A 70933-nucleotide genomic window follows, 5' to 3' on the forward strand; every position below is an offset into this window, starting at 1 on the left:
CGCATCGTGTAGATTAGCTACCTACAGCGTAACCCGCTCAAGATATCCCTTGAACGGGAACTTAGGGGACTCCCTATAGGCACACTAGTGCCAAACTTCCGAGACAATAATAAGTCCCCACCCAAGAATCATCTTGAACGGGAACTTGGGGGACTTGTACATACTAGGGAAGTCTCAACTAAGTTTCGCACTATCGGCTGGGCCCCATCGGTACTCCCATGTACTATACCATGGGCCGGGTTCAAGACCCACCATGGCGAGGCCCATTTGGGATGCCACCCCGGGCACCCAGGGCCCTGGGCAAGGCCAACACAGCCCAACTATTTACACAACAGGAGGACTGATATGGCATCAGAAGAACAACTAGTGTCCCACATCGAGGATGGGGGAGACTTCCTTCACATGCTCGAGTATAAGGGCATTAGCACAACCACCTTTTACGGGTAATAACTCCTTTGTCTACTATTTACTTACTATACATCCATATTAGCTTCTCACTCAAGCATCGGAGAGGTGTAAACCGTGTGTTCTTGGTACAGGATTTAGGAGGTGCATCGGTACCCCAGACGGTATAGCATTCTGTGTGAGGTACCCGGAGAAAGCCACCAGAAACAGGTGGATATATTGGAATTTTATTGATGTATCACATTGCTTTTGGTGTAAATATTAATCATTGTTCATTGGATAATGATTTCAAGCACTAATATAGTAAACTTCACACAATTAATCACTGTTCATTAGGTAAAATGGAGCATTATTAACAATGCACAAAATCCAGAAATGATTATCACACAACATAATTTCTTATGTTAATAATGTTGTCTGAAGTAACAATTTGGATGTTCACACAATGAATCCTTATATAACATGCAACGGTTCTAACAAACATACGTTATCTGATTTACAATCACACAACTGTAATAACTAGAATACGTTATCTAAAACTAACACACAACAATAAAATTTCCAAAAGTGAAGTGTGAGGATAATTCATACAACAGATAAAATAAAATGCAGTTGTCTGATTTCCTTTCATACAACGGCTCGGAAACAACTTTCGTTGTGTGAATGATGCCAATGACATGTGCAGCATGACTGCGCGGCAACTGTGGCTGCCATCTGCCGAGAGAAGGCACAACGGTTTTAACAAAATAAGTGTTGACTGTTTGTGATTCACACAATGGGTTTCCACCGTTGTGTGATTTTTAATCACACAACGCTCCGATACACAACGGAAATCGTCCAAATCACACAACGAATTTGGTCCGTTGTCTGTTCACTTTTTTGGCCTAGTGTTAGCTACACTATCACTCAAACAATTTCATGCAAATGCCGCCATATGCTTGCTTTTCAATCTCATCTCCACGGGTCATGCACAAACCATCTTGGATCAAAAAGGACTTTTATTAGGTTGTAATGAGGCTTAGGGCAAGGGGTTAGAGAAATGAAGTGGATAGGAAATCACAAATTCCAAGCAACTTAGCAAGCAACTCCCTTATTGAGATTTTACGAACTTAAGACCTTAAGATGCTTCATATGATTCACTCTCTTAACCATTCCCCTAAACTTTAAACTAAAAACTATTTATTGAACTAGAGAAACTTTCTTTTTGGAATTTTTTTATTTTTTTTTGGCTTTCTTTCTTGACTTTCTTGAAATGTAAAGACAAATTACAACTGCACAACAAACATAATACTCCCCCACACTTATTTCTTTTCAAGTACCCCCAAACTTTCTTTCTTGAAGCATCTTGACATATACAATCTCACATTGCTCACTAAGAAAACTTGGAAAGGGTAAGGCTAGTGTTTAAGCTAGAAGGTAAGACATTTGTGGTGCAAAGAAATGAAAGGCTAACAAAAGACACGAATTGGCAATCTAAGGATAATCATCTTTTTAGGACAAGAGCTTATTTGGCCATGGTGAAATTCTTATTGTCTCAATCATTTCCGCGATGTATTCATGCTTGACAAAGGTTTTGAGAGATATAAAGCAAGTTCTAGAGATACAATTCACAAAAGATTGATCGCACATGAAGAATAAAGTGCTAAGAGCTATTGGATGCACTTTCATTAGGCTCAAAACTCACATTTGTGGTGCAAATAGTTCTCAGTTCTTACAAATCTCATCATGCCAACCCTATCTCAATGCATCAACTTGACAATCAAAGGCAACAATGAAGTTAAACAAAAGTCCCATAACCTTTATTTGAAAAATTGAGTTCACAAGACATAGACATGCTTTCTAGCCCTTTACAAATCAAGTTCAAGTTTCATCATAGGAGTTGGAAGGAACTAAACACAAACAAAACACACAAAAACTAGAAACAACTAAAAGCTAAAAACATTTTTTTTTAAACAATTTGAATTTATTGAATTTAAACTAGACCTTCCCCCCACACTTGAACTTAACATTGTCCTCAATGTTAAAAAGTATTTTCTTGAAAGCTTTGCAATGAAAGAGTCAAGCATGGTAAGAAGGAGCATGCAAACTATCACAAAAACAAAGAAGTGACTGGAATTTAAACACAATGAGGTACATAAAGCAAGAGAAAGGTAAGAAATTGCTCCCCCTTCAAGACCATGAAGTTCACTCAAGTCACCAACAATCACTAACATGCAAGACTTCGAGGTCTTGCCTTCCAAGCTACTTCAATGGTGTCATGTCTTCAAGAAAAGTTCCAAGTGTTTTCCTCCTCCTTTACTTGCATCATAAGCTTGGCTACCTCCAAGTAGAGCTTTGTTTTAAGGACATCTTGCCGGTCCATTGATTCTTCATTCACTCAAGGGGGCTTCTTGAGACAACTAACTCCCTTGTTTACCTTCCTTGAACTTCCAAGGCAAGCTCCCATGTCAACAAGTGCTCCCTTGAGCAATCCTCCAATTTGTTTCTTCTTCTTGATGGGGGTGAGGAGTGACTCAAAGCCTTGTGAACATCGTAAGACCGGAAGAGGTGACCAAACTTCTTTCTTATTTTTCTCATCTCCCCTTACTCTTGCCTCTCCATAGTAACCCAAAAAGTAGCATTCATTCATGTCATCCAGAATTTGAAGGGGAGGAAAGATTTGGAACTTGATTTTGTCTCTAAGTACCTTCATGCTCATGGTGCCTTTCTTCACATTAATCTTGACACCAGCAGTGGCCATGAAAGCTCTTCTAAAGATGATAGGAAGCTCATTGTCAACCATGGGGGCTTCCTCCATGTCTAGGACTATAAAATCCACTGGTATAACAAACCTTGCAACATTGACAAGCATATTCTCCAAGATTCCTCTAGGATACCTCACGCTTCTATCCGCCAACCGGAGAGTGATTGAAGTTGGTTTCAAAGCTCCTTCAAGACCAAGCTTCTTTAAAGCCGAATAGGGCATTAAATTGATACTTGCCCCAAGATCCATCAAGCAATTGTCAAAAGTAGTTTCTCCAATCTTGCTTGGAATAGTGAAGCTTCCCGGATCTTTGAGCTTTGGTGGAAGCTTTCTTTGAATGATAGCACTCACTTCTTCACAAAGAGCCACTTGCCCATGTTCTTTGAACTTTTTCTTCTTCATGCACATATCCTTCAAGAACTTAGCATAAGATGGGATTGTCTTCACGGCTTCAAGGAGTGAAATGTTTATATGAACCTTCTTGAACAAATCAATCACCTCCCTCAATTGGCTCTCTTTCTTGAGTTTTTTCTCTTGTTGCCATACAGCTTGAGGGTAAGGGAGAGACACTTCTTCTTGTTGCACAATCTTCAAAGGAGGATTAAAAGTGATACCTCTTTGGAATGGTCTATCGATTGGATGATCATTGGACACTTCTTTTTCATGGTTGGCCTTGGAATTTCAGTTGTTTTTCATGACCTCATCTTGTCCTTCATTATAATCCAACACAATTTTCTCATGCTTTAATCTCCTTTCAAAACCCGGTGGCTCTCTTGGAGTTACAACTTCTTCATTAGTGGGCATGTACACATTGTTCTCAACTTGCCTTCCACTTCTCAAAATGGTGATGGCCTTGGCTTCATGCCTTGGATTGTTGACCACTTGACTTGGAAACACTCCTTGCTTCCTTTGGCTCAACTCACGGGCTAGTTGCCCTATTTGTACCTCATGCTTGCTCACACTCTGTTGGATGACGTTGATCTTCTCATCTTGTTTTGTTTGATTGTTCACAAAGGCGGCCATCATTTCTTCAAAGGTAGGTGTCACTACAAGAAATTTGGGTATATGCAACGGGTTTATATGCAAGGAGTCAAAATTCCTTGCAATTGGTTTACTTATACAAAGAATTTTGTGAATCCTTGCATCTGGCTCTTTTGAGTTTGCAAGGAATGCAACGATTCCTTGTACTTAGTTTTCTGAAATCTAAAAAAATGGTAAATTCCTTGTATATAGATTTAGAATCCTTGCAATTATTGCTGGGCGGGATTTTTTAGCGCTCTCCAAAATCACAACTGCAACGATCTGACGATTCCTTGTTTTTATTTGTGGACTCCTCTCAGAGCCTTTATCACTAGACTGACTCTAGTTAGAAAAAGAAGAAACAAAAGTTCTCTGACTTCTCTTTGGTCCTTCCAGATCGATGAAGAACACACCCAAAATACCAAAACCCCAAATCCGACTGTGAATGGCGAATCTGGAACTCATGAACACTCGCACTCAAACTCAACCCCAAAAGTCAACAATGCAAGGTTCTCCATCTCTCATGTCGTCATCTCCACCTATCTCTGCTTTCTTGCTCGCACTCACTCAATAAGTTTGGGTCTTCTTTATCGCTCGCACTCGCTCGCAAGGTTCTCCCTTGATCTCTGGATATAATTTGGTTTATTTTCAATTCAGTTTGCCTAGGGTCTATATGATTGCATTTGGGTTTCAAGATTGGGCTTTTTGTTTAGGCATTGCCCTCTCTCTCGACCTCTCAAGTTTGTTAAAGCTTCAATTTTTTTGGGTTGTATGTTTAACTGCTCTATTGTTTGTGTTTGGCGCAAAAACCAGTTGGCTTGCAAACTGTCTCTTTTGAGCGTGTGCGCAGGCGTGCCAGCACCGTAGGGTGCAGTCGTCGGGGTAGTCCCTTGACTTGACTTCTTCTTCAAGCGTTGTGGACGAGGAGAACACCAACCTCGCCACAAGGTTCTTCTCTAGCCTTCCGGGAAAGGACTTTCTGCCTTACGGATAAGGACTTTGGGTGTGATCTCTTCGCGTCACCGAATCGATACTTAGTATTGTAGACTAAGCAGAGCAATCACTGGGAAGTTTGGAGAAAGCACGGGTTGCGCTAAAGCGTGACTTTAGCTTCGCTGGGTTGCGAGGGCGTTACCCTTGCTTCGCTGGTAGTAACGGTGGCGGTTGCGCTCGCAGTCGGCTCCTGGGGAGACTAGGACTGGAAGTACGGTCGCCGGGTTGATCTGGTGATGCTGACAGTCGGCTCTTGGAGAGACTAGGACTGGCGGGCGATCACCGGGTTTCAACAAGGTTGAAGGCTTGCTCCGGGGAGGCTTTGTAATCGCTAGGATTGATTGATTTGAGAGAGGTCCTTAATTCGTCCTTGAAACCTGGTATATATACCTAGGGTTTCGATTGCTCCTTGCCACAAAAGGATTATTGGCTGAAGTTTCCTATTCAATCCTCGCTACCCGACTCCAATAAGGTTTCGTTTTCCTTATGGATCACGGAATGGGTGAAGTTGTAACCCAAACCCGAATAGGCTTATTTTTTGGGCCGCAGGTATCGGCCCGCTGTGCTGAATCCACTAAAGGATCTTGCCAAAATTACTTTTGGGCTCAAACATTGCCCCCCAAGCCCCGATGTCAGGCCCACTAAGCTGTAACTGATAGAAGGGGGTTAAAACGACATGCCTGGTGATCGAAACGATGTCATTAATGAAGGTAGCGTCTATTCGCTTAGCAAAACGTCTTTTCGTCGCATCGTTTCCCTCACAAAATCTTTTATTTAAATACCGCAGCCAAATAGAGACCTGTCACATCAGAAACCCTTCCAGTCTCCTAAACTCAGAAATCTCTCGCTCCATACCCGCTTTACAGAAACCCAGAAATGGCTCCCCCAAAGAAGGTGATTATCGATCAGGAAGGAGAGCTCACTGAGAATGTCGCTCGCACTTGGGGAGCCAACATCGGTGGCCGTTGTCGTATCCATACCTCTGTCAAGAGGCCTCTGCTTCTCAGGCTTTCAGATCATCACGCCGGACTGGGTCCGACACCGCGAGACTCCATTCCTGCTGACGCTCTCACTCTCTATAGCCTGCCCATTCGTAGACCCACTCAAGTCCTCCGGAGGACCCCTGCGGATTTCAGCAGTTGGGGTGCGCAGAATCATAAAGCAAAAATAGGACACTGGCCATCCAAAATTAGCGAAGATGAGCTCTCCTGGTATCATGAAGTAAGAGCACGAGATTTGGCTCGCTGGAACGAGGCAGGTATTACCCACACTATTGATTTATGCTTTCGCCTTCCTCGCGGTGGGAATCTCTCACCACTCGCTGCCTTCCTTTGCTTCTGGCATACTGCTACCAATACCTTCGATTTTCGATTCGGTCAAATGAGTATAACCTTGTTACTGGATTGCCCATCGATGGCGAGCCCTATCTGCATGGCTAATTCGATTCTGACACCTTCGCATCAACCATGGACCAAACTGGTCGTAGTGCTCATAGCGGCTCTTACCCGCGGTGGTTGACTTTCTATCGCAAAGAGCGCAATGCTACTGGTGGCATTGCTTTTCTGGAGTATTGGCTCTGTAAATTCATATTCTGTACTTCCTCCTGTAAGCCCACTGGTGCTTGGACTTTTCTAGCGACAGCCCTCTACAATGGCCGCCGCGTGGGATTAGGACAACCAGTGTTGGGTGCCCTCTACCGTACTCTATATCAGGCCACTATGCATCCTTTTGAGACCAGCATTTCTGGCCCTTTTTGGATCCTTGATTTCTGGATTCAAACTTATTTTTCATTCTTCCGCCGCGACGATATTCCACTACTACCACCGACTAATGCCCTTCTTGGTCATTGGTTCTGTCGCGATGTGAGGTACACATCTCACCCCTATTCTGAATGCTTCTCATACTTGTATCTCCTGCACGAAATGCCATACTGCGATTTAATACTCAGTAGGAGATACCCTGCTCCTCTTCAAAACGGATTTCTTCCTGGGGCTCCCAACTATAATGATCGCGCGCGCTTGGCTTTTCGCCGCGCGATCTCTTGTTCAGACATTAGGCTCGCTGTTGATGAACTCAGTTATGAGCTCTATGCCCCCAACCATTTTGCCCGCCAGTTTGGTCTTATTCAGCTGGTGCCTTTCCTCCTCTATGATGCCTGGAATTTCTATACCTCTTGGCGACGAATTGGTCCCTCTGATGGGGCTCCGCCAGAGCAAAGCATGCTCGCACTGGTCGACCTCCCAAACTGGGCTAATAATATCGTCCCCGTGGATGGGACCGCTGAAGATTATGATCAATGGTGGAAAGAAGTTTCTGTTAACTGCTGGAGGCAAAGGGACGACGAACTCTTCGCAGCCATCTTTGAAGACTTGAGATATCCTTATGATGCTGATACTGAAGCACTCGCTCGCTTTCATGAAGATGAAGAAAGACCTCCACCACCCGAACCGGCTCCGCGACCCGCGTGAGCCCCGCGCTTGGTTCAAGCTGGTATTGTTATTCGCGAGCAACCTCCAGAGGTACTTGCCTTGATATGTTCTTTTGTTTCCTTTATCACCTCCACCTCTGTCCCCTAACTCGAAATTTATAGCAGAGACGTGCACCACCTTTAGGCAGTCGCGCAGTGGGTGTTCCTCCGGCTACCGTTCCAGCTGCTAAACAAAAAGCAGTACTGATCAGGCCTGAAGTAGAGGACACTTCCTCTGATGATGATAATCCTCAGACTGTAAGGATTCTCGCTTTAGAACCTTCTTTATTTTAGCAGCCTTCTCGACGTCTAATTGACTTTGTTTAAATCTTGACAGATTGCCGCTGCTCTGGCACGTAAACGCAGTCGCGCTGAGCTCAGAACTGATCCATGGGCAGAAGACGAACCAGCCGCTGATCGACTGGTAATGCCTCTCTCCCGGAAACATTGATGCCTTGTCTTGTTATGTATGGTTTATAACGTTTCTCTGCTTCAGGTTCGTCGCAGGCTTTCAAGGCCAATTGGGGAAGGATCCTCTGCTGCCAGCGAGGGTGTATCTGGTACAAACGCCCAAGAGACCGATGGTGGCCCTCCCACTGCGATCAATGCGGCAAACCAAATGCAGTTGGTTGTAATTTTAGAACCAGTTATAGTTGACGGTCCGCCTGAGGTTGAAGATAGGATGTCTCTCCTTCCTACCTTCCGCGAGGAGCCCATTCCCCTTCTGGCATCGACGGTGCCTGACCTGGATCCAATCCTTGGTGACGCTGCTCTAGCGCCAATGGTAGATTTCCGCGAGCCAGCAGTTGAAGAGGTAACTCTTTTAATCAAAAATGTTCATCTTTTACCTTTGGCTTGGTTATTCTGAAAGTACATCTTTTTTTAGGGTCCAAACGCGGAAGTAGCAGCAGAAGAAATAGCGAACGAGGATCCTGCTGAACCTGTTCCTAATGTGGTTGGCCAAGAACCTGCTCCCCATGCCCCCCAAGTCATTGAAGCTGGGGAACCTGAAGAACTTCATGAACCAGTGCCTGAAGCTATACCTATCGCGGAGCCTCCTGAGGCCCCTGACGCTGAGCCCCCTACTCCATCCACTTTAGAACGTTTAGCTCGCGTGCTCGAAGTCACCCCACCTGGGGTTGTAGATGAAGCCAGAGAGGGTCTTCGTCGCCTCTTGGGTCCCAATATACTGATTCCTGGCGCGCCCGCTAGAGTTTTGGAGTACCTGAGGGTGCTTCTTCGCGAGGGCGCTGTCACTGAAGAACAATTCCAAGAGGTTGATGGACTGCTGCAAGATCTCCCACAAGGGCTTAACGAAAGGGCAGTCGCTAACGCGCAGGCTAAACAGACTGAAACACACTACCAAGCTCTTACTCATCAAACTGACAATGCCCGCGGTTTCTTGGGTGATCAGGCTGATCTCATCAGGGATCTGACACTTGAGAGGAACCACCTGAGATCCCAGATTCTTTCTTTTCAAGCCCGCTTGATCGAGGTCACTGCTATGCTCGCCCACGCAGAGCCTCAATTGGAACAACCCCTCGCTGCCTTCGAGACGCTGTCCCAAGAACTGGCCCAAGCCCGTGTGGCAGCCCAACAGGCCGCTCAAGCTGCTGCGGATGCTAACTTTCGACTGGACGAGCTCTTTCTCCGCTTGACCCGAGCAGGCCGGAGACTTTTGGGCCCCTAGTTATTCCATTACTGGGCCCATATTTGTATGAACAATATTATTATTAATATCTAAAATACTTAGCCCACCTTGCTTGGCCCAAATACATGTTCAGATTTTCTGGCAGTTTAGCGTTTAATCCACCTTTATTGCTGTTGAACTGTTTGAAAAGATATTCTCGAAACAAAGCGGTTATCTCCTTGAAAATTGCCCCGCGCTCCCCACGCGCTTTCAATCATCTTCATTTCCGAGATCTTTACATTCAATTCCATCGACACTCTTATTGATGGCGTTGAACGTACTTCAACTGCCCCTCTAAGAGTCGAGACCACTGAAACTGGTCCTATAAATACCTGTGCTTGTGAGAAGAAAAATTCAAGCGAATATGGCTTTCCCAGTAATAGTGTCACAAACCCTACTTCTCTTTCTTCTGTTTCTGAAATCTTCTCCTCACGATCTCGACCTCAAACCCAAATCCTTAGGTCTTATGGCTTAATCTCAATACCTGGGTAGGTCTCATGGCCTAATCTCAGGTCCATCCGCATGTCTTTGGTCTCTGGAAATCCGGATAGGAATCTCCGGTTTCAGTTAGGCTGAAGAACACGCGGCGCTCCTAACGTGGCGGAACGAGATTCTGAGTGATCCCTCTCCTCAGATTTCTCGTGTGGAGCAGGCGGGAGAAGAGCGGGCGGCCACTCGTGGCCGAGCGTTCTTCTTTCGCAGCCTACCTCTAGGGACAGACTGTCTGACTTATGTTTTTCCGCTAGAGGTAGATGTGGTTGTGAGTCGCGCTCTCCTGCAGACCATCTCCATCCCGGAAGGTAATGGATTGTTTCCTTCCTTCCATCTTCAGTACAAATGAGAGCAGCTGCGACTCAGATCAGATAAGACATGTGGGTGAAGAGAGGGAGAGGAAGAGTACTCTTGATCATAGCACCGCCCCCTTGTCGCCGCAAGACTCAAGACTTCAGCAACTCTTATGATTTGTGGGCCACTTTTGGCCTTGTAACCTGCAAAATGTAATAGTTTCGATCTGTACTGCTTCTGGCCGCAAAGCCACTTTATGAATGAAAGTTTCTAGGTATTATTGCAAAAGAAACTGTTATAAAATAAGGCCTCATGCATAGGCCATTACATATATATATATATTCTTAACACATCTTGTCAAGAAATTTGAAAATAAAAATTGCTACAAAAAGTATTGCTACAATATACAGCCTCTGTGAAGGCCTGAATATATAGCCTGAAATTTGAAATTAAAAATTGCTACAAAAAGTATTGCTACAATATACAGCCTCTGTGAAGGCCTGAATATATAGGATGTTGCCCCCCTAGGGTTCGTAGGTGAAGGGAAGACAGGATGCGAAGGCCACAAGAAAGGCCTGAGTAGGAATGGATGTTGGGAACTGACGAAGACTATGTTTGCCCCCTGTCTGAGAAGGGGAATCTGGAGGGTCTTCGAACTCCCAAACACTAGGGTAATATTTCTTCAGGAATCGGCCGTTGATGGGGTTGCGATGGATGTCACCGTCCAAATCTTTTAGGTGAAAGGCCCCGCGCTCCAGAATGCGGTGAACAACAAAGGGTCCTTCCCATCGCGGGGTCCATTTATCGCGACCTGTCAACTTCTCACCAAAGGGAAGAACAGCCTTCCAAACAAGGTCACCTTCTTTGTAACTACGGCCACGCGTCCTCTTGTCATAGGCGCGAGCAACACACTGTTTTTCCATTACCAAATTATCCAAAGCTGTTAAGCGCTGATCGCTGAGGTCCTCATGCTCTTGCCACATCGCTTGGACATAGTCTTCGCCTATCAAGTGATGCTGATCTTGGACTCGCAAGGATTGAACGTTGAGTTCCAAGGGTAAAACTGCGTCATGACCAAACATGAGTGCATAGGGTGTTGTAGCAGTGGGATTCCTCTTGGAAGTGCGATAAGCCCATAATGTCTCATACAGCGTGCTGTGCCACTGGCGAGGGTTTTCAACAAGCATCTTCTTGAGAAGGGTGATAATAATCTTGTTACTGGCTTCCGCTTGACCGTTGGACTGAGCATAATATGGAGTGCTGTGGATGAACTGGATGCCCAACTCGTTGACAAGTGTCTCTACCTCACCGCCCATGAACGCTGCCCCCCTGTCGGAAACGAGCAAGATGTATCGGTCACAACTGTTTCATCCATGTCCTCTTGCAGGTTCAGCTTGGGTTCTTTGACAGGGATGTCAGTATTGAATTTCTTAGCCAGCCGCTCTACCAATGATTCCTCCGTAAGGCCTTTTACCTCACATTGCTCATGCCCCAGTATCCCGGTGGCTCGCTCAGGCGAGTTGGACTTTGGGTCGTTTGTTGTAGTCACCTCAGGGGTAACAACGACACTCTGGACCTTTTTAGGTTTCCACTATAACGTATCGGTAATCTTGTCCTTGCCCCCCAGTCTCTCAAAAACTGAGGATTTGACCTCTGAGTCGTCGCGAAACAACTTGCGCCTGACATGTGGTCGCCTAGGCGGTGAACTCTCCTTTCGAGCTGGCGAAAGTCTCCTCTCGTCTGTGATCCTGCAAAAAACACTGGGCTTAGATGCCCTTTTTGCTGAGCTCGCTTGCTTCTGGAAGCTGCGGGGAGTTATTAACGGTTTAGCAGCTAATATCTCCATCTTTCTCTGATACTGCTCAGGTGATTTGACCAGCTGCGAAGGTTTGATCAGACCCTGGTCCAGAGCCTCTAGCGCACGTTTAGCTTCTCCAAATCTGCGCTGCAGTTTTCTCTTCTTGGAAGGACTTATCTCTACTGCCTTCCCCTTCTCCCTTGTGTACCACTTACCTTCCTTAATAGTGGCGGCAGAAGCAGGAGGTATGTAGGGTTTGGTCAAGATGTCTTTACGCTTGATCATAGCCTTCTCTTCTGATTTCTGATCAACCGCGGCCGCTTTCAACTTCTGGAAGAGATTGGAATCCTTTGGGGATGGTGGTGATTCCAATTTCTCTTTTTCTCTTGGGCTGGAAGGTTGATAGTTCCGCGATGGCGACGACCATTTGATGGGTGGGAGAGAACCAAAACGAAATGTCTGCTCGACCGCCTCGTGTGACACTTGAATGCCACACTCTTTCTTGCATCGCGAGCATAAGACCACAGATGAGGCTTGACCCACTGGCTCAAACTTCCTCTTTACAGGAGGCTCATCCTTGTCAGGTTGGTCTCCTTTCCCCTTTTCATTCAAATCCAGGGTTGGTTTCCTCCGGCTCTGCTTAGTCCAGTTCACGTCGACCATGTTGACCCAGTGTCAGGAAAAGGGTTCAGGTCTACGAGCGCTGCCGCTGTTACTGGAGCCTCTACCTGCAAACTACCATTATTAAGCCATACCTGAATCTGGTCTTTGAGTTTCACACAGTCTGCTGTATTATGATTCCACAGGTTGTGAAATTTGCAGTACTTCTTCCCTTTTAGCTAGTCTGGACGAGGAAACGGTCCAAAGTCGGTCTTTACCATCTTCGCGTTGATCATCTCATCTAGGATTTCATGTGCCTTATTGGCATCATATGTATATGCCGCGAATTCCGGTTTGGTGAAGGCCATTGATTTGAGCTTGACAGGTTCCTTGGAAATTTTCAACTGTTTCAAGGCTGGATTCTTTCTCCCTGTCAGCTCATAAGCAGCGATGTCATTATCCTCCTCTTCATCATCGTCCTGACTCAACTCTTCACTGTGATGGTGATAGTAGGGGTCATAAGTAGCCGGTTGGTAGCTCAGGGCTGCTACGGTGCGATGTTTTCCTGGTACATATGTCCCCTTGGAGGCATTCTTCCTTGCATCAGTTTCTCTGAGGAGATGCTCGAAGCTGCCCACCTCTGTGATGAGTTCTCCCATTGACTGGATCATGCTGCCATGCTGCTTCTTTCGCTGTCGAGGCTCTAAACCCTTGATTGCCAACTTGATCAACTCTTTCTCCGGCTGGATCACGTTCAGTTTGGCCTTCTGAATCTGGAAGCGTTGAAGGTATGCAACGGCGGATTCAGTAGGCTGCTGAGCCATCTGAGTGAGAGAAGCCAAATCAACTTCAGGCTCAATGGCTCCAAAAGTTTCTCGAAAGAGTTTTTCCATTGCGGGCCAATATGCCACTGTTCTTGGTTGGAGTTTGGAAAACCACCTGAAGGCCGCTCCCGAAAGAGAAGTGCCAAAGATCCTGCACTTGAGGATGTCATCATTCTGGTACTGGCCGCATTGCACTCTGAACCTGGCCAGATGAGTGACTGCATTCTCGGTGTCTTCCCCTGAAAAAGTAGAAAATATGATGTTTTTATATCCCCTGGGAAATGGCGCGAGCATTATATGCGGCGGGAAAGGTCCCTCATAGACCCCATCCATTTGGGCTCTCGGGTTAGCCAGTCTGATCATCTCCTCGACCTCCTCTCGTCTAACATATTCCGGGCTTGGAGGAGGGGGAGGTATTGCCATAGTGTGGCGAGCAGCCTGTATGGGTATTGCTTGGTTCACAATTGCTGCCCCTTCTCCTATCTGGACAACGCGAGTTGTAGCGGGCTGTTGAAGAGTCACTGCCGCCATAGGCATCTCTTTTGCCAAAGCTGTTATCTTGACAAGATTACCAGCTTGGTCAATCCCGTAATAACTTCCTGGCAGCTCTTGATATATGTTTTCCGCTCCGTCGCTGTCGTATTGAACGAACACGGTGGAGTCGGACGGAGCTGCGCCACCTTTTGATGTCTGCTGCTTCTGTCTGGTGGTCTGCCCGCCTGACGAAGTAGCCTTTTCTTTGCTACCGCCAATAACCAGCGCTTGTTCTTTATTTTTCTGTGGCGTAGCTGTTGTGGAAGGTGTAGTGGTGTTGCTGCTAAATTTCTCTCGCTGATTCGGCGGCACGTACTTGCCTGAACCAGACGGTTGACCAAGGGAACCAAGGATAACGTTAGGATCACCTAACGTCTTATTCAACACTTCTCTAGCTTGGTTCAACTCGGCTCTTTGCATGGCCACCTCCGTTGCGAGATTCTCTCCATCCTTACGAAGACTTGCCATATCGGACGCTGCCTGCTTCGAATGGTTCCCAATAATCTCTATCAATCCTTGGTGGCTCCGGTTCTGGTCCTCTGCAATACTTGTAGCATGAGCCCTTAACGCATTCTCTGTTTGTGAGATTTGTTATGTAGTCTCCACTGACTGTCGGGAAAGACGTTCGTTTATCTCACGTATAATCTTGTTTGTCCTCGCGTTTTCCCTTTCAAAATCAGCGGCGATCCACCTGCTATGATTCTCGACGTTTTCCCTCATGATCGCGAGTGCGACCTCGGTGGTCGCTCCCTCTGGAATAGGCTTCGCAACGAAAGCCTCTATTCCTCCACTCCCCACTGTGTTGGAGATAGTGGAAGTGACAGGCTCATTGGCCTGAATAGCAGTAGTAGTTTGACCCTCAGCAGCGGTCTGGTGATTCTCTCCTTGTTCCATTGACATATTGGAGGATTCGGAATGGAGAGAGAATCTTTGAATAACTTGTTCTTCAGAAAGACCACGACACTCCGCACGAGGATGCGGTGTGTAACTGGAGGTCTTATGCTTTGAGCAGTTAGCGTAGCCCTTTTGGTAAGGGTTTTCGCTTGATTTCCCAATGGCTAACGTTCACGAAAAGACACTAGTGGGTCCCACTGGGCGTGCCAAAATGTTTGGCGCAAAAACCAGTTGGTTTGCAAACTGTCTCTTTTGAGCGTGTGCGCAGGCGTGCCAGCACCGTAGGGTGCAGTCGTCTGGGTAGTCCCTTGACCTGACTTCTTCTTCAAGCGTTGTGGACGAGGAGAGCACCAACCTCGCCACAAGGTTCTTCTCTAGCCTTCCGGGAAAGGACATTCTGCCTTACGGATAAGGACTTTGGGTGTGATCTCTTCGCGTCACCGAATCGATACTTAGTATTGTAGACTAAGCAGAGCAATCACTGGGAAATTTGGAGAAAGCACGGGTTGCGCTAAAGCGTGACTTTAGCTTCGCTGGGTTGCGAGGGCGTTACCCTTGCTTCGCTGGTAGTAACGGTGGCGGTTGCGCTCGCAGTCGGCTCCTGGGGAGACTAGGACTGGAAGTACGGTCGCCGGGTTGATCTGGTGATGCTGACAGTCGGCTCTTGGAGAGACTAGGACTGGAGGGCGGTCACCGGGTTTCAACAAGGTTGAAGACTTGCTCCGGGGAGGCTTTGTAATCGCTAGGATTGATTGATTTGAGAGAGGTCCTTAATTCGTCCTTGAAACCTGGTATATATACCTAGGGTTTCGATTGCTCCTTGCCACAGAAGGATAATTGGCTGAAGTTTCCTATTCAATCCTCGCTACCCGACTCCAATAAGGTTTCGTTTTCCTTATGGATCACGGAATGGGTGAAGCTGTAACCCAAACCCGAATAGGCTTATTTTTTGGGCCGCAGGTATCGGCCCGCTGTGCTGAATCCACTAAAGGATCTTGCCAAAATTACTTTTGGGCTCAAACAGTTTGTTTTGAATTTTTCCTTTCTTGCGTTTTTGCTTGGTTGTAGGTTGAATTGTTCTGGTGATGCCGATTGAAATTACTCATGAATGTGTATTTGAGGTATTGTAACATTTTTAGATCCCCCCATTTAAGATGTTCAGAATGTGGATATCGATGGTTGGATTTCTTTGGATGAATACTTTCACATTGCTCTTGGAGTCTTGGTACAGTTTGAAACAGTTTTCACTATATTTTTTCCCTCATAATGTTATATTAGCTATTTTGTTGACTGCATTCCTATCACACTTCATTATCTCCCTAATTTTGGATTTACTCTCAGAACTTTATTACACTAAGTTCGAAGATTAACTTATTTGAAAAGTGGGACTCTGATTGTTGATGCTGGTGTGTGAGCATTTGTGTGATTATTTCAGATATGAAAGTTATACATGATTTGAGTTGCTAGCTTAAATTTATTGTGCAGATAGCCAGATAGTAGTAATAAGAACAAAAAATAGAAGAAAGAACACAGAAACAAAAACAAAATTGATCACCTCTATAGTTCTAGGGGACCTTCAAAGTGAAAGCCAGTCACTTTAGTGCATGAGAAAGTACCTTAAAAGAATAAACTAATAACATTCTCGAAAAGTATCAAGTATGTAGTGAGTTGAAGCTCCATTGTTACTGAAACTTAATACTTCCAGGCCCATTATCTTTTTCATTCATATCCTAATCCCATAAAGACGTCTTGCACTCAATATATGGTGTAGCATGTTAACAGATATTTTACTAATAGTACTGATGCATTTTTAGAATGAAAATGTTGTCTAACTGTATTCACTATCTCTGCAGCAAACGCTCTAGCTACCTAAGTAATGTTACAGATAGATTCCTTCAACTTCTTTGAAGAAATTTACTCAGCTTTCACTTGATTGTTGTCTCTTTGATATAGAAATGTTCTGAGAGATCACTTGATAATCATGCCTACTACTCTACTAGTGCATTCTTTGCAGTTGGATCATTATTTTTCCATGTGGTTCCTGTAAAATTAATCCTCTCAAGTTGGAGCTTGCTATATATTCTAGTATGCAGGTATATTAATTAACCTCAATCTGCAATTGTTATGTGGAGTATACGTTGTATTGGATTTTTAACTTTTTTGGAGTGTGCCTCTGTATCCATACTCTGAAATCAAGTCACTTCTAGTGTAGGATACTTCTTGAAACTAGTTCAAAATGGTTGATAGCAACGCATCATCTGCAAAGGTACATAGCTGACTCAACTGTTCTGCCATCTTAGAAGATCGTATTGAATCCAAAAGTAGTACCATAAAGCATTTTATGCACCTGTTCTGTTTGAGAATTAAAGAATAAAAGAGTGACTCTCCAACACAAATATGGTTAGTTCTGTAATTGGTTTAATTATAATTGGATATTGGATAAAATTTCAATGATGTCCTAGTCTTATTTACATATACATTGAGTAATGCTTATTTACTGTCCACTATGTGCAATTTCTTTTGCAAGTGAACTGGGAGTTTTGTTCCTATCTTTTACTTTATGGCATATAGGGGGTTTGAGATCATATAGGCTGAATTTAATGGCATGTAAATATATCTGATCACAGCTAGTTATTGAGTGAGGCTATACGTATATTATTATGTAAATCTATGCAATTGGAGGCTATGCAATTGGAGTAGGGATAAAACGGTAGAAGGATACTTCTTTTAACTTTAATGGTCCGGTCACTGGTCTTATTATTATTACAATAGTAAAGCTTTGGATGTCAATGAGCAATTTCCTGTTAAGTGATATAGGGAAGCCTGTTACTCGTTTTCTTCATCTCTATCTCTCATATCATATTAGGTTGTCATTGGAAATCTGTTAGCTTAAACTGCTCTATTGTTTGATTTCAGATTAATTGTTTCCCTTATATCTAGGCCATGACTCTTGGATTTTGTTCCAAATTTGTTTCAGAGCCATGCGTTTAGAAGTTTGTACTGTTTTATGTTTGATCATGTGGAAGTGGGGAAATCCCCAAATTGGCGGGCTGCATATTTGGTTAAAATAGGGTCTGCCTTTCTTGTTTTCATGGGATTGATAGTGTCTAGACACGCCATTAAGAAGGTAATAGGAAAAAGAAAAAGCCTGTTGTCAAACTTGGATCCAATAAGCATAGCTCAATTTTCAGTTTCTTTGAAAGTAAAAAGTACCTTTTTGTATTATTTTGATTCATATTACGGCACAACCTGTGGAAACTACTACATAAAGATTTGCAACCAGTTCCTTATCCTTTATCAATCTGCTCCAAGTTTTGATTTAGTCATTAGTTGCATGCAACATGGTCTTGTCTGTGCATAAGTTTGAGAGAATCTTTCAATTGGACATAATAGATTGATAAAATGATACCCCTCTCTCTATGCCTCCCTCCCTCCCTCACTGTTGATATTCAGGTGTGAAAAGGAAACTGTTCTATTCCCTATACTCACTACTGGTAATTCCTTTCATTTCCAATAAGGATGGTTGTCCATATATGGTAGTTGCATACATATTTGAGTGGAAGGAAGAACCTGATCTGTTTATGTTTCTTATGCAGTTCCCATCCTTGGAGAATGTCCTAAGACATACTGGGGAACGATAGTAAATAATAGGTTGAGAATGATGTGGTAACTTTTGAGCATTGTTCTTAAATTAATGTGGCAACTTTTGCTTCTGTTATGCTCATTATCTATTTCCTTTAAGCTTCATAGTTAGCACCATCATGATAAGCTTCATAGTTAGCACCATCATGAGTGTCATTCACTTCATTTAGTTCCTGGCACATCACGTAAAGCTTTCTCTTTGCTTCTTGTTTTTCTTTTTGTTTTCTTCTCGCAAGTTAAGTATCTTATGTATTTCAATTATAGCATTTCAGGAACTCTCTTAACCTTATGTCCATATGAGGTACAAATTAAGCTTGAATATGTGACTCAAATATCATCAACAGAGAAGATTTTCAGGTTGCAGAGGTTGGTTTTGGTTTGGAGTTCATTTGGTAACGTCAATATTGACAATACATTAATATTATTCATGGCAACTTAGTTGATCGACTTCTGTTCTGGAGTCTAATTATTAAACTTCGAATGTGAAATTTGTAATTCTCAATGAGGCTTCTAATTTGAAGATGCTTTCTCTTCTCTACTTTTTTGCAGGTTGCCTGTGCTTTCATTTTGTGTTGGGACAAAGAGGTATATTTGTCTCTTCTTTTGCTTAAGAGTTGCTTCTATGAGTAATCTGCTATGTTTCTGGTCATGCTGTTCCTATTTTTTTGTTATTTAGGTATATATTGGGGAGTGGCTGCGACACTATCACCAATTTCAGTTCCGGATGATAGTATTTTGATTCTGACTTCAGTTTATCTTTTCTTCTCAAGCCGCTCTTCCTGACAAACCTAAAAGTCGCAAAATAGCACTTGCTTTTGGTTTGAGCCTCGGATGCCTCTGCGTGATTGTTCTTGGATTTGGAGTAGTTATGGTGGAGGCAAAGGCACAATAAATAGGCATTCTTTGATGTTAAAGGTACTTGCTTGCTAGATTAAACAACATTTGTTATTGACTGGGAAACTAATTGGAGTAACGATTCCTCTGCTTATTGCATGTGGTGATATTTCAGACAAGCATCATGAAGAAATTTCGCTCGGGAACTTGAAGAGATTTCATTTCATAGAACTTCAGATTGCAACAAATAACTTCAGCAACAAGTACCTACTAAGAAAAGGAGGCTTTGGACATGTTTACAAAGGAACTATCTGCGATGGCACTGTCGTAGCAATCAAGAGACTTAAAGATGGCAGTGCTCTTGGTGGAGAGATTCAATTCCAGACTGAAGTTGAAATGATCAGCCTAGCAGTTCATCGCAACCTTCTCAGGCTTTATGGGTTTTGCATCACTCCAACAGAAAGACTTCTAGTGTACCCATACATGTCCAATGGTAGTGTGGCTTCTCATGTCAAAGGTATTAAATCAAAGGAGAGAACCAACTCAATTAATCATTTAGAATGTTTGTTATGTTTGGCTAAATTTAAATCTTATGAATGCCTTTAACAGGGAAACCAGTGTTGGATTGGGGAACTAGGAAACGGATTGCCTTGGGAGCTGCAAGAGGATTGTTATACCTTCATGAGCAGTGTGACCCGAAAATTATCCACAAGGGTGTGAAGGTAGCAAATGTACTTCTTGATGACTACTGTGAAGCCGTGGTCGGAGATTTTGATTTGGCAAAGCTTTTGGATCACCAAGTGTTCTATGGTTAAGTGAAATATTGCTAAATCACAATTTTTAATGTACAAACGAACTAATTGTTTTTAATTCAAGGAATAAAAGAAAAGTCTGGAATGAAAATTGGTGTATTTTCTTTTATTCAATTTTAATTTTTTAATTTTTTTAAAACTAATTGCAAGGAATGATATGCAATGAATTCTCCTTGTATATTAGTTAACCATAGTTAACCTCAGGTGTTCAATTCCTTGCATTTGAGATGAACAATTCCTTGCATTTGTGAACTCAAATGCAAGGAATTTTTAGGTCGTTGTATTTGCTCTTTTGCAAGGACCTCTTTGCAAGGACCCAAATGCAAGGAATATTCCTTGCATTTGAGTTAACGTAAGGAATTTCCAGCTTTTTACAAGGAAAAAATTCCTTGCAAAAGGCCATTTTTCTTGTAGTGTGTCTTTCTTGCTTCTTGTATTGGTACTAGGGGTTGTTGTAGAGGTAGAGGTTGTTGAGATGGTGCTTGATAAGGTGGTCTAGGAGCATGATAAACATTGTTTGCTCCTTGATTGTTGAAATGTGAGCTACTTGCACCTTGATATCCACCTCCTTGCCTTTGGTAACCTTGACCTTGTTCACTGTTTTGATTCCCACCCCAACCAAAATTAGGGTGATTCCTCCACCCGGGATTATAAGTGTTGCTATAAGGATCATTCTTTGGCTTTGTTTGGTAGTCAAGGAGATTACATTGCTCTATCAATTCCGGATACATATCGCTTTGTGAACACTCCGTTGTGCTATGATACACACTTTCACAAATCAAACAAGCTTGCTCCATGCCTTTGACTCCCAAACTTGGCTCCCGAATTCGGCTTGGTGATGACATTTGATTAAGGGGTCTTCCTTGAGCTTGTAGAATCATGTCAAGCTTCTTTTGCATGTTTCCTTCTATTTGCTTCAACTCTTGTTGCATTTGAACACTTGAAATGTCAACATTATACATGCCTCTCCTTTACTCTTGCTCCCTCATAGGTACTTGTGCACTCTTCATCATCATTGGCTTTCTATCCGAGGCACTATCATAGAGTTGAGAAGATTCACTCATTTCATCTAGGATCTTCATCGCTTCATCTTTGCCTCTTTGGTCTTGTTCATGAAACATCCCCCACAAGCATTGTCAACTCTCCTCCTTGTGTCTTGTGAAAGTCCGGTGTAGAAGGCACTTAGAACCGCTACCTTAGAGAGACCATGATTGGGAACACCACCTTCTATATCCTTGAATCTCTTCCATGTCTCATAGAATGACTCATTTGGTAGCTCTCGGAAGTTCATCAACCCATTCCTCAATGAATTGGACTTGTGAGGAGGAAAATAGAATTTGAGGAATACCCTTTGCATCTCTTCCCAAGTGTGGATACTACTTGGGGGTAACTTGTACAACCATTTCTTGGCTTTGTCCTTCAATGAAAAGGGAAAGAGCCGAAGACGCAAATTGCCTTCATCAATACCCAAAAGTTGAACGGTTTAGCATGCTTCATTGAACTCTAGGAGGTGCAAGTATGGCTCATTACTTGGCAAGCCAAAGAAAAGAGGTAAGTTTGCAATAGTCCCTGGCTTTATGTCAAAAGCAACGGCACATGGTGGAAGCACGATGCAACTTGGATGATTGGAGATTGTTGGCAAAGTGTACTCCTTCATGGGGCGTGGTTCAACCATTGTGGGTATCTGGTCTATTTTAGCTTGCAACTCTTCCGCTAATTTCTTTATGAGATCAAGAGTTTCTTGCGGTATCCGAGTTTCTTCACCACTATCTTCAAGGATTTGATCAATAGATATGTTGTCTCCACTTGGTGTGCTTGGAGATGATGGAGTAGAATATCTTGAATTGATCCTTGGGCTACTTGTAGGTGATTGTGAGACATAAACACCTATAGTATTTCAAAACAAAGGTAAGAACATAAGTTAAGATACAAAAAGAAACCAAAAACACGAAATTGAAAAATTGCTGAAACAGGGGAAACGACCGGTCGGCGACACTTGCTGACTGGTCGGTGAGCTTTTGACCCTAAAACGATCGATCGGAAATTTCTGACGACTGGTCGACGAAACAAAAATCACACGAAATTAACACAAACGACTAGTCGGCGGAGACCAACGACTGGTCGGTAAACAGAGATAAAATAAAAACAAGGGAAATTTCTAGCTAATCCCTAAGGCTACCCGAGCTAGGGATTGGATTTCACACCAATCTCCGGCAACGGTGCAAAAAACTTGTTAGCATTGAAGCCAACCTCAAGTGCAAGAGGTACAAGTTATAGAATAGATGATTAAGTAAGGATGTCGAACCCACAAGGATTGATAAATTCTTTCCTAGCTAGGGAAAATCTAAGGAAAAACTAGAAGAATATGCAAATGTACAATCACAAACAAAGGCTCACAAGTGAACCAAAGTTCATGGTGAGTATGTGCAAGATGGTGTGTAGAGATTTGATTTTGAGATTGGTTTCTATTCAAATTGAAACAATGAAAGCAAGTAATATAAACTAAGCTAAACTAAACAAGTTGTTATCAAATGGATGAGAGTTAGGGCATCGGGTTTCACCTTTTGCCTCCCTTGCAAGCATTAAAACAATTGAATATGAATGATGCAAAACTAATTGTCCAACTACCCTCTTAGCATCCGGATAGGACTACTAAGGCTTAAACCCCTTTCATTTTATTAACTCTAACCGGATAAGTTTAGAGCTAACTACCTAGAGACAAATTCAATTACCGGATAGGTCTCAATCCTTTTCCCCTAAATGCATAAAGCTTAGAGTTTAGGTAACCAAGCAAGCAAACCAATCCTATCTCTAGGTGATTTTAGCTCACTACCCTCACATGCACACATGGTGTGCTTTCATGCTCCCTTTTTGCCTAAAGGTAATCAATCTCTAGGAAAAACTTCATGTCATGGCAAACACATAACTCAAATTGATTAAGTCTAAGTAAAGCATTCAACTATTGACTTAGCATGTGAGAATGACAACATGAATTTGCATCAATTTATAAGCAAAAGCATCAATACAAGCAAGTTTTGCTAGGGCTTTCAACCCTAGCCCCAACTAGTTCACTACCCACACATAGCTAGATACACAAGCTTCAACATTTTATTAAACATCAAATACATAAAGATATAGGGAGTAAAGGGTGACTATTGATGATGCCGGAAGAGGTGGTGGAGATAGGTCTCCAAGAACATGATGTGGTGGTAGTCACCTCCTTCTCCTTGCTCCAAGCTCTTGATATTGGTAAGAATAGTGAAATTTGGAATCTCTAAGGTGAGTTGTGGTGTTGAGTGGTGGAGGAAATGGAGGTTGTAGTGGTGGAAATGGTGGTTTTAGTGGTGGAGATGGTGGTTTTAGTGGTGAAAATGGTGGTGTCTTCTCTAGAGAGAAAATGGATCTTGGATAGGATGAAGATGATTGAATGGAGTCAAGAATGCTGAGGAATGAGTCTTTGGCCTCTCTTTGATCAGCTACGTGTGTCATCTTTGGTCCCAAAGTGTGCAAGAGATGCTCTTACACCATTGTCCCCAAAATGGTCCCAAATTGGTAAGGTGACAAAATGACAAGGTGTAGGGAGATATTTGAATTTCAAGTGATGGGAGATTCTCACAACCATGGTCCTCCTTTGCTGGAGAAATGACCCTCCATGAGTGGCGTCTCGCCGGAAAAGTTCACCGGAAAAGTCGTTGGAAAAGTTTGCCGGAAAAATCGTCGGAAAAGTCGATTTGCAATTTTCTTCCAATCTCCGTGTCTTCTTCCCCTCTCTTCAAATCTCCGCATTTCAAGCCTCAAATAGTCATTTTATTCTCAATGCAAGGTTTCCTACAAATAAAAGGAAATGGATTAAAAAAGGTAAAATAGCATGGAAGACAAATAAATTTTCATAATTATGGGGCACAATTGCATAAGTAATTTGTGACTCAACAGTTACTGGTTTTGAGTTTACTCATACAAGCTTGCAAAAGCTTACCGGGTTTGTGTTTGCAACCCGGTGCACTATTCCACGGTGTTTCAGCTGTCTCGAGAGGGGTTCGGTCCAGCAGAACACGGGGTGTATCGGTCTGTTACTATTGCTATCGGTCTCACTTATCTACAAGACAGACGAAGGTCAGAGGGAAGACCGGGTGTGCCGGCCTTCAACGCTCCGATGCCTAAGTCAGTATCGTATAAGATAATGATAATGGAAAGTGATAGTGAACAGTTACCTTTTTGGGTTGTTGGAGATGACCTTAATGTAGCAGATTTGTGGGAGCTTGGTTCCGTTTCTTTCGGTGTGGGATGCTCGGGGTTCCCGATATCGCCTTGAGGGGTATCGGGGCCCTCGGCTGGGAGCTTACCTCACTTGCGTATTGGCGATACAAGTCTTGTGCTTCCGATACTTGTTCCTAGGAGGTATGTGCATACCAACACATGGTGTAGGGGTTTATCCTGCAGGTTAGAGTGAGCGTGGTTGAAGCCGTAGATTTGCCTTGCTGTTGCAGTGGTAGGTTTGTTGGGGGAAAATTGCACAAAGTGTAAAATGTCACCCAACGTAATTTCACTCGTATTCATTAACAGAACAGAGTTTTAATTATTTCGGTTCGACCCATTCAAGACAGAATGTGTCTCTTAATTACAATCCCTTGTTACAAGGGAACACCCTTTGATTCCATTTATAAAGAAACCAATGTGTGGTTGTTTGTTTTTGCAGCTGCACCCGAATTTTGGAATGGGTTGCCTACGTACCCGGGAAGGGATCAAGCCACTCGTAGTTCAAGAATTCCAATGAGTGAATGACCCATTGGAAGGCTTGGATTTTTGGAATAGAAATAGTGTTTGGGATGCGGTTGCATCTAGATCATTTGATTCCAGATTGCCTACATACCCTTGCGGGATCAAACCACATGTAGTTCCAGCATTTGGGATTTAAATGGGTAGATGACCCATTTACTTTTGGATTTGTGTTTGAGATATTTGTGAGGGTTTAGTGCCCTTGAATTTGCTTTTGGGTAATTTGGGAATGATTTTATTTTTCTGGTGTTTGTGTGAATTTGACTGGTGGAGTCAGGGATTCGGATTGGCTGAATTTGACTGGTGGAGTCAGGGATTCGATTTGAATTTGTGGTTGCATCTAGTGGGTCGCTAGATTGCCTACATACCCTGTGAAGGGATCAAACCATTGTAGTTCTGAAGTTTTTTGGGGTATTTGGGATTTTTATTGGTTTTGTACCAAAAGGATATTTTTTAGGTTCTGCAGTATTTTTTAACGAAACCCAAAGCCTGGGTGTTTTGCAATGGACACCCGTAGCGTCATGCTTTGCCGGATTCTTCAAATGGGCCCAAATTTAGACATGGGCTTCTTTTGTATCCTCGCGAGTCATGTTTCTCGATCCATGAAGCTTTCACGGCCCCCAACTTTAATACAGGAACCTTCGGTGTATCGAGCGGACTCCGAGTCTCAATTTTCTTGTGTAGAATTCGGAGACATGGTTCAAACTTTTATCTTGGGCATCAAATTTTGCTAAGGACACCCATAAACTTCCCAAAGCGTCCCACAGGCCCAGATTTCTTGGAGGCCCAAAACTGACGAAGGGCACCCAGCTGTTTTTTCCACGCTCTGTTTCATCTTTTCGGTTTTCACAGCCCTTCCTCCACCTCATCCAAATTTCAACAGAACTCGAGCTCGGCCATGCTTTCTTGCCAAATAGAAACGGAGATGGATTTGAACTCAGAAACCAACTTGGAGATGGGAATATACATGGGTCTTCAACGAGTAGTCCCACAAAGCTTAAAGCTTGAAACTCGGCGTCTTGCTTCTCTCTGTGAGCGATCAGGTAAAGACTCTCCCCTTGCTTTCGCTTCTAGCTAGTACTATAATCCAGAAGGCCAGATACTGACGCCCATTCTTCTTCCACAACATTCCACAGTGATTTTGAGAAAGTGGAGCTTTGTGCATCAGGGGGCCATCCAATTCAAAGGTCGACATATTGTGGGTGAGGCTGAACCCATTTTTCCTTATACCCAGTTGACTTGAATTGGCTTTCTTGCTTTGAATATGTTGATTAAGCTTTTGTCTTGTGCCTAAATTGATGGTCTGCAATGCCACTTTGTCAGCTTCTGCAATTGTGTTGGACACTTTGTTAATTAAGCCCTTTTGTCTTATGCATAGCTTAATTAGTCAATCTCGTGGCCTGCACATCACCATAGCACTCATTCTTTGTTTTATATATTACTTTGTGCTTTTATGGATTTCTGGGATTGCCTTGTTGACATTGACCAAAACTTGGATTAAAACTCCTTTGCACATGGATGCCATTGCCAGAGACTTTTCTTCTTTAATTTTCATGTCAGCACCGCTTCAATTTCTTGCATCAACACTTGCTGCAATCTCTTGGAATAAGTTGAAATTGGTTCTAACATATGCCTTACATTTCAACACATCTCTGTTTCGTGCACTTAATTAGTGTTGCAAGTTGTTATTTTGCCATTCCACCGCCAGGCTTTCAACTTTTCCTATGTTGTGCACCTTGACCTGTGGCTCCCAGAAGTACACAGCTGTCAACCTTTGGTTTTAAACTTTGGACAGGAACAACTTCTTTCTGAGCATAACTTGTATTTGGTTCTGACAAGATAGCTTAATGTGCAGGTGCAAACAAAAGCGGCAATTATCAAAGCCTCAAAGGTCTCTCGAAGCTTATTTTTCTTTAAGGTGAGCTTCTTCTTTAAAGTATTAGTTTTGATATCAACTTGTTTGTAGGCATTAAGTTTACAGTCTGTTGCAGAATTGGATTCATTTTCACAACTTCTCTCCCTGGCTATACAGGTGGCCGGAGACAAGAACAGCGACTATACCGTAGCCAAGTATCAGAACTCCAGGATTTAAACTCAAGGGTGAGGCCTTCTTTTATTTACCCATTGGCTATTTTGGGAATAGGTGTTTTGGAATGGAGATCGGGACTGGCTCTTTTTGGCTATGGTGTTTTGAAAGGATGCAGGGGGTAATTATATGTGGTGTTTAAGTGAAGTTGACAGAGTTCCTGTTATCATTTTTATGTTGAATCACGACCCTATATGGAAGCAAGGTCTGGATGGTGATCCACAAAGGGCCCTCTGTCAGTTCCGGTTTATTAAACTGCCGAAACTTGAGGATGATATCGGCACCCTAAGGGCTCGCCGTTTCAAAGTTCTGAAAACAGTATTGGCACCGTAAGGCACCGCCACCGGAGCTTTGAAAGTAGTTTCGGCACCCTAAGGCACGCCGAGTCGAAGCTCAACGACAATATCGGCACCCTAAGGCACGCCGTGTCAGAGCATGATATTGATACCCTACGATATCGCTGGAGGCCTGCATCATTTGAGAACACCAAAGGAAAAGGTGCAGATCGTTGAAAGTCTCACCCTCTTCCTTCTTGCTTTCTTCCTCTCCTCCGCTGCTCTCCCTCTGCTTCTTCCCGGTCTCCTGATGCTGCTATGTTCTATATTTTCGTCGTCCTTTTTTTTCTTTATGCGGTGCTTTTTATATTGCACCGATCATGAGTTTGGTTTGTATAAAACATAGAGTTTTAGAGTTCAACTTGGAGTGAACTACTTGGGGAACTTGTATTCCGTGAAGACTACAACTCTTGTATTTTGTAGTTGCTTTGTAATCTATATTTTGACAAAACAAGAAGTCTGACGTCTTGTAAAAATCCAATAGACCAGCTTAATGACTCTTGTGCTTTTTCCTTTTGCTTAGAGTTTTAAAAGCTATCAACTTTGTCCATCCTTGTTTTCATGAGAGGCTTTTAATTTTATTTAAATAAAGCACTCATATTTTCCTGATATGGACGGGCCTCGTTGTAATTGGATGTGCAAATTTTTTCATTTCAACAAGGTTTATTACCTAATTGTGCTACGCACTTATTAGTCTTCCGCTGTGTAATAAGCGTTGTGTGTGCAATTACTTATTGAATTGATGTTTCAGTTTAATTTGTAAACTTTGCTTAATGTAATATGTGACTCTAAAGAACGAGTCTGTATTTACATTGTGGGTTCGGGACATCGTTGGGTGCCTTGTTTAAAGGAAAATTTTCTCAGCTAATTATTATTGGTGTCCGAACCATCACGCCCGGTGCTCTGTATTTGATGTAATTGTATTATTATTGTGTCTGAAATTCGGGGCGTGACATTATTTTGGCGGTAAATATCGGTCATGAAAGCGACAATGATTACGGCCTTAAGTACGGTAATAAACGCGCAATGATTACGATTATAAGTGCGCAATGAATGACTATCATAAGTACACGATGATTAACCGTTATTAGTGCATCAATAATTGTCATCATAAGTGCGTAAATAAATGCAACCATATAAGCAGGGGTTATGGCGGCTTGTCCTCCAAGTAAGTCATCGCCTATATAAAGGAGCCTCGACGTCCAGGTAATCCATCTCACTCTGACTGATTCTACTACACTCGATTAAGAAACATATTGACTTGGGCATTGGAGGGTTTTCTGTAGGTACCCCCCTTCTCTTCGAGCCGTCGGTCGAACTTCGAGTCAAGCCTCCAAGGAAGCTTCTCGATCGTTTCTGGTCAGCTCTCGCTCCAGTCCGCATTCATTGGTGAGTCAAAATCCTCTACGGATTTTTTCTTCACCAACAAGTGGCGCCGTCTATGGGAACCACTTTTCCCTAAAAAGTGATGGCAGGAGCTGCACCTTAGGAAATCTCATTTCTGTCACTAGGGACTGGGAGTTATGGAATACAAGCCCCAAAGAGACAAGAGTCCGGGTATTGTAGACTAGCGTTCTTTCCTTTAGTAACCATATTCTGATTTTTGATTCCCTTTATATTCGACATATATTTGTGGTTTGATGTTATGGAAATGTATGTGTAAAGCTGGTGGCCAAAGCAAATACCCAAGGCCGGTGGCCAAAAAGAATAAAATGCTGTTTATCAGATTCAAAGGAAAATGGGGGCAATTCCATGTCTCATGCTGAAAATGAATCTTCACCTCGAGGAAAGAATCGAGGAGGCTAGGGTCTGAGGAAAGAATCGAGGCAACCAGGGCCTGAGGAAAGATTCGGGGCTGCCAAGACGGCCAAGGCCCGAGGAAAGAATCCGGGCGGCCAAGGCCTGAGGAAAGAATCGAGGCGGCCAGGGCTCGAGGAAAGAATCGGGATGGCCAGGGCTCGAGGAAATATTCGAGGCAAGATTTGACGCAGCAAGGATCTGAAAATTTCCTCTTAGGACGAGTGTCCAAAGAGAAAATTTGGGGGCATTGTGGGGGTGGTCAACTATTTTTGGATTCCTCATTAAGGCAATTAACTCGGTCATTATTTTGGACGTAAATATCGGGCATGAAAGCGACAATGATTACGACCTTAAGTACAGTAATAAACGGGCAATGATTACGATTATAAGTGCGCAATGAATGATCGTCGTAAATGTGCAATGAATGACTATCATAAGTACGTAATGATTAACCGTTATTAGTGCAGCAATAATTGTCATCATAAGTGCATAAATAAATGTGACCATATAAGCGGGAGTAATGGCGGCTTGTCCTCCAAGTAAGTCATCGCCTATATAAAGGAGCCTCGACGTCCAGGTAATCCATCTCACTCTGACTGATTCTACTACACTCGACTAAGAAACATATTGACTTAGGCATCGGAGGGTTTTCTGTAGGTACCCCCCTCCTCTTCAAGCCGACGGTCAAACTTCGAGTCAAGCCTCCAAGGAAGCTTCTCGATCGTTCCTGGTCAGCTCCCGCTCCAGTCCGCATTCATTGGTGAGTCAAAATCCTATACGGAATATTTTGTCACCAACAGTGTTCTTCAGTAAAAGCTCCGATAAACTCATATCCCCCCCCCCCCCCCCCCGCAAGAATAAAAGTACAGAGCGAAGCCTTTTGTTTGATTCGACCAAAAAAAAAAAGCCTTTTGTTATATTTATCCGACTAGCCTTTAGGAGAGAGACTCTGCAATGGTGAATGAGAAGCCCATGAGGAAAGCTGCAGAAGTGTTCAAGGAGTTGGAGGCGGTCGTAAATTTGCAGAGCGGCGAAGTGGAGGTGACGCTGTTCTCTCGTCTCGTCGCTATTCAGGGGCTTAGGGAACGCTTTCAATTGCAAGTTCATTGAGATGGACTACGTCGCAAACGTATGAGCCTTTCCTTCATTTTTTGACTGGGTTAATCAGAATCTGAAGAAATTAAAGCTAAATTTGTTTGACTTGGGAATGATAGATGCATGATCTCGCGAAGGCGTCAAAGTCAATCTCGATCGTACACGTGTTGCTGGATCTAGGAATGAAACTTCGGGTGGGCTTGGGTTTCTTAATAGAAAAAAAAATTATGAGAATCTCGATGTTGCGAGAGAATTTTATTAATTGAAAAGAAATATACACCTAGTCAGGGGGACGTAGTGAGTCTTACCTCTCAAATGCATATCTATACAGAACTAACAAAATTAACACCAAAATAAACGTGCAATGCAATATAAGAGCATAAACTAACTAAATCTAACTCTATGCATCCACTGGCAAGCTCAATGAGACATTGAGACTAGTTCATCATCAATTCATCATCATCCAGTAATGCAACTGTATATGTAATTAAACGAAAAAAAAAAGTAGAAAGCAGAATTCGTCGACAAATAGCAAAGATTAGTTTAGTAATAGTTTAGTAAATTCCTTCCTCAAATGAGACTAGTTCAACAACATCATCCACCGCGTATACTTTATAGTTTAGTAAATTCCTTCCCATGATAATAATTATTCTTTCTGCCAAAAGAATGAATTGAGAAAGAGAGGATTCAGAGTTTCAGACTCAACTCTTTTGCCGAATGCTGATAAATAGCAAAGACTAGTGGCTAAGTCAGAAGAAGTGTTCTTTGACAATTATACAAAAACAAATCAAACTAAAAGGCATACCAATAAGAAAATTAAGCTAAAACCACACCAATAAATTCGAAACCATTGTTCCTCAGTGGGTCAGTCTTCAGTTGAGTCAGTTCCTCACATCTAATTGGAAGAAAGAGAAGGAGAAACCCACAATAAATCATAAACAAGAGAGCACGTTCCAGACTTCCAATGTTCCACAGCAAAGCCTAAATCAACACCACAAAATTGAAATCAACATCAATTCTTAACCCTAAAAATTTCCCCAAATTGAATAGATAGAACAAAATTGAATCTTACTTACACTATATTCAATTGATTGCCCCAAAGAAGAAGAAGAGTAGAAGAGAAGGAGCCTTCGATCACTGAGACTCTGAGACAAAGAAGAGAAAGGAACGCAGCACCTTGTTGCCTTGAAGGATTGAAGGAGTGAAGCTCTTCAGCATACAGCAGCCTTGAAGTAACTGAAGCTTGGTCGGGGAATTGGGGAGTTGGGGTGGGCTTGAAGAAGGACTGAAGCCTTGAAGTAACGAAATGAATAAGCCATATACCTATAAAAAAAAAAGTATACATGTGGTTTTTTTTTTTAAGCCCAAATTTCTCAGGTGAGCTTGATTCCCCCCCCATGGGCTACCTAGATCCGCCCCTGGCTGGATCGGGTTATTGCACTGTTTCACATTGCTCCTGCTGATGTAAAATGGTCATATTATCCAACTTACATTTTAGTATAGAGTTAAATAAGGTTATTTGGAAATGGAAAATGATGGTTAGTGATCCCTTGGTAACCATTTAAGCTAATTTAACGGTAGAAAAGAAACAGGAAAATTGCATTATTGCTCTACTGCAGCAGTTGCAAACTCATATACATGGGATACTGCAGCTGCTGTTTGTGCTGTGTGCCTCGGGAAAGCTGTTGCTGCATGGACGTATGCGCTTCCTACAAAGAAGCAACTATTGAACAAACTCAATGAACATGGTGAATCTATTTCTTAATTTAAAGTACTTAGCTGCATGAGGGTTGCAGTAGGACTTGGACATGTTCCAACATAATGAGAGTTTAACATGGTAGGTTCCATTTGGACCTATATACATACACCATTTGACATTCCATTGATTTGAATAAGCTTTATAGAAAATATTTTCGTGTGAATAATTACTTTAATGAGGGCTATTTAAATAACGGTTTGGGAATCCACTGTTTTATTACATTACAGTAAATTAACTGTTAAATGTTTATGTATGTATTGGTAGATCCCTTCTGAAAATTTTCTTGGACTAAATACTTGTTACTCCCTATACTTTGCTCCATAAAACAGTTCAGTCCAAGATTTTTAAATTAAACAGGTTAGTAATTATTCTCTCTAATTCTCACACAATAAGTCCAAAATGACTATTTTACCCCTCACTTTCTCTTTTTTATTATTTTTTTTAATTTCTCTCTCATTTTTTTATTTAGTTTTTCTACTTCTCTCTCTCAGCTCTTTCTATTTACTTATTTTTCTCGATTTCTCTCTTTCCATGGCATTTCCTCTTAAACACCACCAGCGGCTCCTACACGTCTACTCGCGCCGCAGCCAAAAGAGGCCTTGCTTCTCCTCCTTCGACACTCTCGTCGCTAAGGCACAGCCCAAGGCCGTCAAGGTTGAAGAGTATGTGAGATTGCTGGAGAAGAAGAAGAACAACAAGAAGAGGAAGTTTGGGAGTAGAGAGCTAGTGAAATTGGGGGTTGGTAATGTGTGAAAAAAGGTGAAATTGAATACCCAGATGATGAATTTGACTGAAAAAAAAGGCTCGGCCTCGGCGCGTGAGATGGCAGTGGCTTTGGACATGAACAAGTTCTCGTCTATGCCATGAAACCTTCAATTTCATATTTCAATTATCAATTATTTTGATCTGGGAATTTGCATTGCATTCGTGATTGGATCTTGGTTCCGATTCACGGATCTGAGTTTTAGGGTCTCGTAATTGTTTATGTAATCATGTGAATTTGAAAGTTTGAAGTTTTGTTTGATGGGTTCGATGGAGTCTTGTTGTTCTTTTTGGGTTTGTAGCTATTTTGTTGCTGGAGGTCCTGGAAGAGGAAGCAAATAGGACAGAATCTGGCCGGCTGGAGGCTGAAGAAGCAGGAGGTGCAGAGGCAGCGGAGGGTGGCTCGGTAGAGAGGGAAGAAGAAGAAGAAGAAATAAAAAAAAAAGAGAGAGAACAATTAAAAAGGTAAAAAAAATAAAAAGTGGGGGGTAAAATAGTCATTTTAGACCTATTGGGTGAGAATTAAAGAGAATAAGGACTAACCTGTTTAATTTAAAAATTTTGGACTGAACTGCTCCATAAAACAAAGTACAGAGAGTAACAAGTATTTAGTCCAATTTTCTTTCAAATTGATAATCATGAAGGTACTGAACTAGATCAAATCAATAGACGAACCAAATCTATCAAACATGAATCGTTCATGTTCATAACTGATATCACGATTATGAATTTATTAACGATTTTCAATTTGCATAAATAATCTACACATGAATATTTAAACATCTAACGGTTCATTTGCGTAAATGTGATCGAAAAGTGGATCTCACAAAAAAAATAAAAAAAATTCCTCAACTAATCCTCATTAGAAACTCCCCCCCCCCCCCCCCCCCATCTTTAATATCCTTTGGACTCTGCAGGCAAATCCTAAAACCATCGATCCCACATTAAACGAGCATATGCACGGGTAGGTTCTTAGCCATGTGTTAGGGGCTGCACTTGTAATGCCGCAAGCAACCTTGTCCAGGGTCATTAGTCAAGCCTTTGGTTGGTTTGCTTGTGTGCTAGGGATGTTTTGGTAATTTACAAATTATGTAATTTATTTTATTTAGCATTTAGTCTCCTCGGCCTTTTTCATGTTTCCTCCTGCCATGTTCATGTAAGTCTGATATGCTCTTTAGGGAGGGGTTCCTAGTCGGCATAGTTTGGACTACGGAACTAGTATAGGTAAGCACATGTACTTTTGCCTCCCTTACCGTCTTACCATCAATAAAAGAGGAATTATTCAATCATCTGTGTCCCGTGAGATTGATCATTGATCTTTCCTTTCGATTATTCATTTGTTCTTCGTGGTTGCCAAACATTTATACAATTGTGTTCTTGCTTGCCACTAGCACCTTTTAATATCGTGTGGTTTTCATTGTTCCTTGCAAGGTACTCACTTTGCTGACTTGCTTACTCGCAAGTGCCGCGCGGTCCTCTTTGTACATCGCAAAGTAGGCCCGTGACACCATGGATCCAGCAAGGACATGACCCAATTCCGACAAAATCAAACAAAAATCCATTTCCACCCATATTCAGCAGCCCGGTCTGTCAGAGACCTGGGGCTCGGGCCAACTCAAAATGTTGACCCAACAAGTGACCCAAGGAGCCCATAGCTCCAGCCTAGCCCAACAAAAGATGGGTGAGGTTAGCAAGAGGGAGGGAAAACAGAACGCGTGTAGAGTACAAGAATTCATACTTCTACAATTTTGGTTTTTCAGAAAACACAGGCCACACGTAAATCTTTTGATGCCAAAGCTTGTCATATGCTATTTCCTTTCATTTCGCTCGAGAGAGTCTTGCTCGTAACTACATGTATAGAAGCCACAGGGTACTTATCTTCAGCATTTTGATGCAGTTGGATGTTGCAAGATTAGAGAAACATATATTGATGGAAGATGAGGATTAAAAAGAAGATGGAACAGAAAGACGGAGAGGTAGAGATGCTGGTAACACAAAATGGCATCCCATCGGATAAAAAGTCAGATATCAGGGCCAAGGTGTTGGTAGAATTCAAAGAAAACAAAGATTTCGATGTGGAGGATATCATTTCTATTCTTCACTAGGATCTTTAAAGCTATTTGAAAAGTTTTATGCCGCTGAGTAGGGTGAGGAAGGTAAGTTCCTTCAATCTATATGCTACCTATTGAGATAATATAGTCTACTATGTCGCAGTAGCAAGAGGCTACTCGATTGTTTATAACAAATAATTCTTTCCATTTTATTCTAGTTCACTCTATTCTAGCATTGTATGCAAACTAAACTTTGTTAGATGTTCTTTTTCAAATATATGATGGACTAATGTACGGTGAGAAACAGCAACAATAATTGAAGGGTTTGTGTTATAATGTGCAACAATCTATATACAAAAAGCAGTGCCGGCCTACTGTGTAACCAGTCTGCTACTGCAAGCTCCACCACTCCTCCAAAGATAGATGACAAGCTTTGACAGTTCAATTACGGACGAAAGGGGAAAAAATGAAGCACGTCAGACAATAATCTATGAGCCCAAGTTATTAAAAAAAAAAAAAACTGAATTGTGTTCTTAGCTCATGTAAAAACCTTCTACAACATTTGGTTGGTTTAATTAAAATAAATAAATAAATTGAAGTTATATGTATTACGGGCACACTTTTCAGATGCTGTAACTGGTGTTCATTAACATTTGTATAACTAATATCAGCTCATGGTGGTAAGGACTAGTTCCTAAATTCCTTCTTATTGAATCTCAGTTCTTGTTTCGCTTGCAAGATATGGATTTTAATAACTTACTATGCTTCATAACTGTCCTGGTAACGTCGGCATCAATGATAACATAACTGTCCTGGTAATGTCAGCAGCAATGATAACAGTATGTTTTCATATAAATTGGATGTCGGCAGCCTTTGTTATATATTAACCTAGAGCTATCTTGATGTAGAACGAATGGCGGTCTGAATTGAAGAACAGCTCGATCGTGGAAAATGAGGAAAACCCGGTTTGCTGCAACTTTGGTATTCGGTGTCCGAATTACGATTGCTATAGCTTTCCGGAAAGGGAACGACGTTAGGAACAAAATATGCCACGTGTGTGTGGGCTTTTTCGGGCCCTCGAGGTGGTTTAGGGCCTCAAAACTGCAATTTACTATTTTTCAAAATTTTCGGTTTTCTAGTTTGTTTTGGATTTATTTTGGTTTTACCCGTGGGCTTTAGAGTTTCATTGTTAGTCGCCCTAGGGTTTGTTTTCTCATATATAAGCAACTTTAAACGGCTGCAGAACCTATCTTTTATCATATTATCAATCAAAATTGAGAGTTTTCTCATTTATCTCTGGTGGACTCCAGAATTATTGTTTTAGGTTTATTGCTTATAAACCTAGGGTTACTTCCGACTGCGTCATATCTTAGAAGTAGTGATGGATGAAGAGATTCCTTAGATATTTGTAGTGCCATTTCTGCAGGTGCGAAAACAGTGACTGATTTTAAAGTATTGTCTTCAACTACTAGCTAGCTACAAAAAAAAAACAAAAAAACAAAAATGTGAACTGGTCCAGTACGTATATTCAGTAACTGCCAAACTACAAGCGAAGGCTCCAGATGTTTATACGTAATACCATTTCATAATCTCAATATGGACCATATCATATCATTGGTTTTCTTAGATTCACATGTTCAGCCTTTACTCTTTCATTACTGGTAAAGACGCAACAACTTTACGGGGTTTGGCACTACTCTCCATGTGTTTTGCGTGGGATGGAAACCTTCTTCTTCTTTTTTATATATATATTAATGGGAAATGTTTGTTTAAGCATGTGCCAGCTGGAACACATTGATTAACCCCTGGCCGTTGATTTGTCGTCTGGAACCACCGCCTCCATTGCTGTTGGATTTTTATTCATGACACTATACGTTTTCTTGCTTATTATTTGTGAGAAGACAAAAATAAATGTGAATGGATATTGTTTGGGGAGAAAACTTCAAAAGTTACATTTATGCAATCATCATCAGAATGCATAATGATTGATTGAGTTTTTACGAGTGTCAACAATAGTTCTGATTCATCTGACCTTGGATCTTATTACAAAAATATATACTTAAGAGAAGAATACGGACCACAAAAGTACGTGGTTCCACTCCTCATGATCATATCTTAATGTGTTAATTTCATATTCAAACTTGTATTTAAAGAAAAAAGAGATATAACAAGAATGATCATTTAGGGAAAAAAGAGGACATTTTCTTTGATTGCATATAGGTGGTTTAAGTCTAATACTCATATTTTTAAATTCTAGATCAATCTCCGATAAATCTAATAATCATGAATCCGTGATAACTTCACTACCAATCATGCATCAGTTTCTACCATTCAAAAGTGAACTCAACATTCCACACATTATGAAGAAGTACCCTCTAGCTAGTTTTTTGCATTTCGAATGGCAAACATTTCTTGCAATTGAAAGGATTTAGTAAAGAATTATCACACTCAACTTGAATGTGTTTTCTATTTTTGTCATCTCTCCATTAGTACTTAATGAAAGCTTATATTAATCAATCAAAATCAAATTTTCTTTTAAATTCTATAGAGTGGCAAGCTAGTACAAAAAACTATGTTTCCTAACTTTTCTTCGAGCAATAGAAAAAGAATTTCTCTGTCTCCCATCTCAAGCATGTGAATTCAGTTATGAAAGATACATAGAAAAAGACTCAGGCTAGGGTTTATCACTTTATCACATCTATCGTAATCTCAATAACTGCATGTGGTGTAATTTTCATGTACATGACAGCTACACTTTCCCAAATGGGAATATATAATTATTTTATTATTTTTAGACAAAAGGGTCGTAGAACCTTTAGTCTGAACAACTTTGCATGTCCTCTGCTTCAAGCTAATTCGATATAAGAGTTTTTTGTCTAAACCACTTACATCATCGTCAACAGAAGGAGACAAGGCTAGAGTTTTGATTTTTGAGAAATGAAGAGAACAAGACAAGCTTCATTGATTATTTTGTTACATGTTGGGTATCTACTCTCACTTTGTGTTCCACGTTGTGACAAGAACCAAAAATGCTTAGTCATAGATGACATACGTACATACAAAGATTCAATAGAAAAATTGGTTGTCAACTAATTAACTAGATTAACCATCTATCTCACTAGAATGTTAGCACTAATTAACTGAAAATTTGTGTGGGAAGGTTTTGTTCTAATTTTTAATTTTATTTTTTGGTCCTACTTTTTGCAAGAAATAAAGAAACAAAATGGGAATCCTCCTCCACCTTTCTTTACCTTCATTTTTAATTCAGTTTATTCTTTTGTCAAAATCTAGCTAGTCCTTTGCTATATTCATTATCCCAATCCAGAAACCACGATATTCAAATTTTTGTGCTCCAAACAATAGATATATGGGGATGGCATGTAGTTTCACATCGCACTCTGTCTTTGACACGATCCCAATTTTTATTTTTGTTTTGAGCTCATAATTTTTTTTATTATTAATGAAACTATAATAAATAATATATAGTTGGATGCATTGGAAAAAATATTAATGATAAAAAAAAACCCTAGCGCTGCCTTCTGCTGCGCTCCAAAACCAAAACCCTAGTGTCGCTTGCTCATGGCGTCCTCCTCCTCCTTCTCCGGCAAAAAGACCTCTATTGAGGATGTTACTGCCACTTTTGCTGCCTCTCTTGCTCTTGCTGGGGGTGATGTTGTTGATATCTCCCATATGGCGAGTGGAGCCACCAAGGGAGGATCTCAGGCTTTCTTACTGGCTCGTCCATTGACGAGGAAAACATGCAGCAGCATAGATCTGCAACGTCACTTTCGACGCATCTGGGTGTTAGATGGATCGTTCAAGGTACAAGATCGGCCTCCAAACCGGTATGTCTTCTCTTTTGATCGTCGTAAGAATCGAAACAAGGTACTCAGAGGGGGGGCCTTAGTATTTCAACAAAGCTCCAGTGGTCATACAAGCCTATGATGGTTTTATTGCTCCTCAATCTGTACAGCTAGAAACCCTATACTTTTGGGTGAGAATCAACAATATTCCACCGGCTCTGGAAGAGATGCAGACGATCATGAATGTCACCTTCATTGTTGGGACGTACCAGGAGATCGATCAAAAGCTTTTTGACAATTCTGGCAAGATTAGGGTTCATGTTACACATGAGATCTCCAAACCCTTCTTCCAAAAAAAAAAAAAACAAAAAAAACAAAAAAAAATAAAACCCTAAAGCTTGCTCCTGGAGTTGTGGCTGAGATTGATTTTTTCTTCAAAAACTTGATTGGTTTTTTTTGATAAAATGATAGCTTCATTAACTAAAGGCCAGAAGCCACATACATCAGATGCTGTCTCATACCTAAAATTTAGATGGCACAAGCCGCCAAGCAAAAGATAAGTACATTCACTGTTAACACATATGCTCACTTATTGAGCCTAAAATACAATAAATCAAATTCTCACTACTAACCCCCTTTGAAAAGAAAACCTAGTCGCCTAGAGACCTCAATTGGTGTACAACTAAGTAGACTGAGAAGAAAGTAATAAGGAACCCAATTTCCAGTAGTAGGCAAAGGAACCAAGAAAGTCTAAAGCTTTCCTTTGCCCTTATCTCTAGGGCTAGAGCCTGAAGCACCGACTGCAAGGTAGGTGAGTCTCAGAGGGGCCGCTCCGGCCTTCTTCCCAGAACGTTGGCTCTTATTCCTGCTGCCCAGTGGCCTACCCATCTTCTTCTTGAGAGTGACAAGAGGAAAATCATTGTCGTCTCCAACCAAACCAAAAGCATCAGCCTGCAAAGTTGGAATTTTACCACCCAAAATGGTCTTGAACTTCTTCGGAGAGGGATCACAACCTCCATTCCTATCCCTTTTCTTTGAAGCCACGACATCTTGTTGCATATCCTGCACTATGGCTGCAGCTTCACTTGTACCAGAACCAATCGCACCATTAAGGGCCAAAAAAGAACTCAAGGTTTATTTGCTCCAAAGCATGCTCCGTCCCCGAAGTTATATTCTCGCCATTACCATCAACCGGATCCGAAACAGGAGACGACTCGGAAGGAGAAGTAGAGGGAGGATTAGGGCGTTCAACACGACGAAAGGTTGGGTTCTTCTTTTTGGGGATAGATGACGAAGCAGTGAAGAAACTCACGCTTGTTCTGAGCCAAAAAAGAAAACAACCCTCCTGAGGTTGACGACCCCGGAAAGTTCAAAACCCTAGATGACGGAAGTGGAGTATGCGGCTCCTTACATGCAATCCCAGCATGCGTGACCAGTCCACACTGTGAACATCTCCCTTTCAGATGTTCAAAATGAAATTGAAGCACCGGTTCGACGCCGACATCCAAGAAAATCTTCTGCTCAAGCAAGAATGGTTTGGAGATATCATGGGTGAAGATCGAAGATCTGAATCCCACCCTTCTTGAATTCCTTCTTATCATAGTCTAAGAAACCACCCAAGAGATTACTGATAAGAGTAAAATTCTCAGGTTCTTCATACAAAGGAGGAATCTCCGAAACCCTAACCTAAACACGTAGATGCTTGAATTGGGCTTCATGCAGGGGCTTCACCCCATCATAAACTTCAAAACACACAGGAGCTCTACCAAAAGACCAAACTCCTCCACGTAGTATCTTGTTCCGATCACGAACCGATTCAAAGGAGAACATGAAGACATCGCCCGCCTTTTCCTGAACCCTAAAATCCTTATCCACCATCCAAGTACGGTGGAAGTGAGCCTTGAAAGCTTTGGGATCCACCGGCTTGTGGGTCAGAGGCTTGCCAAGTAGAAAAGACTAAGATGACTTGCGCACCGGACCACCACCAATCTTACCCAGATCCGGGGCGCTACCACCTGAAGCAATAGCGAGAGAAGCAGCAAAGCTTGCTGTGACAGCATCTATGGAGGCCATGGAGGGATGGAGAGGCAAGGAAGAGATAGCAAGGCTAGGGATGGAGGCTAGGGCGCCGTAGAGAAAAAAACTAGGGTGAGAGGAAAACTCTCCTAGGGTTTTTTAAAAGTCGGTTCGAAAACTTGATTGGTAAATGCAAAATATGTAATCTAATATACCATGATAAGGGAGTTTGTCAGGCGGTTTCATCGAGCAAGTCTTCTGGGGAGAAGGAGCAATTGCGTCTCCCATTGCCGAAACCTTTCTTGGGCTTTGCTGATAACAGGTTTGTCAATGGATCATTTAAATTTCAGGGTATACAAACCCCAATATTACCTCCTGTAGCACGTAATCTGTTTGGATCCTTTGATGGCAATAAGCCTCGAAAGCCAATTGTTATTCGGAATACAGGTTTGGAGTCTCAAACTGCAGATGCTTATACTGAAGGTACTAGCAAGGCCAACTTCCCCTTTCTCTTCCCCAAAGAAACTCAAGTTTTTGTTAGGTGAAGCATCAGAGAGCAGCTCTGAGCTCCCTAAGAAGCTGAAAGTCCCGGAGTTCCATACTAAATTCTCTGCTAAATCTCTTGGTTTGGTTGAAGCTCCAGGAGGAATTTTGATTTCTAAGGAAAGTTTAATCCCAAAAGCGGACACACAGCCAACCAAGAAGAAGAAGGGACGACCTTTGGGATCAAAGAACAAGAATTCCTCCAAGACAAAGAAAGTGACTACTGAAGATGTGCTAAGTGTCATTTGTCCTAGTAAACCTCCGAGCCCTAGTGTTAAGGGCAAGGAGAAAATCTAGTTTTATTTCATTTAAACTTGCCTATTTACTTGTCATTGTTACATAGTTTATAGGCTTTCTTGAATAAGTGAGCATGGGTACCGTCAAATGATCGGATCTAATCTATGTATCGCTGTGGTATACCACAAACTCTTTATCTACCCAGAGATGGTAGAGGGAGGATATGTAATGGTCCTTTCTGGCATGAGTTTATTAATACTAGCACCGTGACCGCGTTTCTCGAAGGTGATAATGTGATGTTAATGGAAAATAGATCGACTAAAAAGAATAGTGGTTATTTATTTTTTAGAATGGTTTGGGTATTTTTTTCAATTTACTCTTTTATTTATTTATATTTTATTAACTTAATTTGATAATTATGTTATTGAAGGGTATTATAGATACTTTCAAAATTTGGTGAAGCATTTGACACTAAAAGAGGGCCTCCAATTATAATAGTACAGATATCGACATGATATTCTTCAAAAAAAAAAAAAATTGGAAAAATTAATGATTTAGAAGACTAAATAATTCCAAATAATAAATGACCCACTTAAGAAAAAAATAGTTGTCAAAGATTACGGGCTTGCGTCCATTATGGTCATACGAACCAAACAGTGCTCGGCTTATAGGAGGCGATACTGGAGTCTGAATACTTTGGAAGCGGAAAGCTCCATCCATAAATTTGCTTGTAGAGAAACCCAAGGATGAGCTTCCGATATCAAGTCTCTTCTCTACTGGCTTTGTAGGTCTAGTGTTTAAGGGACAACGATCTCCTTCATGCAGTAATAGGTGACATAGATTACATTTTCTAACCAAGTTCTTAAAGAAGTATGAAATCTCAGCCTCTACATAGGAGCAAGTCAGAGAGTTTTTTGAAGAAAGAAAGGTTTTGATAAATCATGAGAAATCCTAACCCTAACTCTTCCCATATTCTCAACCAGCTTCTCATCCAATTCAAGGAACTTACCAGCAACAAAAGCAATGTCTCTGATGGTATCTGGGTCTTCAAAGCAGGTGAGATGTTAGTGATTCGCACCCAGTAGAATAGGGAGTTCATCTCCACCGTATGCAGCAGCGCCATGTCGTCATACTCCTATAGCACCATTAGGGCTGGTTGAATCTCCAAGGTTCCCCCCTTCCCCCGAAGCTTTTTGTTGTGGTTTCGAAGTAGGTCGAAAGCCAGAACAAAGTTATTGTTTTCCCGTTCTTGAATCTTGAAACCATTGTCCTGGACCCAAACCCTTTTGAAAAATGCCTTAAATCATTCAGAGATGCAGGTTGCTTTGCCAAAGGTTTGGCCAGCAAGTATGATTGCCAGGAGCGGTGCTACGCAACCCCCGTCCTTCGAGAGAGATCAATGATCTTGTTACCAGCCTAAGCGAGCGATGCAGCAAAGGATGCAGTAACATCCTCAATGGAATCCATGGTGAGATGGTGTTGCGTTGAAAGAGATGCCATCAATATTTAGGGTTTTTGTGCGTGTAGAAGGCACGCTTAGTTTTTTTTTTTTTTTTTTTTTTTTTTTTTTTTTTAACGTAATAAGACGTAAAAACTCATAATCTCTATTTTTTTTTTTTTTGTGAAAGAGGGGCATAAAACTCCCAATATCCAAAAACATAAACCTAACTCGACCCTGACTCCAGATTTTTATACAAAATTTACATTGGACGTGAATCCAAGTAATTGGAGCCCAACCACGTGGTGTGGTGTGTTGGTCGAATGGCCTAGTCTGGAACCCCCAGGTCTAGCGTTCGAATCCCAGCTCCATCCCGTGGCCAACAGATTTGAGGGACCCTTTGGGTTCGTGCGTCTGCGGTGCAGTGGATTAGTCTGGCTTTGCCAGGCTTTCGCCGCAATGTCGGTGCAGGTGTCCTGGCGCTGGGATACCACTGCATGTGTGTGTGAGTTACTAACAACTAACCCGATCAAAAAAAAAAAAAATTAATTGGAGCCCAAAAAGCCAAACCTAAGCATAAACTACATGGTGAAAACCTATCAACTCTGTCAAACAACCAGCCGAGGTCATTCCAAAAGCACCATTTGTTACTCGCGTCAAGTACAACACCTTTAGCAATAAATCCACCAACAAAATATGTGGATGGAAAACAAAAAACTCATCGAAAAGATGAATTCTTGAGTAGCCGCCACCAAACATGCCACAAAATAAGTAAAACTAAAATTTTGAGATTTAGGTCGTTAAACAGGAAAGTCTTGTCCGCCGCTACAAGCATATTGAAGAGACTCAATGTTGACAAATTGTTGAATTAAACATATTGCAATTGAATAATTTTATTTTTTTGAATAATTTCATTGATAGGAAAATTACAATACGAGTAAAATCAATTAAGTACGTCGCTACATTATATAGAATAGACCAATTATATTATTATAATGGCATTACCATGCAAATTAAGAATTAATATATGCGAGAATCAATAATTCGGAAAAAAAAAATTAATTGCTCCTGGAAGATAATTAACCATCCCAATTATTTGGCAACTCATGATTAATGGTGCTGCAACCTCCCATTTCAAAATTCATGAACCTATCTGTTTCTTCCCAAAAATTCAAAAAGTCAGTTTGGAGAAATTCAGATATGTCGAGTTGGCCTCCACTTAGATCCATTATCGAATCGTTCCAGGTCATAGCGTTATAATTGAGATCATTCCCAGTTGGTTGAATATCATTGTTTGCCCCGCCTCCGATTCCGAGTTCCACTCCGAGACTCAGTGTAGTAGTATCGGTACTAGTACCGCCAAGACAACGATGCTGATGATCTTCTTCTACATTAACAATATTACTGGCAAAACATATCAATCCTCCTCCTCCTACTCCTCCATGAACTTCATCGCATTTGGTTAAATATTGATGACCATCGTCCTCAACGGGGGATGGCATGTTCTCCTTTTCTTTTTCACCTGCCAGCTTCTTCCTTAGAGTGGAATTCCAGTAGTTCTTTATCTCATTGTCAGTTCGGCCCGGTATCCTTCCTGCTATCAATGACCACCTGCTCAACAAATACATATACTCAATATTCAATAAGTTTATTAGGTCTACTTTGTATTAAGCTCTGAAAAGAAGTAAGTAGATTTTCTTTGAATTCTTAAAAAAAAAAAAAAAAAATTAAAAAACTAATATTCATCAAATGTTCATAATTATTAAACTTAAATTCGAAAATGAGCTCTGCAGGACTTGCATGGTAACAGGCAGAAATTAATTTTATTGGGACCTGTTGCCTACAAGTTTGTGCATCCTGATGATAAGGTCTTCTTCTTCTTCTGTAATGTTGCCTTTCTTGATACCGGGCCTCAGATAATTCAACCATCTCAGTCTCACACTCTTCCCACATCTCTTCAGACCTGCAAACGCAGTTAAGCAGTAATTAAGCAATTGATTAATCCATTTGCCACCGGTGTAATTAATTCTGGCTTGCAATGCATGCTTGTGAAATTAAACATAAGATACAGAGGGTCGTTGTTAATTAACTGAAATAATTGATTAATTTCAGAAACAATGGCGATTACAATTATTAGTGAAGCACACTGCTGTATGTCGAGAGTAAAAATGAAGAAAACAATGAACTTGCCAGTCTCCCTTGCTGTTTTTCCCCATTTGCCTGGACCGTGCTTTTTGACGTAGTCCTTGAGAACCTGGTCTTCGCGAGCAGACCACATGCCTCTCTTCAATCCCTCCTTTTCGAAACCAGAGTTTCTTCCCATTTCTCGCAGATTACTTTCTCTTTCTCACCGTCTCTATAATCTCTCTCTGACGTCACTCGTACTATCTGGAAACAGTTAGGTCCCAAGTACATGGGAGGGTAGAAGCACATTCATTCTCTTATATAGGGGATCGAGTGCTATATACAACTGCCAGACGCAGCCACGTGGGGCTATTTTGTATTTGTTAGGCCATCTCTAGCTCTGGGTAGCTCATGGGTTAAATTTAAGCCCCCGAAATTACTATTCATGCAAATAGTAATGGCTATAATTTTGACCATCTCCAACCCGGGCTATAAGTTTAAATGTCATGTTATTTTATTTTTTTTCATTATATTTTTCAACTATATAGTATTTTATAATTATACTTCTATTTCTACTTTTATATAATTATTTTTCTGATCAAATCTTATTAATTTTTTAGATATGATTTTTTGAATATTTTTTTTTTATTATTTATTATTTTTTCAAAAGTGCAATTACATTTTGAAAATGAAAAAAAAAAAACCAACAATACATTTTGAAACAGATAGCTGAAATCAGCCAGCGACAACTTTTAATCAATTTTAGCCGTTGATCTCTATATTTTATCTCATCTGATTTATTTAGAGTAGCAATGTGGAGCACACGATAATATAGCCCAAGGGCTATACAAAGGACCATCTTTAGCCCAACCCTTGGCCTTATAGCCCCCCAAATAGCTTTTTTGGTTTAGCTTAGCCCCCCTATTGGAGATGGAAATCTTCATTTTTTTTGCTATATCCACCCCATAGCCCACGGTTGGAGATGATCTTAAGGAACTAATTAAAGCATCCAACATGTTTCTCTTTCCTCACGTGCATCGTTCCTCGGATTCTTTCGACCATTTTACATAATGGTGTTTTTCTATGAGTAATTATTCTATAGTTCCGGACTATCAAGTGACACAGTCATGTGATGTTTTGAGTCAATAAAATCACTCGAATATAGTGGAGACCATACATGGGATTAATTCTTTTTTTTAAATTATGATAACTAATCAGGAGTTAGTATATTTCATCATATGGATCAATAACATCAGCCCGGACCACCATTTGTACCACAGTCCGGGACCTATATAATAATTTTCCATTTTCTGTTTATCTTATGTCCTTTTACTTTTGAACCTTTGAGCTCCATGATTGTTCAGTTATTTTTCAACAACCACAGACCTCACGTCAACAGAGGATGGATTTACGGTTCAGTTACTTAAGATGTGGTCTCACTTCAACAGAGGATGGAAATCAGTTTACTGATAGGAGCATAAAATGCATCGAATTTATAGTTCAAACCTTTATACTTTTGCTTAGTTTATTCCTTAAAAAGATCAATTTAACTTTGTTATTTTCCTAGGTACTTTGAGAAGCAGTTAAGGAGAAAAGAGAGCTACAATGGGGCAATCAAGGCACTTCACATGAAGTAGTGATGAAAAGGATGGATTCTGATCATTCATTGGTCCTAAAACTCAAGAGAAGATGGAGAGAGTTGCTGTGCAAAACAATTGCCGAGAAGCAGAAAACAGAGTATTAGAATCTGCCTTATTTTCTTCTGTTTTGGGAAGCTGTTTTGAAGACCTTTGGAGTGGAGTTATGAAGAAAGGCCTGGCAACATTTGAAGACCACATGTTCTAATATAACTTCAGTGAAGGAGTTGATCCAGAATGATAAAGAGGAAGTCGGAGGATGTGCTCAAAATTGGTACCTCGAGAAGACTGTTTCCATCAGCTTTTCAGGAAGCTTTTTCAAGGACTTTTCTACTGAACTTAAAGGATGAAAATCATGAATTTATCTGCCCAAATTTGAAGAATATATGTTGTAGAGAAGTTTAGAATCAAGAATCATCCATAAATATGGTGGGATGCATTAGTTATGATGCTGCAAAGATGAGCATATGATAAGGAAAATCTGGAATTTCTGACAAGTCTTTCTGCGAAGCATTTTCAAGACCGTTGTTGGGCCACATTTCAAGAAGATTTCTAGAAAGTTTTTGCACTTTTTTGAAGAGTGACATCAGAAGTATTATGTGGCAGAATATCACCCTCGTATCTGCTGGGAACCCTTGTCAAACATGGAGAGGAAAATCAATCCTAGTTGAGAAAGGAAAGTGAATTAAAGGCTATATTTTCTGAAGATATTCTTGGCAGATTTTGGGACGAATTTTATTGGATTTTTGTTCCATTATACTTATCAAGAGATGGTTAGAAAGACTTAAGGAAGGTTCAGAAGATTGTGTGGCAGCTAAGCAAGTGGAATTGGAGAAGAATAAGGAGAACTCAACCCGGTTTTGAGGAGGAAAACTAGGGGCTTGTAAACCATAAAAATAGGAGGCTTCTTTGCGTCATTGGGAGACCATATCATACATATTTCACGCCTAAAAACAGCCCTAGCTCTCTGATTTTCGAAGCTCCATACAAGCATAAGGAAAAGAAGCCGCCAAAGTGGCCGTCTACCATCACCGTGAACATCCATCTTCAAGCAACATCCACCGTGTCTCTTCACTCCCTTTTTCTGCGACTTTGTCCTTTTATTTTCAATATGTTACTGTGTGTTTACCTTAGAACAATGAGTAGCTAAATACTTTTGTGTTAGGGGCTAGTTTGAAGCCCTAAACTATGGTTCAAGTTTCATAATAAATTTCTATGTTTTAGTTACTTTGTCAATGAGATTGTTCTTTGGTTCTGGATTATATGAGTCTTTTATATGTATGTTTTATGTGGTTGCAAACATATAGGATATGCATGTAATTGGTGCTAGGTTAAATAGCAATTCACCTAATAGTTTTGTGATTTTAACCGAAGTAGTAAAGCCTCTCGCCTAGGTGTGTACCAAAGATGAGGAATGCAACTAGCTAGACACGCTTGTTGTACTAGTTTGTACACTTAGATTGACATCCTTCCATATGTGCTTAATGCTTTAGAACTTGCTAAATGTAGGAGCCGCTTGTGATCTCTATGTTGCATGTTTTCAAAAGGTTCTAATAACGGCGCTTGATCTTGTTAGAACATTATAGGGAAGTAATATAAGGTACTTAGCTTGCTTCTAGCTTTGTAACTTGGTCAATCTCTCTCTGATGACTTAGTAATAAACATAGGAAGAAAAATTGGAACTTGGATTGTGTTTAGTGGTGGATAACGAACTCCTAACTGCTCATCATCATATTCACAAACTTTACTTTAAATTCGATCATCTTTTGTTCTTACTTTATTTTCAGCATAATTAATCAACAATCCCCCCAATTGCGTTTTTCAATTTGTTTCATATTGTAGTTTAACATTCTAGTTTTGTTTGTTTTATAGGTTACATAAATTGAAGGTGAACCCTTGATCCTTGGCGTAGAACGATCCCTTACTTTCACTACTACAACTTGACAACAAAAAGGGTTTTAAATTGCGTGCTATTTTTGGCCTAGCATTTACTGTGTGACCAAAAGTGATGCATTTCGTGGAACTACACCTATCAATTGATGTCCTCATATTATCCTATATTTCTATGTCTCTTAATCTTGGTTTCTATGTTTAGTTCTCCTTATTTATGATTCATTTACATGTTTTAGTGTTTTTGTAGGTTTGTTTCGTAGAAAGAAGAAAAGAAGCTAGAATGAGCTAAGTAGGATTGAAAGGCGATTGCAATACCACATTCCAGAATCTGTCTGTGCAGAACACCTAACTTCCCCGAATTACTAGGAGTTACCCAGATCGAATCAGACAATGAACCATACTTCATTGGAAAGCTATGGATGTCTATTTTCTGTAGAATTTTACGGATCTCGATTTTGATACTTCTGAAGAAAATTATGATTATTTGAGTGAAGATAGGTCAGAACAGAAAATCTGCTCGGGAATTTACAACCATTCGTGGAGAACTCAAGTTTCGCGGCACAAGATAGTCAATCCTAATGTTTCAAGGAAGTTAATTCAGATGAAGATTCAATGATGAACTTATTCCTACTATTACAAGAGATATTTCAAGGTTTTCACATTCCAAATGAAGAAAGGAATCTAAACCCAAGTTTTACAAGGAAACATGAAGCCAAAGATGAGCAGAAATCTTCCTTATATAAGGGAGCACGAATTTTACATGAAATAGGAGTCTCGAGAGCACAATGTAGACGCCTAAGGAGCGCAGACGACTCATCCATCTTCCCTTTCGTTTCCCTTCCATTTTTCCCTATGTTTTATTTAAATATATTTTGCTAAACCTTTTCTAGGGTTAGGATGATGCTCTATCATGATTGTTTATATACTTTGATGTTTTATTGATGGATTTATAGTTTCTTCATGATGAATGCTTAATCACTATTTGAATTTATGCTTTATGTTTAAGTTCTTTGATTGATCACCTTAAGGCTTTGCATTTAGTAATTGGAAGACAAATTTGAAGCAGAGATGCAATATAATTTGATTAACTTCTTGTGATTAAGTGTGGTAAATTACATTATTACTTGAGAAAGACTAATGGTTTGCTTGATTCTCTTGTTTTCTAGAACATAATGAATCCTTGCATGTTAAATTTATACCTGAGAATGATAGGCTGCATAGGTAGGGTATAAGATCTTTACCCGAGAAGGAGAGCATCATACACTTAAGGAAAACTATGGTCTAGAGTACCTGAGAAGGACTTAGATACGGGAATTATCATCTAGAGAAACAAAAGAATCTATTAATTTCATCGAAACATAAATAGGATTGTTAGTGGTTAATTCTGATACCCTAGGTTCCATCATCTTTGGTTTTCAACTTTATCTTGTTTCTTTCTTTCTTTAATTTTCATATTATGTCTTTATTCAAAAATCCAAAACCATATCTTCTTTAGCTTGATTGTTTATATGATTTTGTGTTTGGATTAATTGAGTTACGATTTAAATTGATTATCAACCCTAAGTTGGAACGTACTTGCACACTATACTAACGACGATTCGTGCGCTTGCGAGTTTTAATTAAAATTTCACAACATCAATCTCACTGATAGGTTGCATCAGGTCCTCCGTTGGGCTACAGGCTCAGTTGAAATCTTTTCCTCCCGCAACAGGCTAGCCAACCCGAGAATGAAGATTCTGCAAAGAGTAGCATATCCCGATGTTGTTATCTACCCCATCACATCCATCTTTCTTATCGTCTGCTGCTTCCTCCCCGCACTTTTGCTCTTCACTGGTCAGTTAGATTCATTGTGCAGTCCTTCAATGTTACTTTCCTGACCTATCTTTTGGTCATTACTCTCACCTTATGTATGCCTGCGACACTTGAGATTGAATGGTCTGGCATTGAACTAGAAGATTGGTGGAGAAACGAGCAGCTTTGGTTGATTAGAGGGACCAGTGCTCCCCCTGCCGCTTTGATTCAGGGGCTATTGAAAGTTATGGCAGGGAATGAAATCTCTTTCACCTTGACTTCAAAATCAGGTGGCGACGATGAGGATGATGAGTTTGATGCTCTCTACATTGTGAAATGGATATCTCTGATGATACCCCCAATAACAATCATGATGGTCAACTCAATTGCAATAGCAGTGGTTCAGTAGAACTTTATACAGCGTGATCGCGGTGGAGCCGATTGATTGGAGGTGTTTTCTTTAGTTTCTGGGTTTTAGCACATGGTTTTAGCACATCTTTACCCTTTCGCCAAAGGATTGATGGGAAGACGAGAAAGGACACCCACCATTGTTTTTGACTTTTTGTATGGTCAGGACTCATTGCAATCACCATTTCTCTTCTTTAGATGGCAATCGATCCCCTACCAAATCCTCCAATTTGGCTTTAGAATTCCCCTAATAAGTCGATATTATCATTTCAAGCTCTTTGATTTACATTTCTTTATTTGTTTTTGAAAATACAAGGACATAAAGTGTTTTCTGGAAAACAGGGATTACAATGCACGGATCAATCCTTACTGGGCAGCAGAAACCAAAATTAACAAACAGAACACCAGATTTTGGTTACGCAGTGAAAACCTCAAATATGAGATTAAAAAACACTGCGGGACTCTTACTCTTGAGAACCCACAATAAGAATTAACTTATGATGAAGGATATGTTCTTTACAAACTTGAATAGCACTAGCTCAGCTACAATGATTAGAGACAAAACTAATACGAAGTTTGTCTTCCATCTTGAACTCCTTCTTCACTTGAACGATCGCCAAATATCGCTCTACTTTCTTCACAGCCTCTCTACTGACCTCAAGAGAATATATGCATACGAAAGATGATCAAGAACACTTATACATGGACCAAGTGTTTTGACTCTTGTGAAGACTCAAACTTAAGCAAGCAAGCAAGAATGCCCAAACATTCTTGCGTTCCAGGTCCTCTTTATGGCCGTCTGTTTTTCCACCCTCCAAGAATAGCTACCGTGCCAAACAAAAACAATCCAACAACTTTTTACCCTAATCCACCTTCTACAAGGAAAAACAAATCTTTTTGTGTTAAAAGATATATAAACAATTAAGGACACCAAATCCTAAAATACTTAGGAAATCAATAATACACTTTGGCACACAGAAAAATATCTTTAAATGAATAAAAGATATTAAACCCATTAAACTGCAAAGATACTTTCCCCTTTTTGTATGGGAATGCCAACACACCAAGTTGATCAAAACTTGTACCTACAATCTCCCCCTTTGACATTCCTATACAAAACATAAATTAGGACAAACTCTCCCCCTCGATCAACAAGTACAGGAGGAACATCACAACTCTTCATCCATTCATTCCTGAAACATTTCTCACACATTGGTAAAATGGTAAAATGCATAAGATAGAATAACATTATCACAGTCATGCATAAGATAAAATAATGTTATCACAGTCATGCATAAGATAGAATAATGTTATCACAGTCACACATCTAATTTCTCCCCCTTTTTAAATAGGAATGACAAAGGTAACGTACGTAGCGGAAGCAATGTAGAAGGAGGATCACAAATAGATGGTGGACAGTAGACACTAGCCCAAGTCGAATCAATCAGAGGAAGATAGTCCAAGTATTAATACTCCCCCTAAGGGTGATCATGTGATGAGAGATGCAAGAATGAAATGCAAACACACAATGAGTGAGTTGTATCCAAATGGTAAGAACATATTTAATTCGCATAGCTTTTCCAACAAGTGCAATACCACTTAACTATAAACAAGAGTGCAACAAAATAAGTTCACACGAGTGAATTGATTCCGACAATCACAAGGTAAGATAGAGGGTGATCGAGTATTCTATACCTCTTGTTGTGAAGAGTGAACATATCTCAAGATGGGGTGTGTAATATTTGTGGAAACCTGAAAAGCAAGGCTCACATACGAAACAAATTTAAGCACGTAAACTATATTCCCCCTTATAACACCGTGTGGGCATGATTTTGAATTTTTCTTTTGGCCTTTCACACAAAGTAACATTTTTGCTCAAGAAGACTACGACCCATGTAACGAGTATTATGCTAGCAGCTCCCAAGTCAGATTACTTTAGGGTACTAGATGTAACAAGGACACCCCAAAGAGCACATCTACTCGAGTCAATAGTCTCACAATCCACCGGGGTGACCAAACCATTCCCGTTTCTTCCCAATCCTCATATCGGTTGTCACAACCGAGGCCTGTTTACTTTGGGAATAGCCTGGCCATGCTCGATAAATCATTCATTTTTTTTTTTATGAAGCAGCAAAAATAAGGAAATATTCCGTACAAGAGTATTGAGAACAGGCCAACCAACAAATATGACTTACCACCACTTAGAGTATGTGTGCATGTGAGGATTCAAGGTGATAGAGAATATGTTGTTCAAGCTCACAATTACAGAGTGACGCAATAGCAATTCAAAACATGCTAGGCACCTCATTGCACATAGATTTAAGGAAAAGAGTACGACCCTTGTCAATCTAAGTTCAAAATAATCTATCAGACACTCGGGGATACAAACCACCATTCCAATCATGAATTTCCAGAAACTGAACCTAACAATGCAGAAACGTAAAGAAAATGCACCTATACTATCATGAAGACATATAACATGAATGCATGCAAAATGGATCAAGCGAAGTGAGAGTATCAATACTTAGAGCATCCACCAATGGTGCTTCTAAGTGATTCAAATTGAGTTCTGTCTAACGGCGTACTAAATGAATTAGCCAATTTTTGTTCAGTAGGAACGAAAGCAAGCTCAAGCATATTATCAAAATTATCCGTATGAGCAGAAAAATGATTATTTGAACATTTTTTAATCAAGATTTTCTTCTCCTTCAACTTTTGTTCTTTGGGGATTGCAATACGCTCTGCAATCCTGCTAATCAACTTCAGATGCTCTTTCAGCTCAGCTTGCAGCGATGCAGTTAGGCTAATTTTTTATGCTTTTCTCTGATTTTGAGTGACCCTGCGAAGTATATTACACCTATGATGTATGTGTCCCAATTTTCCGCAATAATGACAAGTGGGAATGAAGCTTTTAGTGTTATGAATGTACCTGGGCTGACGCACAGACTTGTGACTGTCATAACTTACTTGAGCATCTTTTTGATGGGTTTGAAGGGCTAAATTTGCCTCTGATCATTGTTATTTGAAGCTTGTGACTGATCCAATGAACTTTCACATTCCACACCTTTAACAAAGGTTAAAGGCTTGCAAGACTCACCTTCATAACCTAACCCTTCTTTGTTGCCATGAGTCTTACCAAAGCCCATCATCTTGGAGATCTTTTCAGACCCTATAGAGAACTTGTTGAAGCTTTCCTTGACTTTGAGTAGCTCATCCTGCAATTTCTCATTTTCAAGGGTTAATTAGTGAAACATTTAGAGTGGACTGAGCCTTGACTTCAACCTGCAAAACTTTAATTTTGTTAATAAGATCACCATGTTCCTTGTCCCAATCCTTAGACTTGACATCACCCTGCAAAACTTTAATCTTACAAACAAGCTCAGTACGTTCTTCATCCCATTCTTTTAAAAAAGTTTCAAATTTTTGCTCAATCTTTTCTTTTTCCACTCTCAATGATTCAACTAATTCTTTTTCAAGTGTTAATATCTAAAAGTTCAGCGGTAGCTGAACCTTTGTTAACGCTGATCCGGTGGGCGGATCAATACTTGTGACGTTCTCAAAGCTTCCGCTACCTGTCAAGTAAAATACAGAGGGCGTCAGAGGGAGACCGCGTTGGGCGGTCTTCGACTCTCCGATGCCTAAGTTAGTCAATGTATTTATGTTGACAAAGTAACAGTAGATAAGTATTAAATGTGTAATTAATGAGGAGGGAGGAGAGAACCTTTTATAAGTGAGGAAGAGGTTGATCTTCTCTTTGTTTTCGATGTGGGACAGATATGCTTCAATCCCCAGCTCTGGTAGCTACTGACGCTATCTTGGCACGGCGCGTGGCTGCGCGTCGGCGGTGATCTGGGGGTGATCCGAGGCCCAGGCCGTTGCCCGCCTGGCTGTATATCTGCTTGTTATTCCTTTGGCGGGAATTAGTACCTCTGGAGGTACAATGAGCGTAGCCCATTATAGCTAATTATGCTTGTAATTGTACATGTATGGACAAGTCCCCCAAGTCCCCAGCTCAAGGAGGGCAATCTTGGTTGGGGAGTTGTTCAGCGGTTTGAAGCGTTATCTTCCGCTAGACTTGCAACAACATAATTAGCGTCAGTGCATTGTCAACCATGGACTTACTGAGCAAACGCTTTATACCCTTTCAGGTGGGCCCCTGCTAGGCCCCCCAGGGAGTCCCCCACTCCCCGGCGAAGATAGACCTCCGGACGGTCAGTAAATTGTTTGTTGAGGGGGAGTTGTATGGAGCAGAGGGTGTTGGGTAGCGAGCCCAATCTTTAGTACCCAAATGACGGGGGTCAACGTGCCTGATCAGGGCCGTCGTAGACTGTTGACAAGTCCCCGTGTCCCGTAGGGACGGTCTGACGGTAACGCCGCGTGGCCTCGGGATTCACCGCTGGCGGATATCCCCCCGCTGACTGTAGCAGGAAACAGCGTCCAGTAGACGTGTCTAGCGGTATTATGTTGAGCGATACTGTGTTGAACAAAGTACGTAGCTGGCAAGCTGGAAAAGGGGGTTCCGCTAGAGGTGTGTAGCGGAAGCCGCCCCGCTTGCCAGATGACAAGGAAGACATTCCGCTGGCGGAGTTTCGCTCAGCGGAGACTTCGACTCTTGGAAGATGACGAGAAGTTCCGCTGGCGGGGATTCGCTCAGCGGAGACTTCGCCACTTGGAAGATGACAAGGGAGAAGTTCTGCTGGCGGGGTTTCGCTCAGCGGAGACTTCGACTCTTGGAAGATGACAAGGGAGAAGTTCTGCTGGCGGGGTTTCGCTCAGCGAAGACTTCTCCACTTGGAAGATGACAGGGGAGAAGTTCTGCTGGCGGGGTTTTGCTCAGCGGAGACTTCGCCGCTTGGAAGATGACAGGGGAGAAGTTCTGCTGGCGGGGTTTCGCTCAGCGGAGACTTTGCCGCTTGGTGAATTCTTCCCAAGTGGTTACTTCCATTAGACGCTTCGTCTGATGCTGGTCGACACGTGTCCAACGCCTAGAGGGTTAGCGTCGGTAGGTTTGTCTCCTAAGCCTGGCCGTCTTCTCACCATAAATGCTAGTAATTATGGATTTTGTAACCGAGGCGACGCCTCGGTTAATCCGGAGAGTAAGTGGAGACGCGGGACACGTGTACGGCTGGTGCGCGATGTCGTTTTTGAGTGGACGGCTTAGAATGCGCTGATGTTGACATAAAAGGGAGGGAAACTCAGCGAGATTTGACACTTTGGTAAAAGCTTCAAACTCACTCGTCGTCTTCACGCTTTGTTCGTCCGATACTGAAGGAAGAGGCTGCCGGAGTCTGGAGATATCGTTCCCGGAGAAACGACGGTCTCACCCACCTAAGATTACTGCGCACCAGCATACCGTGGGTTTCACCATTGAGGTTGGTACTTGATTCCCTTTTCCCTGTTTCATTGGATCTGCTACTTTCTGGGTTTTGTTGTTTCTGGTTTTTTTGGGATGCTTTCTGCTCTTCTTTGGTATGCTTTGAGGGTGTGAAGTGCGATTGGGGGTGGGTTATGGTGTTTGGCAGAGGGTTGGTGTGTAGGGTTTTGCTAGATGGTCGAATCTGGGTTGCGTGTGTTTGTTCTTGTTTTGGCTTTTTCTGGGTAAACTTTTCTTGGTGTTCTTGGCTATAACTGATATGGGCCTGGGCTAGGTCTTTGTTTGAGCTAACTGATTTGGGTTTTAGGGTTTGGGATGGCTAGCGTCGTAGAGATTTCGAGCAGTGAGGATTCCAGGTCTGACGTGTCGTTCGGCGTGGCGGATAGAATATTTATTGACTCGTTGCGTTCGTCTGCGCATGCAGGAACCTCACTGCCAGAACCGCTACAGACTATACCTTGGGAAGTAGTTATGGGTCGTGCCGCACGTCCGGAGAGTTCTAGGGCCGGAGAGGACGCCGCTGCCAAAAATAGGCATGATGAGCGGTTGGCAAGTAACAGTGTCGCCAGCGGCTCCGCTGGTGGGGGAGAGATGGCGGGGGAGGATGCCGAGTCAGCGTGGGTCCTCCAGGATGGCACCCCTGTTGACGAGGCAGGAGGGAGGATGAATGTTGCCGCCGTTAATCGGGTGAAGCGGATGTTCCGGCTGTCGGGCTCGGTGAAGCTGCGCCCGCCGACGGTGGATGAGAAGGCGTCGATTCTCCTGGAGGGGTTTTCCGCCGTGCATGAGGCGATATTCCGCCAAGGAGTGACACTCCCGTTGGTGCCAAATCTTCAGATCTTGGTGTGCGAATTTGGCCTTGCCTTTGGGCAGATTTGCCCCAACATGTGGCGGTTAATGCTGGCGCTGAACTCACTATGGCGGTTGTCCGGTTGTGAGGGACCTACTGTGGCTGAGGTGCTTCACTTCTACGAGCTGGTGTATGTGAAGCGCCAGGGTTGCAGAGGGCAGGTGAATTTGAGCCGCCGCCAAGGAGCACCCAAGCTGATTGAGAACCTAAGGGATTCCATGTCCTATTGGCGGGGAACCTTCTGCGTTGCGACGGAGGGATGGGAGTACCAAGCTGGGTCCAACGAGGGAGAGCCGACGTTTAGAATTAAGTCGGAGTTTCAACACATCCGAGGTTGTCTACCGGACTCCGCTGAACATAGCTGGCGGTATTTCCAACGCGTAACCTATAATTTTACTAACGATTATTGTGTTTGTGCAGCGGGATTGCGGTATAACCTAACGCGTGAAGAAGAGTGCCGCGTGGTACGTATAAGAGGCTGCTGGCAGAATCGCAATTTGCTGGACTTCCGTCTTCTTACCGGTTGGGAGTTGCTGGTCGATCAACGACTAACTCGCGCCGTTGGTAAGAAATATCTGCCACACTGTTGCTTCGATCAGAGTATCTCAGGCTAACTGGTTGTATATAATAATTTTTTTTTTTTAGAAACTCCGCCAGGTAACAAAGCGAGCCGCGACGCTTTCGACAAAGCCATGGACCGCGCCGAGATCGAAAACTTCCTGGAGTCCATGTACGCCGAAGGGCTGGCGACCCAGCAGACTGTTGTGAACCCCAAGACGCTGGCGCTGAGCCCGTTCGAGGTTTCGATGGTGCTACCCATGCCGCACCACTCCCATCTTAGTGATGACGGCCTGCGGGTTGTTCAGGCGGGGCCCAAGTGGCTGGCGGGAAGAAGGGATCCGCTACCGCCGCGCCGCAGAAGGAGCGGGTGCCTGCAATCAGGCGTGGTTCTCAAAAGGAGAGAGTGGCGCAGCAGGCGGAGACTGTCACCACTGCAAGGGAGGATCAGCCGGCGAAGGGACCGAAGCCCACTGCCGGGAACACAGAGGTGCTCCAGAGAAAGCGCCGGCAGGTTGACTCCCCCGTCGAGGAAGTGGAGGACGATGCGGAGACCATCGGGACCCGCCAGCAGAAGAAAACTCGGTAAGCTCCGCCCAAGGCTCCCGTGGTGGAGAGGGAGACGCCCGTGAGTGACCTGGACTCGTTCGCCGCGTACGCCGAATTCATGACTGATGGTGAACGGGAGTTTCTCTACCATCTCTGCGAGCGGCTGGGATTTGGCGGCCTAGCGGGGATCTCGCGGCCAACGGCTATTGACCAGTCGCCCTATTGCTCGGCCTTTGGTCAATTGTCAGCTGGGCTGCATGAGATGTTCCTGGCGGCGTCGAAGCAGCCCCGGGTTGAGCGGGAGCTCAGGGAGGAGGTCCAAAGTCTTCAGAGGGAGTTGGCGGAGGCGAGGGACAGGCTGGCGGAGGTGGAACGGCGCCTGGCAAAGGCGGACTGCGACGCCGCGGACGCCCGCGGTAAGCTGGCGGTGGCCATTAAGCGGGACCTGGAGAGGAATGACCGCGTCTCCAAGTTGGAGCAGGACAAGGCCTTGCTGCAGGAGCGGGTGACCGCGAAGGATAAGAAGATCGATATCTTGCAGCGGGAGTCCGCCGCCAGACTGGCCGAGGTGAAGAGGTTGGAGGGTGAGGTAGCCCGCCTGAAAGCTGAAGGGAGCAGTGTTGCAGCCGCCGTTGTTAAGGCATCTAAACAGTCGGCGGAGTATAACAAGGCCATGACTGAGGCGATGAAGGCTGGGGCCTTGGCAAATGTGGAGATGTTGAAGCGGAAGGGCGCCATTGACTTTGTGAAGGCGGCCCAGCCCACCGTGCCGGCAGCCAAGGTTGCCCCGCCGGCGAAGGGTGTGGTTCCTGTCCCAGCGGAAGGCGCTCGCTCGGGAAGTGGGGAGAGCAGCGCACGCCCAGCGGATGGCTCCTAGCGGACTCCTCCTCCTACCCAGTCGGAGGTGTCCCGTGCTGGTTTCCTGGTGGCTCATACTCGGGCGAAATGTACCATAGAGACTCCCAGTCCCACCGCCCGAGGGTCTGACCAAACAACCCGCGCGCACCCGCCGTCGCACGCTGAAGGTGAAGAAGCTGAGGCCAACCCCTAGAGATGTTGGAACTTCCCTCCTATTTTGTAGCCGCTGAGGCATAACAAATTTTTGTAATGAACATTTTTATATGGAATGAAATTTTGAATTTTGGTGTTTGTCATGATATGTCTGTACCGCTAGGGTCTTGACTTAGGATTTTCTTTTGCCAATCAATGAAACATTAAAGGGATTAAGATTGGTCCAAGTGCACCGTGTAGCGGACGTGGTCCGCTGGCGTTGCCAGTTGCCCTCGGTGCTAGACATGGGAACAATGGTTTGAATAATTCCTCGTTTCATTGATAGCTGATTGATCAGCGTGTACAAAAGTGGGGTAGTACCCGTTGGGTAGCTTCCCTTAGCTAAATATTGAACAAAAATTTAGCTAAGTCAAGATGCTCCTGGGTAGCGGCATGACTATTTGTAGTAATACCGAAGGTGTTCGGTATTCCAAGGGTGGGTCGTTGTGACGCCATCCTTGCCCATTAAGTAGAAGGTGCTTGGGCTAACGACTTCCACAATTTTATATGGACCTTCCCAAGTTGGGCGAAGTTTTGTTGGCGGTGGAATGACTTCCTTCATTACCCAGTCCCCCAGTTGGAGGTTCCGGGCCTTGACTCTGGCGTTGTAGAAATGTGATACCCGCTGTTTGTTTTGCAAGTTGTGCAAATGGGCCTTGTGTCGTTTTCCTCCAAGAGGTCCTTGTCTAGGCTGACGCCGTCACTATTGGTCTCTGGGCAGTAGCCTTCGATCCTAGCGGTAGGCTGAGTTACTTCAACAGGTAGGACAGCCTCTGTTCCGAACATCATACAAAAAGGGGTTTCGCTTGTGGCGGAAGTTGGAGTTGTCCGGATGGCCCATAGAACTTCTAGAAGCTTCTCCGCCCACAAACCCTTGGCGTCGTCGAGTTTCTTTTTTAGCAGCTTCTTGATTATCTTATTTGCTGCTTCGACCTGGCCGTTGGTTTGGGGATGGGCGACAGACGCAAAACTCAACTTGGTGCCAAGGTTGGCGGTAAAAAAGATGAGTTCTTTGTTGTTGAACTACGTGCCGTTGTCTGTAATGATTGTATGTGGGACACCATAGCGGCAGTAGATGTTCTTCCAGAGGAAGTGAATTACCTTGGCGGTGGTTATTGCCGTCAATGGCTCCGCCTCTATCCACTTGCTGTTGTAGTCGATAGCAACAATGATGTACTTGAACTGGCCCTTGGCGGTTTGGAATTTTCCCATCAAGTCGAAGGCCCACGTAGAGTGAACCCATGGGCCGATGATGATTGACAGTGGCTCTGCCGGTGCATGTGGGAGATCAGGGTACTGTTGGCATTTGTGACAAGATCTCGATATCCGCCGGGCGTCATCACCGAGTGTGGGCCAAAAGTAGCCTTGTCGCATTGTACGATTGGTCAGGGATCTAGCGCCTGAGTGGTTTCCACATTCGCCGCCTTGGATTTCCGCTAGTACGACCTTCCCCTCCTCTGGGGTTAGACAGCGGAGGTTGGGATGGGTGAATCCCTGGCGGTAAAGCTTGCCATTCTGGATGTTGTAGCGGGTTGCTCTCCGCTTGAGCTGTCGCGCCTTGACTTTGTCCTCCGGCAATGTCCCGTTGCGCTTGTATTCGATAATCTCGTCCATCCAGCTGGGATTGACCTCGATGCTGAAGATCTCCGCCAGGGTCTTTGTGATACTTGGTCTGTCAAGGTATTCCACCCTTGTGTCCGCTGGACTTTGATGTGGTTGGGCGGTTGCCAGTCTCGCCAATGAATCAGCCTTGGCGTTCTTTTCCCTGGGGATTTGTGTGATGGTGTGAAATTTGAACTTTTTAAGCAACGTTTTGACGTACCCCAAATATGCCGCTAACTGCTGGTCCTTGGCTTGGAAGCAGTCGTTGACCTGGTTAACGACTAATTGAGAGTCGCCGAATATGTTGACGCTGTCAGCACCTGAGTCGATGGCAAGGAGTAGGCCGGCGATGAGTGCTTCGTACTCCGCCATATCGTTTGAAGATTTGAAGTTGAATTTCACCGCGTATTCCGCGTTCAGTCCCCCGGGTCCTGTTAAGATGACTCCGGCGCCGCTGGCCTTGGCGCTAGCGGAGCCGTCCACATGCAGGTTCCAATCCGAGTGTGGGGGAGTTGCTTCCTCAGCGGTTACCATTTCTGTTCCGGGCTCTGTCTCGGTACCGGGTTCTGGCTGACGCTCGGTGAGTTCAGCGATGAAGTCCGCCACTGCCTGGCCTTTCATGGCGGTTCTTGGCTTGTAGTCTATGTCGAACTCGCTGAGCTCAATGGCGCACTTGCTGAGGCGTCCCGAATGTTTAGGGTTCTGCATTACCTGCCACAGCGGTTGATTGGTTAACACATGGATTGTGTGGGCCTGAAAGTACTGGCTGAGGCGCCTGGCGGCGACAATGAGTGCGAGAGCTAGTTGCTCCAAGGGAGGATACCTTGTTTCTGCTCCGTTCATGCCCCTGCCGGCGTAGAACACTGGGAGTTCATCCTGGCCTTCCCGCCGAACAATGGCGCAGCTCACCGCTGATACCGATACCGCTAGGTATATAAACAGTGTCTCGCCTTGCATAGGGATGGAGAGGAGTGGGACTGCCACTAAGTATTCCTTGAGGCCCTGGAACGCCGCCTGACACTCTGGATTCCAGTTGATGACTTTCTTGTGAGTCGTTTTGAGGAGCTTGAAAAATGGGGCACACTTATCGGTGAGTCTGGAGATGAATCGAGAAAGGGTGGTTAACTTGCCCTGGAGGCACTGGACGTGCACCTTATACTCAGGATCCGCCAGGTCGAGGATGGCTTGTACCTTGTCCGGGTTAGCCTCGATTCCTCGCTCGCTGACGATATAACCCAGAAACTTGCTGGTGGTGACACCAAAGAAGCATTTTTCTGGGTTGAGGCGCATACCATAGGCCTGGAGAATGGTTACTATGATCCTGAGATTTGCTACATGTCCGCTGGCTTTTAAGCTCTTGACCAACATGTCGTCCACGTAGACCTCGATTATTTTTCCGAGATGCTCCGCGAACATGGCTTTCATCAGTAGTTGATAAGTTGCACCAGCGTTCTTCAGACCGAAAGGCATCACATTGTAGCAGTAGAGGCCTTTGTCGGTGGTGAAGGTGGTGCACTCCTGGTCGCCGGGGTGCATCTTGATCTGATTATAGCAGGAGAAAGCGTCCATCATGCTAAGGAGCTCGTGTCCGGCGGTTGCGTCAACCAGTTGATCAATGCGAGGTAGTGGGAAGCTATCCTTTTGGCATGCCTTGTTGAGATTTTTGAAGTCGACACACATCCTCCACTTTCCGCTGGGCTTCTTGACCATGACCAAGTTAGAAATCCACTGGGGGTAGATGACTTGGCGGATGAATCTGATGCCCTGGAGCTTGGCAACCTCTTCTCCAATTGCCCGGTATTTTTCCTCATCAAAGGCCCTCCGCTTCTGTTTGATGGGATAAAAGGATGGTTTGATGGTCAACTTGTGTGTGATGATATCAGGAGAGATACCTGGCATGTCCGCGTATGACCATGCAAAGACGGCAGCATTGTCACGTAGAAATTGAGTGAGTTCCGCCGCTACCTCTGGGTCTAGCTGGGCGTCTATGCGGACGGTCCGCTCAGGGTGCTCGTCCGAGATGTAGACAACTTTCAACGACGTCTCCGGGTTGACCGGCTCCTTCTTGACATACTTCTTCTCCTCATCTCTAGGATGCTCAAAGATGTTTGGTGGCGGTGCCTGATTACCCACCGTCAGAATTTCATGGAGGCGCGTTGACCGCGCTATAGTCGTTGAATAACATTCTCGTGCCAACTGCTGGCTTCCCCTCACACAGCCCGTGCCGTTGGGCGTGGGGAACTTCATGAGAAGCATGTAGCCGGCGATGATGCACTTGAGCTTGTTGAGTGCCGGCCGTCCAATGATGGCGTTATACGAACTGAAGCAATCGACAATTATGAATTCCGTATGTACCTCCGCCATACATGGACTAGTGCCAATAACCAGCCGCATGTAGTCTGACCCCAGCGGTTGCGTGACGTCCCCAGAGAAGCTGAGCAGTGGCTCGTGATCTTGAAGTAGTTTCTTGTTCTGCTTGAGATGGTCGTAGCAACCGTTGAAGATGACATTGACAGCGGACCCGCTATCCACCAAGATTCTCCCTACTGAAAATCTGCCAAGAATGGCGTCGACCAAGAATGGGTCGTCATGGGGTAAATGCACTCCGCGTTCCTTCTCTTCTGAGAAGGTAATAGGTTCCCAACCTGACCTTGGGAGTTTGGCGGATCTTTCGTAGCGGATGTTGCAGACTTCCTTTGGGTGATTAGCGCGTGCATAGCGCTTCCTTGCCCTGTGGGACATGCTAGTGATTGGGGCACCGCCGTCGATGGTGTTGATACGGCCCAAAGTCTCAACATTGGCGATCACAGGTGGCGGTTGGCGCACCTTGAACTGCTCCATCTTGCCGTCACGGTACAAGGTCTCAATGGCCGTTTTGAGAGCATTGCAGCTGTTGGTATTGTGGCCGCTGTCCTCATGGTATTTGCACCACTTGCCGGTATTTCTTGGTTTTCCCGTTTTTGGGTATTTTGGTGGGGGTGGCGGTGGGATCTGATCTTTGCACTGATTGTATATTTCCTCATATGAGGCCGTGAGGACAGTAAATACTTCATACCGCTGAGAGGACTCTGCCTGTTTGTTGCGGTTATCTCCCTGGGTTGGGTGGTTGCCCTTGTTGTAGTGCTGGTCCCTCTGCCGCTTGTTCTGGTGGTGGCCCTGTTGCCACTCCCTCTTCTTGTCAGTTGGTGGCGCTGAAGGGGTTTTATTGGCGACTTCCTGATGACTGGAGGATGGCTGTGTTGACTTTGTTGGTGTTGCTGGTGGCGGTGGGGTTTCTCCATATGTGATGAATTCCGCCTGGGCGTGAATGACCGCCTCACTCAAGACGTGGTCGTACGCTGCATTTGGGTGATTGTAGTTGAGGTGATAGAGGAATGGCCCCTTGAGAAGTCCCTGCTTGAAGGCCGCCGATGCCATTGTTTTGTCTAGGTCGCGGCACTGAGACGCTGCCGCTCACCATCTTGTGACGAATGCCTTCAGTGATTCGTCTTCCCCCTGCTTGACGCTGAACAGCTGACTTGTGTTGTGATGTCCGGCGGACAATAAGATGAACCGAGAGAGGAAGGTGTGTGATAGTGCATGGAATGAGCTGATGGACCCCGGCGGACATTCGAATAACCAGTTCATTGCCTCACCATCCAGCGTTTCGCTGAATAAGTGGCACAAAGTGGCGTCGTCAAATCCCTTGTTGTTGGTGACCTTCTTGAAGGTGTCCATATGGACGAAGGGGTCAGACATGCCGCTGTAATGTGACATCTTTGGGGTTTTTGCATACGCTGGTCTGATAGCTTGCAGAATCGCAGCGGTGAAGGGCCCAGGTCTGGAAGCGAAAAGTGGATTCTGAGTTGGCGCTGGGGCGCCCGACTCCGCCCGGATCAACCTCTGCTCCAGTTGTTGCATCCTTTCCAATATCTGGGTGGTTGCATCGCCGGCGGAACCAGCCTGGATATTCCGCTGGACCTGCCTGCGCCTTGGCGCAGGCGGATTGCCTTCAGTCCTCGCCCTAGCTTCCGAGCGGTTGGTGTGCGGTAGTGATTCCGCCTCCTGCTCCAACATTAGTTGGGGGATGGGCGGTGGTCCCATCCCCAATAGTTCAGGTGGGTCCAGCGGTACCTGCATCTGTATGACTGGCCCCGGTACCAATGTGCCGGTGCCGGGCCGACTACGCCTGGTGCTGCGTGACTGCTCGCTCTGCGCTGGATTGGCGGTGGCCTCCAGCGTCCTCTTCAGTTCCTCAAAACTTGACATCAGCGTTGCCACCTGTCTTTGGGCCTCAGCCTTTTCTCTGCGCTCCTCCTCTCGCTCTCTGTTTGCCTTGTGAAGGTCCGCCAGCGCCAGCTCATACATAGTGGTGAGATCTTGGCCCGGCGGGCGGCTGCTGCTTGGGTTTGCCTCACCGCCGGGGTTGTTGGCTGGGGTTGTGAATATTGCGCGGTTAACGCCTACCGCTGGGTCAGGGGGTTGGGGAATGGCGGACTGATCTGCCTGCACTTCAGCGTTTCCCCCGCTACCGCTAGTCATGGTGATTGTGGTGGGATGACCTTTTGTTCAAGGATTCCCACAGACGGCGCCAATGTTAATGTCTAAAAGTTCAGCGGTAGCTGAACCTTTGTTAACGCTGATCCGATGGGCGGATCAATACTTGTGACGTTCTCAAAGCTTCCGCTACCTGTCAAGTAAAATACAGAGGGCGTCAAAGGGAGACCGCGTTGGGCGGTCTTCGACTCTCCGATGCCTAAGTTAGTCAATGTATTTATGTTGACAAAGTAACAGTAGGTAAGTATTAAATGTGTAATTAATGAGGAGGGAGGAGAGAACCTTTTATAGGTGAGGAAGAGGTTGATCTTCTCTTTGTTTTCGATGTGGGACTGATGTGCTTCAGTTCCCAGCTTCAGGAGTTTCTGATGCTATCTTGGCGCGGCGCATGGCGGCGCGTCGGCGGTGATCTGGGGGTGATCCGCCGCTGAGGTTGTAGCCCGCCTGGCGGTGTATCTGTATGTCATTCCTTTGGTTGGAATTAGTACCTCTGGCGGTACAATGAGGGTGCCCATTATAGCTAATTATGCTTGTAATTGTACATGTATGTACATCAAGTTTGTAATTTTTTCGAAGAACAATTTTTGAAGCATTATACAATTGCTTACACTTTTCATTTGTTTCTTCATCAAGAGTATCATCTTCCAAGTCAGAATCATCGGATAAATCAATATTAAAAGAGGAAGTAAGAGCAAGATTTACCTCATCACCATCTGATTGAGACCCTTCATCACTATCACTCCATGTGGTCTTTAAAACCTTGTTACCACGTGAATTATACTTCTTATTGCCACAATCGGCATCAATATGTCCAATTCCACCACACTCAAAGCATTTAGGTTTGTTAGCAAAAATTTTCGAAGAGTTTCCAAAGGATTTTTCATTTTTCAGAAAATTTTTAAACTCTTTTGTCAACAACGATAAATCCACATAATCATCATCAACATCATCTTTCTTTTTAACAGAAGAGAAAGCAATATTTTTTACCTTTTTCTCGGGCTTGATCCTCATCTCAAAGGTTTTGAGATTACCTATAAGTTCGTCAAGAGAATAGGTGTCCAGGTCTTGAGTCTCCTCTATAGCTGTCTGTTTGGATTGAAACTTGGATGAAAGAGACCTAAGTATTTTCTTAACAATCCGATGCTCTTCAAAATGATCACCAAGACTGTGACACTGACTTGTCACATTCATAAGACGAGCATGAAAGTCATATATTGATTCATCCTCCCCCATTTGCATGTTCTCAAACTCCAAAACAAGACTCTGAAGCTTCTAACCTCTAACCTTTTTATTTCCTTCATAAGTGACCTGAAGAAGATCCCATGCTTGTTTAGCCGTGTCACAATGGCTAATTCTCGACCTCTCCTTCTTGGATAAAGCTGTGTATAAGGAATTCCGTGCCTTGAAATCACAACTTCTATTCTGAACCTCCTATTCTGTCCATTCCTTCCTACGCTTAAGAACTCTTGCAGATGTCCCTTCTACTTTCTTTGAGTCTTCAGCCTTGGTGGGGTGTTCTCATCCAGTCTCAACTATATTCCACATATTTTCATCCTGAGAGTAGAGGAATGCCCTCATAATAATCTTCCATTGTGAGTAATCTTCACCATCAAACAAAGGGGGGCAATTTATCGAACTGGAGGCTCTGTTATATTCACGTTCCATCCTTGACCACGGATCAACTAAAAAGCTTTAGAACCTGCTCTGATACCAAGTGAAAATACAAGGACATAATGTGTTTTCTGGAAAACGGGGATTGCAATGCACGGATCAATCCTTACTGGGCAGCAGAAACCAAAATTAACAAACAGAACACCAGATTTTGGTTACGCAATGAAAACCTCAAATATAAGATTAAAAAACACTGCGGGGCTCTTACTTTTGAGAACCCAAAATAAGAATTAACTTATGGTGAAGGATATGTTCTTTACAAACTTGAATAGCACTAACTCGGCTACAATGATTAGAGACAAAACTAATACGAAGTTTGTCTTCCGTCTTGAACTCCTTCTTCACTTGAACGATCGCCAAATATCACTCTACTTTCTTCACAGCCTCTCTACTGACCTCAAGAGAATATATGCATATGAAAGATGATCAAGAACACTTATACATGGACCAAGTGTTTTGACTCTTGTGAAGACTCAAACTTAAGCAAGCAAGCAAGAATGCCCAAACATTCTTGCGTTCTAGGTCTTCTTTATGGCCGTCTGTTTTTCCACCCTGAGAAGGAGAGAATCTTGGATGCTTCTCTGCTCGGCTTAATTTGGGGTTAAATTTGTGCTTACCCAGTTGGTAATTGATTTGACGGTGAAGATACAAAACTCCAGAAAGCAATACTCCCGACCGATCTCCATCTCCCACTGCTCTCATAATTTTCAAGTTCATCAGACTTCACAACAATCAGGTAATGAATTCCTTGCTACGTTTTGTGTGCATAGAGACTTGGGTATAGTTAGATTATGTTAGTTTTCTCGAATTCCTTGATACGTTTTTTGAGTTTTTTTTTTCCATGTGATTGATGATTTTCTGGGTCTGGGTAATTTAGAGACTTGGGAGTGCGTGTTTATGAATTTTCATGTTAAATTGGATGTAATTTCTGGGTTTTTTTTTTTCTTCATTTGTATGAGTGATTGGGAAGAAAAAGAAACAAGAGGTGAAATCTGGATTTTGGTTTTTATTTCCAAAATACTAATTTCTCTTCAAACATTATATGTGATCCAATATCCAACCTAACAAAATTTTAATTCAATTATTACATACTAATTATCACATCTTTCACATTGCAGACAAGATCTCCTTATCAAGCACAAGAAGTGTTTTTACTTCTGCAATCCCGACATTCCGGATTGCAGAAGTAAAAAGCATATTTATTTATATCATAGTATTGCACTTTTTTTTGCTGTAATAAATGGCATATAGTGAATGATTATATATATAAAAAAATGCCAGATTGTATTTTTTCTTTGCTGCTGCGTCCATTAGTTGGTGCTAGCATTAATGGCATATTACTTTGCTTTATTGAAGCATGTAGATTGCTTCTGCAATCTATATCAGTCAATTTTGTTGGTATTTAGTTGAAGCTGGTTTTTTTTTTTAATGCACAAATGCTTGCTTTTAAGAAACCTGGAAATTAACAACATGTCAGAGCTCTACCAAGGTTGCTTTTACTAAATGGTGAGCAAAAGTGAATGACTAAAACACAATCATAACTCAAAGGAAAACCTAATCACTAAGGAGCCTCATTGTAACTGGTACACATTCCTATTCCATTAACACTTGAAATCCAAAACCCTTCATGCTGTATCACAGGTTTACTTACTTTGAGTTTGTTGGTTTTGTTCTGATCTGTTCCCCAAGTATTCATAAACTCTTCTCGGATATTGCTTCTTCATATTCGTATGTACTTGCAGTCAATTTTCGTTTCTTTATCAGGCTGAATCTAATTCATCCATGTAATTTAATTTCGGGGGAAATTTTCCTTTTATTTTTCCCGTTACATGCTCTTTTGGGGAATTTGTTCTTAGTTTGCTGGGATATTCCGTATCTTCTCACTTTCTGGAAGTCTATGTCATATCTATTTAGTTAACATTATACATTGCTAACTATTTTCGTATCAATATCCTAGCTTTTGGAGAAAGCACTGGAAGAATGTGGTGATGGTTTGGATTTAGCAATAAGAAGCTTGAATCAGCTATACTTTTGTTTGGCTGCAAATAAATCTGGTGTGCTGTCAGAAGCAGGTATGGATAGTTTATTTTCCTGTTATCTTTAGTCAATGTATTGCTTGCTTTATCTTTTTATCAATCTCGGTGCTCATTGTGAATAGAAGTATCTACTTAAGTCATTCATCCCATCTCCATGAACTGATGTAATTGCATTGAACTTTTTTTGAATAATGCTTTTTGTTTGCTTAGGATAGTATAAATTGAGAATAAGTGTGAAGGGTAAATTATTGTGTACTGGTCTGTATATATGCATAAAGAACATTTCGTCACTTCATTTACAGTTTGAGAACAAGGTTTTAAACCAGCTTTGTCCATATCTACCTATATGACAGTTGATGAAAATATATGATATCTCTTAAATACATCAACACTAACTATATCCTACATATCTACCTCATTTGTTCAGTCACCGTGTTAGAAGGAAAAACAAGCAGTTAATCCCTCTTTACATACACCTATTCGATTATACACACTCTTGGCACATGTAGAGGGTCAACTGAAGGTCAGCATATTTTCATGATTTTTAAGTAAATTGGATATTAATTCATGAGTTAAACTGATTGTGGCATACTGGCATTCATGCAGGGTGATAAAATGTCCAAGCCTGAACTATTTGTGACAGCAAAACATCCAGGTCAAAACCAACCAAGAGATTTGTTTGGAAAAAAAAAAAAAACATCCATAAATACCAATATATGCAATGGTGTTCGTCATTCAATTGCAAAATATGATTTAGAGTCCAATTGCAGTTGGCTGCAAAGATGTTAGTTGGTTGCTTGGCTTATCAAGTTTATCTTTTGATGTACATAGACATCTACTGTGGTTAGCATATCTAACTTTTGAAATCTACCCAACTTATTACTAGATTTTTGAACATGTAAAACAATATATAATATACAATGTAGCAATATATATAAACCATGTTTCTAAATTTAGTAGCATTGAATCAAATGATATCGCTCATATTCCCGCAGCATCGCGCGGGTGCACTTTCTAGTACATACATCTAAAGTTGGGTTGCACTGTTACACTATTCATCCCGAATTGTCACTTTTGCCCTCGCTTGAAATTTTTTTGCAGCTCTGCCACTGAGCTGGCTGGATATATCGTATCCTTCTTCTACAGTCGTGCAACCGTCTTTATCAGTTATCAAGAAAGATCGAGAGAGAGAGATCCGTTGTCGTCGCCGCGTGAATCCAATTGAATCCGGTAATTCTCTCCCCTAATTTTCAGGTGATATTCAGAGGCTTTGCGTCTTTGTTCCGTAGAAGTACAGAGAAGGTGAGAGAGGGAAAGAACGATAGGGAGAGAAGACCTATTTCGATTCGATTTGTTTCAACTTCCGCTAAGCTGTGCTCTCTTTGGTTATGTTTTCAGGTATTTTGATCCATTTCAATTCGATCACTTATCAAGAACGATCCACTGAGGGATAGAGAGATCAGGTGTGTTTGTTTGCTTTGCTTTGCACAAAGACATAGAGAGCGAGAGAGAGCTCATATTCAGAAAAGGGGATTCTCACCTCCTCATCTCAGCACGAGGTTAGTTGTTTCTGAGCCGATTTGCTTTTTAATTTCTGAGTTGTTAGTTCTTTCTTTTTTTAATTTCTGTTTCTGAATTTGTGATTAATTTCTGTTTCTGTTTCTGTTTCTAATTGCATTGAAACAAAGAGTATAACTGTTTCAAATACTATAGAAACTGATAGATTTGATAGATTTTATGTTTAGCTGTTTCAAATTGTTTTGGGTTTAGGACGTTGGGATCAGTTTGTATAGATTTGATCCGTTTACTTAATTGTTTTTCAAAATAAATACAACATCCAACATGTTCTATGTACATCTCAGAAATGGAAATCATATGAAAATATGGTTATGATTCAATGAGATTGTCGTCCCAGGTCCAAATAGAATAAAAATAAAGATTTTGATTCTAAGAGTGACCCCTGCATCTTTGAACGAATGATGGTTCAAGTATGGGAAGACCAAGTCTCTCTTCTTCCAATCTCCTATGTTTCTTTGATTTTCTTCTCTCATTTTTACGATGTCTGTTTCTCTTAATGGTACATCCTACTATAAAAAGGTATAAGGGCAAGT

The 70933-nt window shown here is 42.6% G+C and overlaps 3 protein-coding genes across 50 annotated transcripts; 2 read left to right on the forward strand and 1 right to left on the reverse strand.

The window, feature by feature from the left end:
• Nucleotides 1–2615: 2615 nt before the first annotated feature.
• Nucleotides 2616–20151, forward strand: LOC133710068 (uncharacterized). Of its 45 annotated transcripts, none has more exons than XR_009846465.1 (12): nt 2770–4184; nt 4565–4779; nt 15823–15875; nt 16708–16847; nt 16967–17020; nt 18208–18248; nt 18351–18420; nt 18661–18788; nt 18946–18981; nt 19167–19311; nt 19406–19747; nt 19840–20151. XR_009846465.1 is itself a non-coding variant. In XM_062136045.1 (10 exons), exons 3-10 carry the CDS (start codon nt 15840–15842, stop codon nt 19177–19179), a joined length of 492 nt encoding a protein of 163 aa, XP_061992029.1. In that variant the 5' UTR covers nt 2770–4184; nt 4565–4779; nt 15823–15839; the 3' UTR covers nt 19180–19310. The 45 variants fall into 45 exon arrangements, 5 of the variants coding, with proteins under 5 accessions (XP_061992029.1, XP_061992026.1, XP_061992027.1 ...); XR_009846467.1 differs by having other exon boundaries at nt 18351–18405; XR_009846468.1 differs by having other exon boundaries at nt 16755–16847; nt 16962–17020.
• A 5482-nt stretch (nt 20152–25633) lies between these two features.
• LOC133710327 (uncharacterized) lies at nt 25634–27755 on the forward strand. 3 transcript variants are annotated; one of them, XR_009846603.1, is made up of 5 exons: nt 25638–25861; nt 25955–26020; nt 26674–26736; nt 26851–26918; nt 27053–27755. XR_009846603.1 is itself a non-coding variant. In XM_062136369.1 (4 exons), exons 1-4 carry the CDS (start codon nt 25717–25719, stop codon nt 26908–26910), a joined length of 330 nt encoding a protein of 109 aa, XP_061992353.1. In that variant the 5' UTR covers nt 25634–25716; the 3' UTR covers nt 26911–27755. The 3 variants fall into 3 exon arrangements, 1 of the variants encoding a protein (XP_061992353.1); XM_062136369.1 differs by having other exon boundaries at nt 25634–25861; nt 25955–26016; nt 26851–27755; XR_009846602.1 differs by having other exon boundaries at nt 25642–25861; nt 26851–27755.
• A 15954-nt stretch (nt 27756–43709) lies between these two features.
• Nucleotides 43710–45139, reverse strand: LOC133712427 (transcription factor WER-like). Of its 2 annotated transcripts, none has more exons than XM_062138530.1 (3): nt 44872–45097; nt 44577–44706; nt 43710–44354 (listed from the first exon to the last, which is right to left on the reverse strand). In XM_062138530.1, exons 1-3 carry the CDS (start codon nt 44957–44959, stop codon nt 43823–43825), a joined length of 750 nt encoding a protein of 249 aa, XP_061994514.1. In that variant the 5' UTR covers nt 44960–45097; the 3' UTR covers nt 43710–43822. The 2 variants fall into 2 exon arrangements, with proteins under 2 accessions (XP_061994514.1, XP_061994513.1); XM_062138529.1 differs by having other exon boundaries at nt 43711–44354; nt 44934–45139.
• Nucleotides 45140–70933: the final 25794 nt, after the last annotated feature.

The sequence above is a fragment of the Rosa rugosa genome, chromosome 5 (genome assembly GCF_958449725.1).
Source record: "Rosa rugosa chromosome 5, drRosRugo1.1, whole genome shotgun sequence".
Lineage (NCBI taxonomy): Eukaryota > Viridiplantae > Streptophyta > Magnoliopsida > Rosales > Rosaceae > Rosa > Rosa rugosa.

Bases quoted from the DNA above. Each gene is read 5' to 3' on its own strand.
- LOC133710068 (XM_062136042.1), top strand. From the start codon at position 15,840: ATGCCGATTGAAATTACTCATGAATGTGTATTTGAG. The intron at 18,789-18,945 runs GTAACGTCAATA...ACTTTTTTGCAG, and splicing joins TTTGGTTTGGAGTTCATTTG to GTTGCCTGTGCTTTCATTTT. The intron at 18,982-19,072 runs GTATATTTGTCT...TTTGTTATTTAG, and splicing joins TTTTGTGTTGGGACAAAGAG to GTATATATTGGGGAGTGGCT.
- LOC133710327 (XM_062136369.1), top strand. From the start codon at position 25,717: ATGCTTTCTTGCCAAATAGAAACGGAGATGGATTTGAACTCAGAAACC. The intron at 26,017-26,673 runs GTGGGTGAGGCT...CTTAATGTGCAG, and splicing joins AATTCAAAGGTCGACATATT to GTGCAAACAAAAGCGGCAAT. The intron at 26,737-26,850 runs GTGAGCTTCTTC...CTGGCTATACAG, and splicing joins GAAGCTTATTTTTCTTTAAG to GTGGCCGGAGACAAGAACAG.
- LOC133712427 (XM_062138529.1), bottom strand. From the start codon at position 45,066: ATGGGAAGAAACTCTGGTTTCGAAAAGGAGGGATTGAAGAGAGGCATG. The intron at 44,707-44,933 runs GCAAGTTCATTG...CTGCGTTTGCAG, and splicing joins AAAAACAGCAAGGGAGACTG to GTCTGAAGAGATGTGGGAAG. The intron at 44,355-44,576 runs GTCCCAATAAAA...TTTGTTGAGCAG, and splicing joins CACAAACTTGTAGGCAACAG to GTGGTCATTGATAGCAGGAA.